The following is a 72089-nucleotide window of genomic DNA, read 5'->3' as shown; positions in this document are numbered from 1 at the left end:
TTCAGTGAGGCATGAAGGGTTCCCTTTTCCTGCCTTTCTGTGTCTCAGAGAAATTCTCTTTTTGACCCTTGAACTCTTGCTATTTCCTGGAACCCTGCCATGAATTGTGTTTGCTGTATACTCTTAACTCACACTTCTGCTTTCATTAGAGTTTACAAGATCATCATTCAGAAAAGTGAATTTAGTTTAATAGCAAATCATCCAAAAATAACTGATAATAATTTAATAATTATATAATCAATGCTGTAGTATTGTAATATCAGCTCTGCAGTACACAATCCCAAATAGAGAAAGCTAAAACAGAGACACACAGAAGTTCATTCAATGCACAGCCAAAACATGCTATATGTTTTCATGGGCCTCATGAGCTGTATCACTGTCCAGAGACAGATTAGTCTAAGCTTAGAAATAGCCTATTATACTCCTTTACATACTAATTAGGCATCCTGTCTCTTTTAGAATTAAATCATGGACAGAAATCTTGCTTGGAATCATGTGGACATTTGAAGAAGGAAATCATTGATCATGTGATTATTCTCTTTGTTTCTTTATCTCACAGGGCATTTTAGTAGCTTTAATAAGGATTATTTTTCAAATATTTCTAACCCAAGGAAGTGCTGGTACCTTAATACATTAGTCTCTGTTTGAGATCTGCAAGGAAAGATTCAATGTTAAACCTTCTAAACTTGACAGTTCCACTTTAGACATGCCCAATTTACCACACTTCAGCTTTAAACAACCTGGGCCTGGATGAAGGCTGTGTTCTACATCTGTGTGACACTTTCTGAGCATCCATTGTCAGCTCTAACAAGTTGTGCATTGGCATTATTCAATACACCCTATCTACCACGATGAATTCCAGCCATCTAAACAAGGGTGTACATTTAAACTGGCAATGAGAATGACTGCTAGAATGCTTATGGTGTCAAAACCTGAGCACACAATGTCACTCATCTGCTATGTAAGTGTCAGGAAAATGCAAGATGGGGCTTTTAACATCCATGAACTTCACAAGGAAACGATAAAGGCCACAGCAACTTTTAATCTATCAAAAATAATTTTTAAAAGCATTTTCTTGCTTTCCTCTTTAAATATACATAGATGTATGCATAGTCTTTCATGCATATCTATGCATATGTGTGTGTTCTCCCATGGGTCCTATCTTGGCATCTTTTCTTACACTCAGTGGGGGAAAATTCATTTTATAGTCTTTCAGGTCATGTGTTATTCATGGGATTACTCCTACTTAGGGACATATGTTCTGCCTTGTCCCTCTACTAGATACGACTTGGATCTAATACGTACAGTCGGATTGAAAGTGAAAGTTTCTGGTTGTATTGTGTGATGAAGACTCATATGGTGTTTTGTTGAGGCAGAGTCATGTGATGTTTTGTTGAGGCAAGACCTTTTGGAAGACATGTGATTTTTGGAAAGACTATGAGTGGGACTCAACAGAAAGGGACAAGGCTCGCATTGAGCCCTGTCACACTTCATTGGTCTTGCATCTTCACTTTGTTGAGAGAGGCGCGGGCAGAGAGCTTCGCATAGAGTCCTGGCTGGTTCTGCTGGCTCCTGCTGCCTCCTGACAATTTGGCAGAGGACTCGCTGTTTCTTCTGGAGTGTTATTTCTGTTATTATCCTGACACTACTGAACTGGACTGCTGGTATCCTGACAATGGAAATTCGAATCATCTAGAAGAACTACTTCTAAACAGTTCCAAATTTCCTTGCCTTATTTACCATTTGTCTTAGTCAGGGTTTCTATACCTATACAAACACCATGACCAAGAAGCAAGTTGGGGAGGAAAGGGTTTATTCAGCTTACACTCTACACTGCTGTTCATGACCAAAGGAAGTCAGCAATGGAACTCAAGCAAGCCATTAAGAAACATCCCTCCATGGCCTCTGCATCAGATCCTGTTTCCTGACCTGCACTTGTCCCAGTTCCTTTTCTGAGAGCTCAAGCTTTCTCTGCAGCCAACGGAGTTGAATGGCTCAGGAAGGCTACCACCTTGCAACCAAGCACCATAGAGTAACCAAGACTTTCATCCCCTCATCTGCCTATTAAAGTAGGTTTTGAAAAATCTAAGCCTACAAGGATTCAGGATCTATTACTGGGTATTAGATCATCACATGTGCCATTTCTTGCTGTACAGTACACCCTTGTGCATGTCTCCATGGGTATAGTCAATTTTGCTAAAATATTAGAGTAACTGAAGAAAATTGACATACAAAATGAGAAATGTGTGGAATTTAACTTGTTCTACAATGTAAAATATGAAAAACATTCACTTTTTGAGAGAAATGGTGGTTTCTGGTGGAAGGTATTCTCTGGAATGTTTTCTGATCCTAATTCTCCCTTCTTGTTTTCATATAACAAATCCTTCTAACATCTGCTGCTTTCTCCTAATATGCTTCTGCTTCAGGCCATACTTGCTGTTTCCTACCCATAAGGAACATGGGCCAATATTTTGATTATTTGGTTTAAAGTAATATTCACAATAGCAACACTGAGGCCTTGAGCAAAGAGCCCATGACCTCTGCTTCTTCAGTTACACAGAATAAAGTAGCGAAAAAAGATGATGGCTTATATGACTTAAATCATATATGGCTTTGCTGGATGGAATAATGCAATACCCTTTGGGCGTTTTACCAGTTAAAATTGTAGATTCATTTCTGTTACATTGGTTGTCTGATATACAATGAGTCAGGGAGTGATATTAGCTTTTAAGAAGGAATGACTCTTAGGAGAAACAGGGTCTAAATGAAAAGAAGCAATCAGTTACTTCTATGAGAAGGCAACACAATCCTTGACAATGCTAGTAGGGATAATGACAAGTTGAATATCACTTATTTCGTCTGAAGAACTCATTCCTAGATATCAGGGTTTAGGGATTTTCTCAAGTAGAGAGGCAGCACAGTTGTATCACTTAGGTACAATCTTTTATTTTAACTTCATGTAGTATACAAACTGAGTGATACTTTAAACCTGTAAGACAGCATGGACTTATTTGGAAATTCAAGCTGAGAATTGTCTTTTATTCATTGGGATTGCTATGGAGTCTTTTCATCATCATCATCATCATCATCATCATCATCTCTCTCTCTCTCTCTCTCTCTCTCTCTCTCTCTCTCTCTCTCTGTGTGTGTGTGTGTGTGTGTGTGTATGTGTGTGTGTCTTAGGATTTCTATAAAGAGACACCATGACCAAGGCAACTGTTATAAAGGACAACATTTAATTGGGGTTGGCTTAGAGGTTCAGAGGTTCAGTCCATTATCATAATGGTGAGAGCATGGCAGTGTTCAGGCAGGCATGGTGCAGGAGGAGCTGAGAGTTCTATGTCTTGTTCCAAAGGCAAACAGGAGAAGACTGGTACCCACATGGCTAGGAAGAGGGTCTCAAACTCCATCCCCACAGTGACATACTTCCTCCAGCAAGGCCACACCTCTTAATAGTGCCACTCCCTGGGAGAAGCATATTCAAATCACCACAGTGTGTGTGTGTGTGTGTCCATGTGTTATCTACCTGCACAGGTCCACGTGGGAACCAGAGGTTGACATGGAGATGTGTTCCTCACATTTTCTCCCTTATATTTTGTTCCAGTGTTTCTTATTGAATCTGAAGTTTGCTTTATTGGCTAGATTCCCTGACCATCAAACTCCAGGGATCCTCCTCTCACTGCATCTCCATCCTCAGTGTTCATCTGCTTTTACTCCAAGGACCATTATGGTTCTTTCCACTTAACATTTCATTATTAGTTGAAAAAATAATGGGCTCTCAAGAAAACATTTTCATATGCATATTATTGCATTTTATTGTATTTATCCTTTGAATGCTTCCTCTGCTCCCCATTTCCTACTGTTTGTTTACCCCTTTCCCAAGTAGTTCTTCTACTTTCATGCTTTTAAAAAGTACATATGAGAGAAAATGTGCAATAGTTGCCTTTCTGGGGCTAACTTATTTTACTTAACATGATTTCCACTTTTATATAGGTTCTTGAAAATGATATATTCTTTTTCTTCTTTATGACTGAACAAGGAAGTTTTGTTTTTCAAAAATCTCTCTTGTGTATGCTAACACATTTTCTATATCCATTTGTTTGTTGATGGGCTTCTAGACTGATTATATGACTTGGCTGTTTTGAATTGTGTAGCAATAAACATCAGTGTATGGGTATCTTCATAAAAGGATGACTTTCCATTTAAATATGATGATTTCTTTAAATTCATTTATTTCATTATTTGCTTCAATATTCCCTGAGAACATATTAAAAGTCAAGCAATACTTATGATGGCTTCATTCGAATGGCTTTTCAAGGATGAAAATAATGCCATTTACTCCATCAATGTTGACAAATTCTCTAAGTAGGAAATGAATTCAGGTAAACTTACTAATAATTCAAGCTTTGAAGTCTCAATTAATAGACTCAGAATCATTCTATTAAATGTATAATATAGCATCTGTCAGTATTGAGAATAGCATTACACATCTAATTAAATATATTAACATTAAATATGAAGAAACACATTTCTGTGTAAGGAGAATTTATAAAAACAGATTGTAGTAGGTAGAGTACCATGTGGTGGTAAACACTGGTTTTAATAAATTAAGAGGCTATAGAATAAAAACATAATTTTATTCAGTTGTATGAATAATTTATAGTTCTACCTATTCTACCCCAAAATATAAATGGTCATTCTATACCCAAATTTAAACTGTAGATCTAAAAATGTCAAAAGTTTTTTTATATAAATATATATTGACTTATACTGCATCCTGTATGCATATATGCATACTCCACAGCTGGTGGGAGTGCAAACGTGTACAACCACTCTGGAAATCAATCTGGCAGTTACTCAGAAAATTTGAAGTAGTTCTGCCTGAAGACACACAGCTATACCACTCCTGGGCATATACACAAACGATGCTACACCATATCATGAAGACAGTACTCTACTATATTCATAGCAGCTTTATTCTTAATATCCAGAAACTGGATATGAAGACAGAAATGAGGTCCGTTTTCACAATGGAGTACCATTCAGCTATTAAAAACAAGGACATCACGAATTTTGCAGGCAAATAGATGGAACTAGAAAATATCATCCTTAGTGAGGTAATTCAGCCCAAAAAGGACATGCATAGTATGTACTCACTTATAAGTGGATATTAGCCATAAAGTACAGGTTGCCCATTATACACTCCACAGATTAAAAGAAGCTCTCAGGAGTCAATGTGGATGACCTAAGCTGAGACAAATAGTAGTGGGGATGTGGAACCTGAAGGGCCAACCTCCTGTAGTCAGGCAGGACCCCCTGTAAGGGATAAGGACATCAACCCACCCATAAAACTTTTGACCCAAAATTTATACTGTCTAAAAGAAATGCAGGGACAAAGATGAAACAGAGACAGAGGAAATGGCTCACCAATAACCAGCCCAACCTGAGACTCATTCCATAGGCAAGCTCCAAGCCCTGACACTCTTAATGATACTCTGTTATGCTTATAGACAGGGGCCTAGCAAAATGTCTTCTGAGAGGTTCCACCCACAAGCTCACTGATACAGATGCAGATACCCATAGTCAAACATTGGATGGAGCTTGGGGACTCTTATAGAAGAGCTGGAGGACGGATTGAGGGTGATTGGGGAATAGGAACTCCATAGGAAGACCAATGGCACCAACCAAAGAGCCTGCATGAGCTGGACTGAGGTCCCCAGCACATATACAGCAGATGTGCATTACAGGGTCCCTCAACAACTAGAGCAGGGATATACCTAAAGATGTTGCCTGTCTCTGGAACCCTTTCCCTTTAATTGGGCTGTCTTGTTTGGCCTCACTATGAAAGGATGAGCCTAATCTGCAAAGACTTGATAGGCCAGTGTAGTGAGATAGTAAGCAGGTCTCTCATCCTCTCAGAGGAGAAGCAGAAGGACCGTGTGAGTAGGAGACCTGAAAGGGAGACAGCGATCTGGATGTAAAATGAATAAATAAAATTAAATAAAAATATGAAATGTTGTTTATATACATATATACTCACCTATAATATATACATATATGGATATATGAATATATATGCATTATATAAGCATGCTGATATTTGCATATATACATATATTGCATATAAATATATATACACATGCATGTATAAATATATATATTTGTAGTGAGCCATTTTAAAAATAAGTTAAATATTTACGATGGTGAATCTTCTCTTTTAATTCTGTTGCTGTGATAAAAACTTGGGCCAAAAGTAAATTAGTACAGGAAAGAGTTTATTTCTCTTTTTTATTTATTTAAATTAATTTTTATTTTCTGCACTTCCAGGTCACAGTCTATAGTGGTTTGAATGAGACAGGCTCCTCACAGTGTTGTGTATTTGCAAGTTGAATCTCCCGTTGGGGGTACTATTTATGAAGGTTCAGGCAGTGTGGTCTTGCGGTTGAAGGACATCACTGGGGCAGGTTTTAAGACTGAAAGTTTCCTATCATTTCCAGTGTTCTTTCTCTGCTTTCTGCTTGCCAAGATATGTGATCTCCACTTATTGTCCAGGACCACCATACCTGAGATGAGCTATTACACCTCCCTACTAGGATGGATTCATCCTTCTGGAACTATAAACCAATTTCTCCTATAAGATTGTGGTGTTTTACCTGGGCAACAGAAAAGTAACTGACACAGTTCATTGCTGAAGCTAGCCTGGGCAAGAACTTAGGACAGAAACCTGAAGCAGAAACAACAGATTAACATTGCTTGCTCTCTTGTTCTGTGGCTCAACCACAAGCTTACATTTACTTAAGCTTTATTATATAACCGTAGACCACATGCCCAGGAAATGGTGCCAACAGTGGGCTGAGCCCTTCTACATCAATTAAATTTATCAAGACATTATCCAGTAAACTTTGTCAAGGTTATAGCTAATACTAACCAGGACTGTAACCAGCATACATACACATGTAAATGTGTATGTGTATATGATATATAAGGTTATATACATACATATATATATACATATTTAATGTATATATAAAAAGTCTACTAAGTTCTGATTTTCCTTTAATTAGTTGAAAATATTTAATAGAAATTTAACACATGAATTCCCAAACCTAAAAGCTTTGTGCCTGCAAATGGTACTTAAAATGATTTCTATAAAATGAGGTGGGTAGTAAAAATACAAAGAGTAGACAGCTTTTCTATTTGAAGTGTGGTCACAGATACCTTTGGCATCCCTTGGGAATCTGTTGGAAATACAGTTTCATCCACACAACATAAAAAGTGTTCAGATTCTTCATTTTTACAGGATTCCTGGGGGCATTTATTCATATTAAAATTTAATAATCACTAGTTTATGAGACTTAATTTAGAAGTCTGTCAGTTATACTCTGCAATGTCTTGCCACATGGGAAGAATACATTGGTGATATGCTCTTACTAATTGAAAGAATGTATTTTTTTTCCACAAGAGTGAGAGGAAATTAAAGGATTGTATGAAATCAAACATCTAAATTTGGCAAAATATACATTATCATAAAGAGTCAAATGTAATTATAAACAAGAAATATGATGCTAATTGAAAAATTACTAGTAGAATCAAAAGCACAGTATTCATGAAAATGTTTGCCCAGAAACATTTGCATACTAATAATACAAAAATTCAGAATGAGCAGTGAAGGCAGATCTAAGCAAACAATACCTTAACCGATTTAGAGAAAGATTTTTGTCAAGGAAAAAAAAAATCACATTATTTGGAGAAACCAGTCGAAAGGATTAATAAGCCTGAATCTATTAAAGATACATGGCAAGACTGAAAGTAATTGTGCAGTTTTACTTAAGAATTCTGTCAAGAAAAATACCACTAACAAATTGTTAGGAATAGACATGACTAAAATCTAACTAAATTAATTTATGCTAAAACAGTTATTCTAATTATTTTTGCTTAAAAATTAATCTCATTAAATTCTATAATAATCAAAATCACCAACCGAGAAGAAAGTCAACTGAGCAATAACAAAGAAAATTGCATTTCTTTGGGGCTAATGATGATTACAGTGTGGAAAACAGGTTTAAACTTCCTTGAAAATAATATTCACAGGCTTTTCAAAATGGTAGCTATTTTTATGACTTTAAGCAATGGGGGACTTGGAAACTACATCATTTTATTTTATTTTTAAGTTATGAATTTTAAATCTGTACTGGCAAAAGCCATGATTTCCTGTAAGTAGGAAGCTGGATTCTTTAAGGCAAGGATTCCATTGGATAAAGCTGTAGTTATCGATAATGCTTGCCCTCCAAACTATAGGTATACTCAATTCTAAGGTCGGCTCCAGCAGGGGCTGGTTTGGGATGAGGAACATATCTACAGACCAATTGGAAGGCTCAGCTATGCAGATGTACGATTCACCAGGAACTTCCTCTCAACTCTGGTTTCTAGAGTCTGAGTGAGTAAACACATGTTACTCTCTTTTAATGTTTTTACTTGACAGTGTAATATGGTTTCATTCATATTTTAATGACTAATATCATTGTAAAGAAACTAAAGCTAGTTTGAATAGAATTATTTTGTGCATCCAGAAATATAAAACTGACTTAAAAGTCAACGTGTCTTTCCAAAACATCATATAAATTGAAATTATTCTTCTAAATTATGGTGGTTAAAGTGTACAATATTGCAGAGTAGCTGTTTTTCTTGCCCTTTTTTCTTTTCACATTATCCTTTAAAAAGAAAACAAAAACCACCGCCACCAACAACAACAACAAAAAAACCCAGTTATTTCCTGATTTTTAAATGTAGACAGACTTTTGTTGTCTATTTTATTAATGTGAGATAGGTAATCGAACCCCCTGGATCTGTAATTTTTAAGGGCTCAGAAGGTTCTCTGGTAAGGACAATAACCATTCTAGTTTTGAGGGATGGGTAAAAGTGGGGTGATAAAGGACAGGCGGTAGTTTTAATTCCTTCTTTTATTTTGAATAAAATTTCTCTATTCTGTCATCCTGTTCGGCTTCCCTCATTCATGTATAGTACTTCCTCCTGTTCCTCTCTGTGTCTTTCTGTCTCTGTCTCTGTGTCTCTTAGTGAAGGGTGAGGAAGGGTGGCTGGGGCGGGGGAGGGAGTGAGGGAAAGAGAGAGAAAGGAAGAGAAAGTAAGACACAATGGTACAGTAGATACCCAGTAAGGAAAACTTAGTTCCTTCTGGTCGAGAGGATGGAATCTTTTTGGTCTGGCTGACCTAATGTTCCCAGTTACCCAAAACTTAAATAAATCAGTCGAGTTGGTCTTGTTAATCACCTAGCCAAGGGACCAATCCTCAGAAAGGGCTCATCATCCCTTTGGAAGATGGGATCAGCCTAAGCCATGCTAGGGAAACTCAGGAGAACAATCACCCTTTATTGAGATAATATAATAATATACTTCCTTTTCCAGAATTCATCTACCGAGCGAAATCTCTAAGAGCTGTCTGCCATGAGGTTTGGTGGATCTATCCACCATTCTGAGTTAGAACTATTTTTATTTCTTGTCTCTTTCTTCCTGATGTTGGCCAGATTCTCGGTACTCTTTTCTAGTTCTTTGACTTTCTTTACTCCTGCTCCAAATAATGCCTTTCCCACCATGTGGCTGCTTGTCTTCAACCTTGCTGAACTTCTTGCTGTCTTAACTCAAATTACATAGCCTTTCCCTTCCCTTTTCTGTTCACCTCCTCTGGGCACCTGCTGAAATTTATAGCTTGCACATCCTGGAGTTTTTCTTTTGAATACTAATAAAACTGTTCTCTTTGAATGCCCTTTGGTTCTGCTTGATTTTCAAACTTTTGCTGACTTTTAGTTCTTCCAACCATTCTTGCATCCCTAGACCATATCTTGTATGTGGCTCAAACACATGAGATTTTGGGAGTGTGTACCCATGTATGTACATGCATAGGCCAGAAGAGGATGTGCCAAGCCTTGGGAAAGAGTCTTTCACTGAACTGAAAGCCAGTTTGGTTTGGCTGTCTGACTAGCAAGCAGGAACTGCATGCCTCTTACTACCTGTCAGTGTTAGGGTTCCAGGCATTTGCAGTCCAGCCCATCATTTTACCAGGGTGCTGGGATTTTAATTCAGGTCCTCGTATATATACACAGCAAGTGCTCTTATTGAGCCTGCATTGACTTCCCAGTTCTGACCTATGTTATTTTTGGACCTCTTCATTGTTACTATTGTTGTCTAAGCTGTAGTCTTCCTCCTTGCTGAATGAAGCATCCTTTAAATAATGCGTGCCCACTTTGTATAAGAGTTAAATGCTAGCACAGCAATGGGGTAACTTCTACCTCAAGTCCTGTTTATACTATTTCCCAGTGGCTTTTAATACTACCATGAATCCAAAAACTCAGCACCACCCTTTAAGTTGATTTTCTTCTCGATTGTACAGATTGTATAATAACACTTTGACTAGTCACTTACATGATTTTGGTTTCATTACAGTCTTTGACTAACAGAAATGACAACATGATGTTGCTATTACGGTACCACCACTGTCCATATTACACCTCATGCTTTGCTGTTTTCTATCTATGGTACCAGGAGACCCATGCCATTTGGTATTCAGTAACACTGGCTTGTCTTTGGAGAGACACTCTATTTGGTGACTCAGCGCACCACTGGAGTTATAGAAAGTACATTTTCTTCCTAATTCTGTTGCACACAATTATTAGTCCATAATTTATCCCTTTAGTAGATTACTTCTTAACCAGTGTTTGTTTCCAGATAGACTTTCATCTGTCTAATGTGGGACTTGCCTTTCTGGCTTTCAGTCATTGAGCATTAGAGAAATATAGACTTGTTTAAATATGATTATGAGCAAATTGCATTACATTGCAATTTTCCTGAGTCACAGGCACCATCCAATTTCCACTCAAAGCTCACAATGTTGTTTTTTTCAACCTTTCCAATTATCTCTATTGTGAATCATCCATGTGTACATTAGAGAATTGATTTTGCTACAAAAATAGTCTTCCAAGGGCGGTACAGACAGTAGCCATCTCTCATATTCTCATCTTTAGGAGAAACTATTTTCCATGCCTTGCATTGAGATAATAAATAGATAATATAGATAATAATAAATAGAAAATATACTCTGCATTTTCTGATGTAAGAATATTTTACTCATTCAGAATTCACTCTGTGTAAGTGCTTCAGGCTGAGCCCACTTATTAGCATGAACTATTTTAAGGGTACCATCAGTTATCAAGTGGCTGATATTCAGGTTAAATGGGCAACATGTGGGCTTCAAATTCTTGTGTCTCTTATGTGGGGAATTGCAAGCAAAACATAAAAATTTACTAAGAAAAGGAGCGGTGAAAATAAAGTTCAATGGCTTAGATTGCTCAGTATATGAAGAGTTCTGTCTCATTTTCAAAACATGGACTTTTTGGTGCATTTGCTGTATATTATGCATGGTTCTACATATAAGATCATTTGTGGTATATATTATTAGCATCTTGAATCTCTAGCCAGGAATGTATGTTTTAATATTATAATGAGTCACTTTCAGGAACTCTGGAGAGCCTTTGTTCCTGTCCTATTGGTTCCTGACTGGTGGGGTAGGGAGGGTGGGGTTGAAGGTATGTGTATATTCCCAGCTGTCTTAGGGTGTGTATTCCTGAAGCAAGTTGGGGAGGGCTTATTCAGCTTACACTTCCAAATCGTTGTTCATCACCAGAGGAAGTCATGATTGGAACTCAAACAGGTCAGGAAGTAGGAACTGATGCAGAGGGCATGGAGGGTTGTTACTTACTGGCTTGCTTCCCCTGGCTTGCTTTCTTATAGAACCCAGTACTACCAGCCCAGGCATGGCACCACCCACAATTCCCATTCCCATCACTAACGAGAAAATACCTTACATCTGGATCTCATGGAGGCATTTCCTCAAGGGAAGTTCCTTTCTCTATGATAACTTCAGCTTGTGTCAAGTTGACACACAAAACCAGCCAGTACACCAACTGTATTTTCATAAGCTAATTTGAAGGCTTTATGCAATGCCTTCCACATTTCCTTCTCTGTCCTGTTCTGCCTCAGTGTGACACTACTGTGCTATTAGCTTTCAATTGAGAAGATTTCATTGTATATCAGGTTAAATTGCTGGAAGAGGAGCACATGGGTGATTGTAGACTTCTGACTGGGAGCTCTGGGCAGGGAATGACCTGCACCGTAGTTCATGGGAACTGTAGACTTGAAAGTCCTTCCTTCTGTCCTCAAGGACAGTACTTTGGTCTTTTTTATACATCCTTTGTAACCCGAGGAAGGACTTGGATGCATGGCAAATTTCTGATAATTACTTAGTGAGAATGAAGATTCCAATTTAGAAATACCAGTATACCATAGTATAGAAATGAATGTATGATTTTCAACATTTTTTTTTCTGGCTGTTGGACTTAGGTGGAATATAAAAATAGAGGAAAAGCAGAAAGAATGGGGAAGGGGGCAGTGGATGGGTGTATTTACTCTATGAATCAAATTTCAAGTGGATTTGTGTTGTAAATATTGAGATAGTACATAATTACATAATTTCATTTGAAGATTTTGATAGCTCTCTGATTGCTTTCAGAGATATACATATCCTTACATATAATAGCATTCTTTGAAATATGAATGTTGGTTAAAAAAAAAGTGCCTTGATTTCAGACATCTATTTGGCTGCTTTGTGTGTGCCTCTTTGGAGAAGCAGTTAATCTTGTTGGTAGGTAGGGCAGACCATCTCTTTGAATTTTGCTGCAATCTTAAAACACTCCACTCTACCAATGCAGGGCAAATCCTTGTTTGTCAATTATGTGGAAAGAGATGTCATGACAATCAAGTCAGTGTCTCAGAACAGAAACCAACTACTTCTACCTCCAAATGCTTCCATTTTTGTGACAATAAGATCAGGTTTCAGAGTAGCTTTATCGGCTGTTTATCATCCTTCTCTTCATAATTGAAACACACTGATAACTTTGCCAGAATATCAATGACTTCCTAGTGGACACAGCACCTGTTCAACTCAGCTTGTCTCTAATAAGGCTCGTGGCAGCCATGAGAATTTTGCTTTTCGTAATTGAAAAACAGCCTTGGTTCCTGCACTCTAAAACCTAGTGGGCAAATTTGTTCCAAAGAAAACTCTGCCTTTTGAAAAATATTTTTACTTTACTTATTTGCTTATTTCTTTGTGTGTGTATGTGTGTGTGTGTGTGTGTGTGTGTGTGTGTGTGTGAACATGCACATACACGTGTGTGTCATGGCATTTGTTCAGAGGCCAGAGCATAATTTGCTGGGGGTCAATTCTCTTTCCCCACCACATAGTTTTCACAGATTAAATTACAAACATTTGGCTGGACAACAGATACTTTTGCCTACAACACCATCTTACTCCCTACGAGGCAATACTTCATATTCACAAATAACTGAGTTAGGCAAGGATACTAAGTCAGTCCTCTTCCTAAGAGATATGGGATGTCCCTATTGTCACATACTTTCAGCTTAGACTTTCTGAAGATCCTATACAAACTCACTAGAGGGTGATTTTATGTTGGAGGCTTCTGCTAAGACTCTCCTTTTTCTGTGGAGTCAGACTTATATCGTGTGTTGGAGGGCTTTCTAGGGCTTCCCTGTATATATGTGGTGATACCTGTGCAGATCTATTTCCATTCTGGTATCTGCTTGTTGAGCACCTAATGCAAGAACAAATAGTGACCTTTCCTTAGTAGTATGTTCCAAAAATATTATTATTGAAAAGGTGGTATGATGCCAATATGTCAAATAGACCACTTTGTTGGTAAATCTCACATCGAGTGAGACAGAACTTATCTGAGTACAATCTCATTTCTTAATCTCCTCCTTCCTGGCCCAACCCAAGTGTTTTAGGGTTTCCATTGCTGTGAAGAGACACCATGACCACGGCATAAAGGCAAGGGGTAGGAGCTTTGTGGAGGGGAAACTGGGAAGAAGGATAACATTTGAAATGTAAATAAATAAAATAACCAATAAAAACTTTAAAAAACCCATGAAGGCAGGACTTATAGTTATTTTAACTCTTATAAAGGACAACATTTAATTGGGACTGGCTTACAGTTTCAGAGGTTCAGTCCATTATCATCATGGCAGGAAGCATGGCAGCATCCAGGCAGACATGGTGCTGGAGGAGCTGAGAGTTCTACATCTTGATCTGAAGGCAACCATGAGGAGACTGTCTCCCTCAGGCAGCCCTGAGGAGGCTTTGATTCCACACAGGATAAAGCCTGATCATAGGTGCCCTCAAAGCCCTCCTTCACAGTGACACACTGTCTTCAACAAGGCCACCCCTCCTCCAATAAAGTCACACCTCCTAATAGTGCCACTCTCTATGGCTAAGCACTCAAGACACGTGAGTCTATGGGGGCCAAGTCTATTTAAACCACCACACCCTTTCGTGAATACACTCTAGACAACCTTATCTGTCACGTCTGTGTGTTGAGATCTCTAGTCATTGGCACCTGTACCATGCTGTAGACTCACCTTCCTGTGGTGTGATCTTCTTAACTCTTAAGTATCATAAGCTCTTAACTTGTCTATGGCCTCAAGTTCAAATGAAGCCTGAGGTTAGTCCCAGGGACCCTGGCATTGCTACTCAGTGATAAGAGCTGTCAATGGGGGATTTAGGTTGATCTTTTAAAATGGGAAGCTTCGCTCACCGCCTCACTGACTTCTAAAGGGATTACTACGCTCTAAGCATCATGCTGATTGTTAAGCATGCTTTATCTCTATCAATTCTTATAGTGGCCCTACCAGGTAAATATGGTCCCTGCCTTATTTTACAGATAAGCAATAAGCTATTACTCATCAGAAGCCTCCTACTGAATGGTCGGACCAACTAAGGTAATAACAGAAGTTCTGCTCTTGCTTTAAATTTTGTACCATTTTTTTTTCACAATTCAAAGTCTCAGACACCTGACTAATTCATTTCATTGTGAAGACCTGATATTTCACGTTTATAACAGTGTATGTCCTTTATTTTCTATGGTTTTGCCATGTTATATAATACATGGTATTATTTACTTTGCATTACAATTCAAGATAGGAAAGTTTTCTTGTATTATTTACTACAGTATAACAAAATGCAACAAAATGTAAGTCGTATCATACAGTAACTTCATCATTTTTCATAATTCTCAATTGGAAGTTGAGTGATTCTCTTATTGGTTTAATCTATGACCATTTGTAGCCTTTGGCATCTCATGTCTACATCAGGGTTACAGTTTTCTAAACTGATCTCTATCATATTTTTGGAGGTTGTCATAGACTGAGACCCTTTAGATCTCATACCTATGACCTCTGAACAGTTACTAGAATAAATTGACTATATCCTAGCTTGATGTACTCAGGATGTTATAATAGGGAAAATTGACAAATGCACCTGAGAGCTTGACACTTCCTAGGTCCTCAGCAGCCAGCCCCGAGGAGGGGAGCAGCCGTGCCTCACTGGGACATGTCACTGGACCCCCCCCCCCCACACACACACTGTACACATTGCACTGAGAAATGAAGCAAAGTAGACAAAGAGAATGTGAATCAAGCTTTGTGATTGTCTTCTTTCTCCTTCTGTTCTATTGTGTTCTGGATCATGGTGATTAATCTTAATTGTCTACTTAATTGGCTTGAGAGACTTGATTGGCAAAGCATATCATTGTGTGTGTTGGGGAAGCGAGATTGGGAGAGAGAGCGAGAGAGAAATCGAGAGACAGAGAGATGTGAGAACACCTCCAGGGGATGAATAGACAAAATACTCTGATCCAATGAGGGATTTGACCCATCTATTCAAAATTTGAACTGATCAGTGGTAAAATGTGGTGGAAACCAGGAATCAGAAGGAAGTGACCCACTTTCTCTATGTAGAGAATATTCACCCAGGCTCTTTCCTATCTTAGGCATGCTTACTTGTTGCCATAAAGTAAACAGTTATGTTCCTCCACCATTTTCCTGCCATACATGAGAGACTACATCTCTCATATCTTGACTTGAAATAAGTCCTGATTTCCCAAGTTCTTTTTTTATTGGTTATTTTATTTATTTACATTTCAAATGATATCTCCTTTTCCGGGTTCCCCTCTACAAACCTCCATCCCATTACCCCTTCCCTCTGCTTCTATGAGGGTACCCACCCCCCCACTCCTGCCTCATTGCCCTAGCTTTGCCCTATGCTGGGGCATCAAGCCTTCTAGAACCAAGGGCCTCCCCTCCCATTGATGCCAGATAAGGCCATCCTCTGTTACATATATAGCTGGAGCCTTGGGTCCCTCCATGTGTACTCTTTAGTTGGTGGTTTAGTCCCTGGGAGCTCTGCGGGGGGGGGGGGGGAGGTCTAGTTGGTTGATATTGTTGTTCTTCCTATGGGGTTGCAAACCCCTTCAGCTCCTTCAGTCCTTCCCCTAACTACTTCATTGGGGTCCCTATGTTCAGTCTGATGGTTGGCTGTAAGCATCCACATCTGTATTGTTCTTTATTGCAGTGACAGGAAAGAGAAGGAATACAGCAGTGGATTTTTCTGCCCCATAGTGTGATTGGTGCTGGTTGAGACAGATGATGGGAAGGCCCTCTCCATGTTTGATCACATCATTCACCCAGCACATTTCTCTCAGTTGATGCAGTGAGTGAGTTTTGACAAGGTCAAAGCATGCATTACAGTTGAGACTCAAACTTGAACACATATACTCTGACCTCTAGCTTATTGGTCTTACCTGTGTCATGAATTGACAGGTCTGTAATTCTTGTGATTGCCCTGTTCCATATCTCTTGCAAGTAGCACTAACCGATCACATTTGAAGTGCAAAAATGAAACTGATATGAAGTTCCTGTTATGACCCAGATTGTGTTTTATGGAAATAAACAGTGAAAGTCATTGATCATTTCCTTTTGGTGGAACAGAATTATCTCTGCATAATTCAAGTCTTTAAAGTACATGATGCAGGTTATTTTTTAGTCAAAGCAATTCTATTTCTCCCTCAAATGAGAGATTTCCTAGTCTTTTTACCTAGGCTAGGTACAATTCAGGGCTCCAACACATTGTTCAACAAATCATTTCTTGATTGAACTTTCCTTCTGCCCCTTCTCTTTAATTTTGTTCGTGTTCGTTCTCTCTCATTTTTCTTTCCTATTTCTCTGTCACTCGCAAAGGCATAATTAGCACATCTTGCATTTGGAAATGAAATCCTGCAGAGTGCACCATTATACTGCAAATAATGAATGCACCCAAACTGCAGTCAAGTCATGTGGAGTCAGAACTTTAATGCCCTGCACATCTGAAATGGGTAAATCAGAAGGAACTACTGGGGCTCGGTCCATGATTTCTGCAGCCAGTGTGAGTTTTGATCAAAGCAGTTGTTTAATGCTTCCCAGTGTTGCCTTGCTGCAGTAATAGATGTAGTCATTAGAAGGGTGCCCCCTGTTTTCCAGAATGAAAAGGGATATATTTCCACAAATTTCCAGAGATCTGTTTGCTTGTGATACCTGCTGAGTTTTAAAAAAAAAAAGGCAGGGATGCTAAGATTATCAAGGTGTGTAAAAGCAAATTAGAAATGTACATTCTTCAGAAAATTTACCAAGATGAAATGGGCCACATGTGCAACTGTGGAAAAACTGCACCAGTGAAGTTCATCATGCAGTCTCAATTGTTTTACAAAACTCTTCTGACTACATAATTTTCAGAGTCAACATAAAATTTTACCTTTCTCATGATTTCTTTTTAAAGCTGTAAGAGTCAAAGGAATTTCCAGACTCATTTTATCTTGCTTTGATGGAGGAAGGTAAAGAATAAAACAAGAAGAAATAACAAAAATTCCCCCAAGCCTCTATCAGTAATATTTTAGAGCCTATTAGTTATGGTTGCAGCTCTTTAAGATGACTAGAGTACAAACACCATCAGCAGCACTGTATACAGCAGATGGGAGTGTCTGTGTCTGCACAGAACCCGATGAGCTCTTCACGTGGTTCAAGATGTTCCAAGATAGATGTTCTATTTTATATTTCTATGTAACTATACCCATAGAGAGATGAAAGAGAGAAAGAAACCTTTCGTTCTCAGCTCACATAAAATCTATTGTTTCCCTTCTTTATGTAAACAAATGGAAGTATTCTATAACTAATGAAAAACAATAAAACTGCCTCTGCTTCACAAATGGTTGGAATGCAGTCTCTGTGGCACATACACATGCAATTAGTCATTTACTAGTTGTAGGTCATGTAGCTCCATGTGCGGCAGTAGAACTCACCATGTTCACTGAAATAGCTTCTGAAAGTCCCCCTATAATTAATTTTATTTTTGACCCAGGTGAGTCTATTATATAGCAATTAGTTAGGAGATACTTATATAGTCATTGATCCTGTTTTATTTCTCCAGCGAGATCCTAATGAATCATTTCTTTTGAAAAAATAACCCTAATGCTAAATGCACATTATTTTGTCAAGTCTATAGTAACACACATATACACGCACATAGCCACAAATATATTGTGATGATTTAGCAACGTTATTTCATACATGCATGTGGCAAAGTGGAAAAAAATAAGTAAAACAAACAGGTGATGTCGTAATTGTTTGGAGAATAAATAATAAGGAATTGCAGCAGTACAGTTGTCAGAAAGAATAGAAAGCACTGATGTGTTTGTTCTATGAAAAGTTGAAAGTATATGAAGAGATACTGCAAAAAATGCATCTCTATGGAATTTTCAGCCTGGATAATTTACAGTGACAGACATAGACAGTGTCATAAAACCTCATATATACACTACATTGAACGTAGGGCATAGCAACGTTCATCAAATTTATCTTCTTTTTATGGCGATGGTACAACTCACATCAGGACCCTAGAGTATATTCTTGAAGGTCCTTGATGTCATGGGTGCTTCATTCTTCCACCCATCCATTGCATGTGGCTTTCACTCTTCAGTGTGTGTGTCTATGGGATGGGTAGTTCTGTCAACTGTGGGATGGGCAGTTCTAACTGTCAACATTTTTTATCAAAATAACTTATTTTTATACTTATTAAGTCTTTGGCTACCTGTATGTGTGTGTACCACATGTGTACTTGGTCCCTGTGGAAGCCAAAGAGGCCATCAGATTCCCTGACACCAGAATTATGAAGGTTGTGAGCTAAAATATGGGTGCTGAGATAGTCTAGGTCTTCAGCCTGAGCAACAAGAACTCTTAACCACTAAGCCATCTCTTCAGTTGCTCTTTTTGTCAACTCTATACAACCTAGATTCACCCAGGAGGTGAAGCACAATGAGCAATTGTCTACATTGGGTTGGCACATAGGTGGGTCTGTGGAATAGTATCTTAATTAAGTTATTTGATGTGGAAAGACCTAGCTCACTGTGGGTGGTACCACTATGAGAGTGTATACATTCAGTTGAGTATCTGTAAGCAATTACATATGCATTCCTTTCTCTCTGTTCTTGGATGTGATATCACTAGGGCTTCTGTCTTGACTTTCCTATAGTGATGGACTATAACCTGGAATTGTAAGCCCAATAAACCATTTATCTATCTCCTAAGCTGTTTTGGTTCATGCCATTTCATCATCATGCCATTTCATCACAGTAACAGATACCAACTAATACAAGCACTGTTCTTTCATCTTTTTGTTTTGAGTCTGGATATCTATGGAACTCACCATGAATACTAGATTTGCCTCAAAATCTGAAGTCTGACTGCCTTTGCCTCCTGAGGCTGGAATTAAAGGCACGAGCCACCGTGAATGGCACCAGCTTCCAGTCTTAAACATGGATCATACTGCAAGCGCCCAGTGCTTTCCGTACTATTCACCAGGGGCCACACCCATTGACACACCTGATCAAATAGACTACTTACTGCCCCTGTCCTTACCACAAGGAATACCTCCCTTGACACACATGATCAATATACTAATACCCCTTCCTTTCTACCCAAAGTCACAAACTTCCCCACCTCTGAGAAATAGCATAGAAATAAATTCAAGTAAATATCACGTTGTCCTGTGTTCTGACTTTGCTTATGGCCTTGTTCAGATAACAAGGCTGCATAGTTTTTGAGGGTTAGGGTTAAGCTTTTGGTTTTATTTTATTTATTATTATTATTATTATTATTATTATTTGTCTTGCTCTTCTTCTGCAGCATCTGTTGGCTTAGACTTGGCATACTTTGTAATGCATCTGTGTAGAGCATGGACAATTTAATAAGAAAGAAAGAAAGGTGAATGTAACAAGGGAAGAAGACGGAAAAAAATCATTCAAAACATTTTCTAATTATGAACATCAGCCTTTCAGACTTTAATTTGAAGTAAGAGCCCTACTGATGCCCATGGGCACGCATCTGCTAGCATTGTCTCTGGTGTCCTTGAACTTCTACTTAGGCAAACAGGAGATGAGATTTTAGTTTCTGTGTTACAGGGAAGGCTATGGCTGATGTGCAGACATGGCCCTAATCTGCATAAGCTCCGATGCCCCACTGCTTTCTCCTTCTCTGAGGATGACCCTTTCTTCTGGAAGCCACTGAATCCTTACAGTGTAGTCTTCCTCACTCCATTCTCTGCTGTCTCAATAGCTTTGGGGATCTCCTCACATTGCTGTCGCTTCTAAGGCTTTGTGGGAATCAAAGGGACTTCACAAAGTGCTGTTGGAAAATAGAAAATATAAGCCAAGTAGGACCCTTTCCTGGATCATTTCATGGCATATAATTTGGTTGCTTGCTTTGAACGCTGCACACTGGGAGTCCTTTAATGACTTGGCAGCAAATCCAAACCACAGAATAGGAAGTATGGGCAGGTGGTGTAAAAAATGAAAATACAGTAGTCTGGCTCTTCGGATTTTACAGTCTTTGCTCTTTTGTCTATGCCTTTTAGTATGAAGGGTGCTTTAGATCTTCACTGGGGATTGACTTGAATCTGTGTGAAAATATTCAACAAGGTGTGGGCAGGAGGGTATTGCAGTAAATGAAGATTGGTATCTACAGATAGATGGTAGTGAACATGTACCTGATTAAGAGTTGGGGAAGCACAGGTTTAAGCTTAGCTTTTCTCCATTTCCTTGGACTAACTGTCTTCATTTTCCAGTGCCTAACACAGTGCAGCCACTATCTGATGGCTGTTTATTCACCCACCTCACCACAAACATCCTGTCTCTCTGGCTCCCTTTTCCTAGTTCAGTCCTCTCTGGCAGCTGCCCTCCTCAGTCTCCTGTTTTGCACCAGGGTGTATTTAGCACAAGAGCAACTTGCATGCTGCTAAGTTTTGAAAGGATAATTTCAGATTTTCTTTTAGCAAGTGAAGAACTTTAGCAAACCTCCATTTCCTAAGCTTTGAAGGGCGGGTATAACAATATGAATCTGGAGTGATTTAACATTTAACATGTATAGCCAGGATCTTTCATGTGCGAGCGTGGATCTTGACAGACTGGAAAGCACATGAAAAAGGGGATCAGTTTTTTTTCTTCTCTGAACTATGGATACAATGTCTAATTAAAAGGATGTCATACATTAATAATATGCAGTTTCACTTTTTAATCATATGTATGTAATTGGTGCACCTTGACTTTAATGAAATATGGTGGTTCCTTTTGGTCCCTACTGGGAATGGTTAGATCTTTGATAGCCTTAAATTTTAACCTTTATAGATAGAAGTGTGATACCCGTGAAAAAAAATACATTCCATAAAATAAAGTAAAAGTAATAATAGAAATGTAAACATTCTATTAGAATATGGCATCTTTGCCTTCACAGAGGTTCTGTGATCTCACTTTATATTTTATATATTCAGAGATGCTTATATTACAAAATAGTTTATTAATTTGGGCAATTACATAGTAAGTTATAAAAATCAAATCCCCACTGCCCAAGAGAGCAGTATGTAAATAAGAAACCACAAGAAACCACTCAAAATAAATGGATTTAACTGCACACACATTTAAAACTTATTTTTATTGACAATTATGAATAAAATTGAAATATCACTGTAATGGACTGAGGAAAATGCAGCCCCTGGCTGTAAATTTTGTAAAGAATAAGTGCATTTTAGCATTTGGTTTGTGTCAAGAAGGAGAAAGTAAATTGTATCCCTTGTGTAGATTTCAAAGATAAAAGAATCAACTTCACATGGCTAGCTGGCATCAACTGCATATTAAAGGAGACATGTGTTGTTTAGTTTGGAAATTACATGGGGCGGCCATAAAATACAGAAAACTGGCATTTTAGAATTAGAAGAAACCAAGGCTATTAAAAGAAGCCAAGGATTAAATGCAGGCCATAAAATATTATGTCCTTTCAAATGAGCATGAATGACCCCAACAATACATCAGAGCAATGACTTTTAATGTGGTAATTTGTACACAGCTTTTATATAGGCCAATAGCATCGCCTAAAAAACACAACTCCACAGATGCACTTTCATACAAATCAAAGAAATATGAAAATTCAGCTAGCTACAAAGTAAATCTATAAAGACAGTAGCTATTATGAGCCATCCAACCATTTGCATACTATTACAGATGTGGAAACTGTTTAATTTAAAAGTAGGATAAAGAAGATTAAGAAGGAGGTATAATCATAACCATAAATAAAAAACATCTACATGTTAAAAACTGGAAAGCATTTTCAAGAGACATCTAGAAAAGACAGAACTATGGAAAGTCGACATAATAATAGAAAGACTATTTGGATAAGCTGAAAGCGTAGGCACCAGTCAACACTTCTGTATGACTACTATTTTTTGACAAGCTTTCAAGTTTGGCCTCAAACTTGCAATTTCCCTGTTTTGACTTTCTAAGTATTGGGATTGCAGGCATGTGCCCTGACACCCGACTCTAAAATTATTTGAAATGGTTTGATTAAAAATTAAAATAAAAAGATACATGTGAAAACCATTTTTTAGGAAAGGATTTTATCAGCTGAAATGTATAACCTGATAAAATAAATTAATAAGAATCACAAAAGATTAAACCACAGCACATAAAAATTTACCAATAAAGTGGCGATATAGACCAATTGGAAAAATTATGCCAAAAGTGTAATTGTAACAGTTGGTAAAAATGGACCTTGCCTAACAAGTAGCCTTTTTGCTCCCTCATTGTGTGAAAATTCCTATGGGGACATTCTGGGAAGAAGCTGAAAACGCCCATTACTCTGAAGTTCTCAGTAACAAGATAGCTGTGGATGGTTACGGTGGGAAAAGCTCAGTGCTGGGGGGATTTCGATAGGTTGTTGCAAAGGGGAAAGCAATACGGATCAAAAAATAAAAACTCAACAGTATGTCTAAAAGGTAAAGGCGTTTTTATTTTAATATGAAAGAAAAAACTGGAGAAAAGTTTAAGCGGAAAAATAAAATACTGTTATTCAAAGTTTGCATATGAGGTAAAGAAGAGGCAGGAGCACCGCAAAGCATGACTTACTTTTGTAAGATTTTTGAAATTTTTATTTTATGTGTATGTGTGTTTCTCCTGCATGTGTGGGTGTGTAACACACGTGCGCAGTGTCCCTCAAGGGCAGACGAGGGTGTCCGGTGCCTCGACACCCTCTTTCAGGCAGAATTGCTGAGGTTATAACTGCTGAGCCATATCTCTAGGCTTAGAACTTTGTTATTTCAGTGTTTAGCAATACTATAGAACGATGGCCTGTTATGATTGTTTCCCTTAACTCTGCTGAGGTTATAACAGGAGCTGCAAAAGTGCAACCCCCAATTTCTGTCTTTGCAGACAAACTTCTTCTAGACACCTATCTATTGGATTTATTCATGAAGTATTTCAGGCATATTTTTGTCCTTTGACTGAAAAGAGGGTGTATAATGGACCTTGTGCAGTGGATAAAACTTAATACATGTATTGTCTGGTTGTCGAGATAATTTATAGATAAATTTTGATGATTCCTTGTTTTAAACAGTGGTGTGAGCCAAAAGGAGGACCTGAACAGAATTTTAATAAGGATGTACTAGGTGTATTTAATACGGATGTGCTAGGTGTATTTAATAAGGATGTGCTAGGTGTATTTAATACGGATGTGCTAAGTGTATTTAATAAGGATGTACTAGGTGTATTTAATAAGGATGTACTAGGTTTATTTAGGGAGGAACAAGAGCATAAGTCTGGTCCCTCATTCTGTTTAAAAGATTCACACTGTGGTAAAAGGTTCAGAAGCACTAGACACAGACAAACAACACATGATACAATTTTTGTTTGTTTGTTTGTTTGTTTCCCGAGACAGGGTTTCTCTGTGTAGCCCTGGCTGTCCTGGAACTCACTCTGTACACTGGGCTGGCCTCGAACTAAGAAATCCACCTGCCTCTGCCTCCCAAATGCTGGGATTAAAGGCATGTGCCACCAGTGTCTGGCCATAATATGTTTTTAGGAAACAAATTTATTTTTATACCTTATATTTAGGGAGCTAGCCTTCTGTAGCATAGACAAGGAATATTTGACAATATCAACTCATCTAGAAACAATCCAATCAGGGTTGGAGTTTCAAATAAAGATCATCTTTAGGTTATGTGAAAAGAATGACGTGGCCCACTAGCAAATTGCCTCTCAAAATGAGGTTTAACAGGCTTAAGTCAACTGGCTTCACTAAGAAAACTAGGTCCCTAAATATCCAATAAAATGGAGGTGGGTCTTTCTTAAGAAATTAATCTTTCCATGATTGTGGAAGACACAGATGGGAAAAGATACTTATAGGACCCCTCTTTTCTTTTACTTTTCCTGTTTTCATGTGTGTGTGACTTTGATATGCATTTGTCTATTTGTGCCTGTTTGCACATGTGTGGGCCCAAATGTGAGCAGGGAAATATGTGGACATGTATATGCATGTGTTCATATGTGTGTGCATGCACCCTGAAGGCCAGAGCTTGGTGTCAGGAACTATTCTTAATTGTTCGTCCACTTCATTTATTGAAGCTGGCTATCTCAATCAAACCTAGTGCTAATCTACATGGCCAAGGGTCAGTTTGCTCTGTGGATTCCATCTCTGCCTTTCATTGCTGAAATTACAGGTGGGCTGACACACTCGTCTTGCATTTATGTGGGTCCTGGGAGTCTGAACTCAGATCTCTACACGTGCTTTAACCACTAAGCAACCATGATATGCCTGGTCTTTCTCTTCTTATAAGGACAGCAATCATTGAGTATGGGCTCCACTTACATCTTCCTTTTATCCTTATTCTCCTGAGAGTCCTGACTTCAGATACCCTCACATTGGCTATGACAACCATATAACCTTTGAGACACACATTTTAGTCCACAACTCCTACTATGTAGAAATAAATGTAGACACTATGGAAAACATGGATAAGTGATCTGAATCTTCTTGCCAGACATATACATTCCAATGGAGACAATATGTTCCAGCATGTGTTATGACAACCCCTTCTCTGTAGCACATGACTACCTTCCTGCACACTAATTCCTCAGACACTTGATTAGACTGAGGAATTCCCATTCATAGGTTGTCCATACTATTTTTCTCATTGAGAATGTGGATCATTACTAGAGGATTTGCAGCTGATTCAAAATGGAAACAAAACCAAACACACACACACACACACACACACACACTCACACACACACACACACACACACACACACACATACATACACGCAGAGAGAGAGAGAGAGAGAGAGAGAGAGAGAGAAGAAAGAAAGAAAGAAAGAAGAAAGAAGAAAGAAAGAGGAAAAAAGAAAGAAAGAAGAAAGAAGAAAGAAGAAAGAAGGTCCAAGAACTTGGCAAGTTGAAGCAGTCGAAGCTTTCTACAGCTTGGCTATTTCATCTCATTTCTCCTTAGACTCAAAGTTAAGTCGCTGTATACTTATTGAGCAAAGGACACAATAAGATAGTCATTTTACAGTGACAAATGTGAAAAGCACGAGAATATAGGTATAAGTAAGGTTTAGAAAGAAACTGTTTTAGTGCAATTGGGAAGATGGCTCAGTAGGTAAAGTGCTTAGAGTTCAAATATGACCTAAGTTTGGATCCCCAGCATAGACATAAAGACTAATGCTGCAGTGTGTGTCCACAACCACAGCACTGGGAAGTGGGTAGAGACAGGCGGATCAAAGAGGCTCACTGGACAGCCAGGCTAGCAAGAATGGCTAGGTACAGGTTCAGTGAAAAACACAGCTAACAAACAAATTGGAGAGAGATTGAGGAAGATGCCCAAAATTGATTCCTGGTTTCTACAAGTGCCTGTGCAAGCAAGTACAACTGCACACACATATGTACAGACATTAATGCCCTCAGAGAATGCAACAACTGGAAACAGACTGTAAATGATTCAGCTACCTGATGTGTGAACTAAAAAAGGTTTCAGTTAGGGTCTGAGCAGGAAGATCGCTTCTATTGAAACTGGAAAATCATGTAACTTTTAAAGTTAAAAGTGGGATATGAAACAAAGAGCAGCTGCATGTAAATCTTTGATTGATAGTAGAATCTATTATTACATTACCTATTATATAACAGATGGTAGAATCTATTACTATATAATCTATTATTATTATTATTATTATTATTATTATTAATTACTTTGAAATAGGATCTCTAGCCCTAATTTCAGACTGGCCTTGAACTTGTTATACTGCTGAGGATGACCTTGAACTTTGATAGCCTGCTGTCACTGCTTAAGAAATGGGATTGTAGGCATTTACAAACAGGCCTGGGATGCACTCTACAAATTAAGCTGCATTAATAGAATCTGAATTCAGACCCAATTAATCAGGCTCAAACTTCCTATTCTCAACTCTCTCTTTGGGCATTGCTAGTTCAATGAGACTATCAGCTAAGGATATTTAGGAGACTAAAGAAGAAAGACTATCAGAGAGGAAAGAAACTAATATGACATAGAAGATATAAAGAAGTTTTTAGGTAACACATACATCTCACGCTAGGTCTCAAGCTATTTGCTATTTTGTTAAAGGGAAAATATTAGTGAAAACAATATAAACTTAGAGCCAAGGTCATCTAATTTAAGAATTGAATTCCTGGTGGTCAAAGACTTTTTAAAAATGTATTTTAATATAAATGTTTTTAAATTAAAAAGTTTGAAAACTCATATTTATTCTAAATTGCTTTCGTTGTTTAAATAATTTTTGGTTGTTCTTTTTTTTCTTTCATAGTATTATTGCTAACATTTATCATGCCAGGTTTAAAGGGCCTTTATTGTGTACCAGGTCACAAAGGCATAAAATGCAAAGGGATTCTTAAAAAGGCATCGGTGTGCACAGCAAACAGTTGCTAAGTAGCCTGCGTTAGGTGCTAAAAAGATGTCTCCAGAAGTTCATATGGAAAATGTTCAGAGGAGAAAGAAATTTCTTGGGATGAACTATTTGGGAAGTTACAGACAGTTATTGCATCCTTTGGGAAGAAATCACTGTTTGCTAGACAGCAAAATTCTACTACAGACCCACGTTTACCTTTTCAATGTCAGGGAGTTTATAAGTCCAAAATTAGATTATTTATTTGTTTTCCTTCCTTCCTTCCTTCCTTCCTTCCTTCCTTCCTTCCTTCCTTCCTTCCTTCCTTCCTTCCTTCCTTCCTTCCTTCCTTCCTTCCTTTCTTCCTTCCTTCCTTCCTTCCTTTTTCCTTCCTTTCTTCTTTCCTTCTTTCCTTCCTTCCTTCTGCCTTCCTTTCTTTCTTCTTTCCCCTGTTCCCCATCTCTCCCTTCCCTTCCATTCTAATCCATCCACCCATTTCTCCTATCTTCCCCCCTCTCTCTCCTACCATTCTCTCTCAGAGTCTTTCAATGTAGACAAAGCTGTCCTATAACTTGGAATTCTTTTACCTAAGCCTCACAAATTGTGAGATTATGAGGATGCCTCAATGTGACTAGCTTATAATGTACTTTCTTGACTGATAGCATTTCAATTTCATTTAACTTCCTCTAGTTGGATATAAAAACAAGTAAAGACTGAGCCTTACAAGAGTTCTGGGCTGTCTATGGACTTCCTTTCACATGTAGGGAAATAGTATCTCTCATTTAAGTCACTGTAATTAATTTTTTATGTGGAATATGTATAAAGATCAATACAGAAAAAGAAGACTAACTTCTTTTCACCTTGGTGTCTGGACAGCCCTACCAAATAAACTTAGCTCTAGTCTAGTAGAAGATATTTGGTAGGATGGAATGGTCTCAAAAAGATTCATTCTCTTTGTTTCCCTATGCCACAAAGGGCTGTAAAGAGAAGCTATAAGCTGCATTCTCAGATTCTTTTGCTGTTTATCTGACTTCTGGTTAAGGTGTTGCCAGTGTAAGACCCTGAAGGAAAATGAAGAGTGAGAGAAAAGCCAGTTGCTACTGCTTTGACTAAAGTGGTAGCAGAAGTCCTAGATCCTTCCCACATGGAAGATTTCAGAGGATGTGGTGGTCGCAGGCAATCTGAGACAGCCATGGGACAGCACACTGTCTCCTTGCTCTGGCCTCGGTGGGAACAGCAGACAGCAACCCAAGCATCAGTATCCTCCCAAGAACACCTTTGTTGGCCTGGAGGTCCCACCATGCCAGTGATGATGGTGCTAGTTGTCTTTCAACTCAAAGCAACTTCAGCAAAAGTGTAGCACAATGCTAGCTTTCTGCCAGGGATAAGGAAGATTTAAAAATCATAGCAATAGATGTTTCCACGACCACAGAGGCATCAATTAGGGGCTTTGGTAATATAATTTTCTAAAAATTATAGATTTGTATTATTAGGATGTCATACTGAACTGAATTCCCCATCCCACACTCTTTTCATTTTTCCTTAAACCCTGGAAATGATGCTTTAAATTCTCATTGCTAAAATACCTGAAGCCATTTCCCAGTCGTTTTCCATTAATGGACACTGACACTTGGCTTGGACAACTGTATAAACCTGTGCTTTGGGTCTGGAGGTCCTGAGGAAGTAGGTTTCAGGTTTGATCCTTCACATTTTCCTTATACACTGTCTCTGAGATGTATTTAAGGATCTGAAATTTGATTTATTCTGCCAAATGTTTTTCCTGGTATCGTTTCTGCTCCTGATGTCAGCAACAGTGTGATATGTCAGAAAAGCTAACATGTGGGAGGGGCAGAATCTGGTGGGCATTTCTAGATGACTGTCCCTTACCTTCAGGGATGACTCTTGACAACCTTGATTGAGAGCTTTCAAATTTGCAATGTGAATAGCATGAGTTCACGCAAGACACAACTGCATTTAACCTTTCCACTAATTCATGTGGAGCTACTTCCTTTCTAGAAATAAGAGGTTTACAGATTAAAAGAGCAGCTGATATGAAGCCCCAACACACATATACAGCAGAGGACTGCCAAGTCTGTGTTCAATCAGAGATAACGTACCTAACCCTCAAGAAACTGGAGGCCCCAGGGAGTTTAGAAGTTAGATGGGGTGGGGGACAAGGACATCCTTGTGGAGACAGGGGTTTGGGGAGGAGGTATGTGATGTGGAACAACAGCAGGGTAGACAGGCTCAGATAAAATCTGGAGTGTAAAGATATAAAAACAATAAAATAAAAACATTAAACAATGAAAATAAAGAGAGCATAGGGTAAGTTAGAGTTCTGGACCAACTTCATTCAATTCTTGAGGCAGTTATTAAAAGGCAAGTTATTATACATATATATATATATATATATATATATATATATATATATATATATAATTGATTACCAAGAACAGAGTATGCATGCTTGCACATACACACACACGCACACGCACACGTACACACAGAGTCCAGAAACTCGCCTTGTAAATATGAATCAAGAAATCTGTTTTTGGCACATGGAAATCTACATGTGTCTTAGTTAGGGTTTTACTGCTGTGAACAGACACCACGACCAATGCAAGTTTTATAAAAGACAACATTTAATTGGGGCTGGCTTACAGGCTCAGAAGTTCCGTCCATTGTCATCAAGGCAGAACATGGCAGCCTCCAGGTAGATATGGTACAGGGGGAGCTGAGAGTTCTACATCTTCATCTGAAGACTGCTAGTAGAAGACTGACTTCCAGGCAACTAGGGTGAGGTTCTTAAACCCATACCCACAGTGACACACCTACTCCAACAAGGCTATACCTCCTAATAGGGTCACTCCCTTGGCCAATCATATATGAACCATGACAACATCTAACAGTTGTCTCTGGTGAAATTTATTCATCTCCAGTTTGGAAACCATCATTAGTGAGAATGAGTACTTTTCTCAGGGCCAAAGTAATAGAGGTAGCATTTGAACTTGAAAATATTACTTGAAATACTGTGTTTTTTTCCCACTCACCCCACGAATGTATCTCTTTCTTTAAGGGAATGAGTGTCTGAGAAGATATTGGTGGTCAAATGTTATAAACTATTATATTAAAATTCTATATTTTATAGATATTAAATCATAAAGGTATTTTTACCCAATGTTCTTTTCTAGTTAACAAACCATAGTATGCTTGATATACTTTTGTGTTAAAATTGATGCTATGGTGTGCTTACACATGGGAGGGAGCATGGTATGGCATGCCCTACCAACAGCTGGCTGAGACAGATGCAGATGATTAAAGCTAACCATTTGAACTCAAGTTGAGGACCCATATGGTTGAATTAGGGGAAGGATTGAAGAAGCTGAAGTTGAGAGTAACCCCATAGGGAGATCAACAATCTCAACTTACCCAAACCTCAGCAAGCTCCCAGAGACTGAACCACCAACCAGGAGCATACATAGGCCAGTCTGAGGACCCTGGTCCAAATATAGCAGAGCAGGCATCTTTAGTGGGAGAAGATGCTCCTAATTCTTAAGAGACTTGAGGCTCCAGGGAAGGGGGAGTCCTGATTGGAGGAACACCCTCTCAGAATCAAGGGGGAGGAGGAATGGGATGAGGAACTGTGTGAGAGGGGACTGAGAGGCAGGGGGATTGACAGGAATGTAAATAATAAAAATTGAAAAAAAATGTTCTTATTGCTTCTGCACTTTTTTATTTTCTTGGTAAATGACAGATTAATTGACAGGAGCCACAATTAAACCCATGTTGATATCCCATCACTGTCTCCTGCGTCTATATCCACGCTTGCTGTACCTGAGCTGGAGGACAACCTTTGGTTAACTCCATTTGTCTGACAATAAGCTTATGAGTTGCTGTTTTGAGGTTTCTGTTACTATATTCAGCAACTGGTTTGCTTCAACAAAGCCAATGTTTCGTGAGTATGTACATTTTTCATACTGTCTCAGGTCCCTGAGATGTAAATTCTTCACATGAACTGTCATGCTGCTTTGAGGATGAAGCCAATGAAAACTACCCTCTCATCTTTAAAACTGTCCATATTGTCCATCAATGGCTCACGTTTTATCTATTAGGAAGTCTTCACAGTGCTAGGCAAAGATGCTCAAGTCCCCCAGATAAATGATGATTGCAACTCTAAGTGCCATGAATTTCTTCTGAGGACAAATGCATTCTTTAGGAGTCGACCATGGAGGAATTCTTTGTCTTTCATACTTTTAAGGTATAAGTATAGTCTTTGCATAATGAGACACTGCATAACATTCACGAGTCTCATTTTTGCCATGGAGATTGGCACAGCGCCTTATCCCCAGAGCCCTTTAGGTGATCAGAGGAAGCCCTGTAAGATGTTCAAGACAATTTCTGTCTCTGAAGAAGACCTCCAGAAGTGTGAGCTGCTTTAAAATGAAGAGCTGGGCTGCCAGACAGCATTTTAAAATGCAGGAACAAACTTATAAACCATTTAGTAAACATTTCAACACATTTATGTGCATGTGGGGGAGAATAAAAATTAAAATAGGACTGAGTTTTACTTTGCTTTCATGCTGTTCACTATATGCTGCTGTTTATATAAATATGCATACTAGTAACTATCGCATAGGCTTTTCAGATGATCATGAATAGGGATTCGGGCTCTGGGGTGATGGTGATGATGGTGGACATGAATATAATGAATCCGTATCTTTTATAATTATTTATGGTTTAAAACATTCTTACAGGCTTTTGTTCATTTGAGCCCCATGATAACTTGCCAAGACAAAAAGACTTAGCAATATTAAGAACCCATGATTTGTCCATGATTCCAAGGTCATAGCTGGTAGACCTTGGAGAAACAGAGATTTAATCCTGTTTTTTTTATATTTCATCTATATTCTAAGATCAAAACTGAATAAATGCTATTAGAAAGTTCCTTGACTATTAAGAGGCTATTCTAAAAAATAACAGAGCCTGCTTGTCCAGTTGTCAGAGTCAGACCTTTGAATCTACTAGTTGAAGCATTCACAGAAGATAGTATGCTTCTCTTGACTTCTTAATTCAGTCAGTAGAACATCCTACACTGCTGTAAATAAACCAGCATTAAAAACCCCTAGCTTGTATTCAAGCGTGATTGATGATTATGTGTTATTATTATGAAAATAATAAGTTGATTTCATTAATTAGTCAATAATATCTCGACTCAGTCCTACTAATTGGAAAATGAGCTTGGAAATGGTGGTCAAAAATAAATTACACCAGTACACACAAACCGTTTTGGACCTAGTTAAAAGAAATAAACATTTAAATCATTATGCTTTCTAATAAAGTACCATCCCATGATACCCTTAGAGAAAACACCACAAGGAGAGAAATATTGTTTGGCTTTAAACCAGTGGTGCAGTACTGTTTTAGAGGGAGATAGAAGGGAGATAGAAGTGGTTTGATGAACCAGGGGAAGGAGAGACGATGTTTAGAATTTTAAGATCATAATCTACTATGACTAAATAATAAGGTTGTTTAACAACTAAATTTCTGTAGAAAAATATGAAGATCAATAAGAGTGCTGTGGATTTTCATGAAAATATTAATGAAAATGCAGAGCCGGTTTTCTTCTCTCCTATGTCAGGTGACCTGAAACAAAAAAGCATAAACATCAGTATTCTTTCAGAGTAGAATGAAGAAATCGTGAGGGCTTCTCCTTACTATGAAGGATCTTTCTCCTTTATTTTTTTAATACTTACGTATTTACATGAGTACACTGTAGCTGGTGTACACACCAGATGAGGGCATCAGATCCCATTACAGATGGTTGTGAGCCACCATGTGGTTGCTAGGAATTGAACTCAGGACCTGTGGTAGAACAGCCAGGGTTCTTACCCACTGAGCCATCTCTCCATCCCCAGGATGTTTCTCAATAATACATATAGCAAGTACATTTCAAAAAGCAATGCTCAAAACCATGTGGTAGTATGTTCTGATCACTACTCTGAAGGCACATTGCTGGTCATTCAAAAAATACTGGAAACATTCTTCCTTTTTAAAACATTGCATCTCAACTTCTAAAAGGCCACCACGTTTTACTCTGCTTACCTTAGTACACTCCATTATTCTGAGCTGCTTGAGGGGCTCTTGGTATTTATGGGATCTTTGAGTGTTAACTATGCCTAAAGATCAGCACTATGCCTTTCACTGTTTACTATGTCTCTAGATAATTCTATTCTATCCTGTCTCTTGGCTTGAAAGGCAATATATTGCTAATGATGTTATATCCCTTGATGTACAATACCCATAGTCAACTGCCTACTTGATACTGTAGTTTGCATATCTGTAGAAGTTATCAAACTTAACATGACAATGAAGAATTACTCATTTCTGCCTTCCAAATTTTAGTATTCCTCAAAACACAATCTAAAAGCCAGCTTTTATTTTTGTTATTGATCCCACAATTTATTCATATTTACCTTATTGGTTCAGACTCCAAAATACATATTTAATCTATTTACTTTTTAAATGTTATAGATTCTATCATACCCTGTTCTAAGATCATCTCCTGCCTGAATTTTATAGTAACATCCTCTCTGCTTCCATATACCTTTGTTTTTCCTACAATCCACTTCTCAGACCATGTTCTGCCTTTATTTGACCAAACATTTTCTGGGAAGATGCAATACATGTCTACATACCCCAGAAAAAAAGTCTACCACAGATCAAAGTACAGATATCCACCAAAGTCCAACTTTGTGAAAAATGAGTTTTATTTGGGGATGCTTACAGAAATATGGGTGATGAGTTAATTTTAGGAGCAGAAATTACTCAGAGACAGCTTTATTACTGAAGCCTACTCCATCACAGTTGACAACTCAAAGCTGAGAATACACAACACAATGCACAACTTACAAGCTGCTTAACAGGCTGGAGAATGTCTTTCCTCGGTACCTCAGTTGACCTAAACCTCTTCCAGACAGCCGGAGGGATTTCAGCTTCTTGTAGGCAGCTGGTCTAGTCTCAAAGTGTTCTTTGCAGCTTCTAATACTTACTCTGTCAAGGAGGGGCCTAGTGAGTATGGTTAGTTTCAGGAGCTTCCTGAAGTTGTTTTGTGTTGTTTACCTTCATGCTTAAAGAACTTCCTTACAAAATGGAATGCTCCAAAATCAGAGATAATTGTATTAACAAAACACTACCATGGACTAGATGAATTATAGAGAATAAAGGTTTATAGTGACAAGTGATACTGGCGTACCATCAATGGTCTGGATCTGGTCATGGACTTTCACTAGCAGAGTCCTGAGATGTCATAGGGCATTGGCCTAACCCAGAGACAATAAGTTGGAAAAGGTTTTACCATTGGCAATGTAAATGAAGAAGATATTCAATAAATTATAAAAAAGAAAAAAGTAGATACATGTGTTCTTGTCTTACCATCCTTTAAGGATCTAAACCCACCAACATATAATCACGGAGTTCTTACCATGAATATGTAATATAATCCTAAATATCTTTTTAAGTCTTCACTTTGTCTCTTAATATTTCACAGCAGGATTAAATTCCCACTAAATGTGTAGGACAAAGCATCATCCTAACTACTGAACCACAGTGATTTTTGAAAACATGCATGAAAGCATAGGACTCTCCTGCTAAAACTACTCATGACTCTAAACTTACTGAAAATAAAATACAAACTACTTTCTGTGTCCTGCTAGTCTATACCATCCAAGTCCTGTCTTTATTTTCCCTCTCACTTTAAATACCCTGATTTCCCTCAATGATTTTCTTGTGACCTGAAGTGTAATCCAAATAAAACCTTTCTTCCTCCAGTTATATTTGGCCAGAATGTTTCATCACAACAACAGAATGAAACTAGAATAGTTGGTGAGCCTACAATTGTTGTTTCCTAAACAGACTTGGTCAAACCACTTCCTAAATACTTATTTTTACATCCATTGGTTAATGATGCTTGCAGAGATTGTTGCAATGGCCTTTGTTAATAGAGAGAGTGATGAACTGATAAAGGTGGTAAGAATAAACGACCATGTGTACTCACCCTGAGTGAGACAGCTATGTCAGCCTCCACAAGGTTGAGAGCATGATGGAAGATGGGCCCAACAGAACATAATAGCTGGAGCATGGAACAGACTGCTGTGAATGACATCTTCTAGATGTGATGTAGCCTGTTGCCCTTGTCAACTGTATTACAGAAACTATGGTTGCTTTCATAAGATGTGCACATGATAGGGTTTGTCAACATTCCATGATGGATGGTGGATGGGCTCACAAAACCTCCGGCCCTTTCTGAGGAGTTACAGGCAGTTTATGGTTGTTGAAGGAGGTGGGGTAGTTTTATTCAGTCATAAAACCACTGGTATGCTGCCAGTGTTCCAGTAAATAATGTCCCACTCATGCTCACAGAAGAAACTCCGGCAAAACTCAGTAGGTTTTCACCCACACAAAGGAGCTGAAAGTGAGATGGGTCCTTGGGGAAAGGACAGGTTCAGTGGGAGAAAGGGCAATAAGAAGGTGATGGTGATGGGTTGAAAATAACCAAAATAATCAATGCATATATATATATATACCAAATTATGAATAAGTAAAAATGTTGCATCATAGAAAACATAACTTGGAATTTCTAAGACAGAGCTTTGAAGTTAGCAAGCTCTTAAGGGCACTCCTGGATTTCTAATGGTGGCAGAATTTTCAAGTTATTGGTAACTACACTTTGGGGTAGAGTGGGGAACACATTGAGCTATAATCCTTTAGGTCCAGATCATCAAGCCTACACTTGGAGATTCAGCACCTGACTTGGGATGCTGATAGCAGCAATCAAAGAAGACATTCGATATGCACTTTATGAGGGGCAGGAAAAGGATGGTCTACAAACTAGATGTAGAAAATGAAGAATATGCTTAATCCAAAGGCTTTAGAAAAGATAGATTGTTGATTCTAAGATCCACAGAGGCATCTAAGGCACAGATATGGAGGCTGGAGGAAGAAAAGATGTGAATTGATAAGACTAATGGGATTGTGTAAAAAACATGTACAACCCTCCACTAATTGATGACTGATCGGCACTTGAGACATCGGGAAAATTGTCTTCACTGTGAACAAAAGTGAAAACATCACTATCCCAGATATAAAAGAACGATAGGAGAAAAGTCTCAGGAGCCATTATGGTATAAGCTAATATACTAGCAGGTGATCATCCTGAAATGGCCTGCTTCAGATTATTATATAATCTGTGACAGGTGAGCTCTCATTAAGCAAGGCTGTGAGGAACTTATTTTAGGAAAGATTCCTGCTATTAATATGCATTTCCTGTTATTGTTAAGCATATATAATAATCAATAAGTAGTAGCACACCCCTTTGGAGCAGATCTCTGCATATCCACGAAGATGTACTGTCTTGTGCTATGTAGAAAAATAGATGACTTAAGTTTTAGTGATGATCCTCTAAGAATTCCTGAAATTATATCTGTGATTATTAAGCTCTTTCATAATGCGACTGATATTAGGTCCTTTTCTGATAGTCAAAACTGCAATGAGAACTCTGTCAGTCTCCCAAGGGTCACCAGTTAATTGCTCTTAGAAAATAACCAGACTTTCCCTTACTCTGAGCACATTCTAAGAGGTTGTAAAACAATTAACCAAAGGTCATAAAAAGGGAACTAGGATTTATTAGAGGTGTTAGGACAGAAGATAAAATGTGCCTGGGTTTATCTATACAAAACTTCACTAACTTAGTTATGGTTTTAAACCTTCAGTGAACTTGTAGAGCTGAGAAGGTGATGGATGTTTAGCCAGATAATTATTCCTTTTTTTTTCCCGTTTTTTGAGACATGGTTTCTCTCTGTAGCCCTGGCTGTCCTGTACTCACTGTGTAGACCAGGCTGGCCTTGAACTCAGAAATCTGCCTGCCTCTGCCTACCAAGTGCTGGGATTACAGGTGTGTGCCACCACCGCCTGGCCCAAATAATTATTCCTAATGGGTATGCATGTAAACATTCTCTGTTGTAAAGTTCTATTTCAATTTATGATTTGATTTTTTTGTGTGAACTTGTGATCATGTATTCTGAACAATGTTTAGGGCTGAGGACAAAGAGAAGAAGAGTCAGAACTGAGGAACTGAGGTGAGAGCAATGGAGGTAAGGATAGCTGAGCTGAGAAGGGAACTGAACTGAGAAGATTTTAGTCAGAACACCTTTTAGACAGAACTGAACTCAAGTCGAACTTAGAAGTATAGGCATAGCTTTCAGAGAAAAGGCACTAAGTGTAAGGGCATCATTGTGACTTCAGAGCAGGAGGAGAGAACAAGATTAGAAGGAGAATGCAGAGGGGAATAACTTAGAAGCTATAAGTAACATTAAAAAAAATCCCTATGAGAGCAATGTGCAGAATGCAGAGGAAAAGAGGAAAGAAGACACTACAGAGAGCAGAGGAGCAGGCAGGCTTCTCAATCACCATGGGACGGAACGGGTCCCATGGTAAGGACAAGGCAGGCTTAGGCTTATTAAAAGGCGCAAAGCTTTTCTTACAAACATGGTTTTAATTCATTTAGCATTAAGAGGATGGAAGCCTTTTCTTTCTCTATGCAATAAAGACTGGAGCTCATTTTTCATACAGAACGAGTGAGTTCTTTTTGTACCAGTGCTTGGGTTTTTTTTTTTGTTGTTGTTGTTGTTGTTGTTCCATATGTACATGTAAGTGTGGATGTGTGTGTAAGTATGTAATTGTGAGAATGTATGCATGTGTGTGTAAATATGTAATTGTGAGAATGCATACAAGCTGGGACCAGCTCAATTTGTGTGGAAATGTATAAATGAGAACTCTCCATGCATGAAGCTGTGTATGAACTAACATGAGATTTTGCATATTTGCTTATGTTTAAGTTTTTCTTTCTGAGAGTGTTAATCTCTTCTTCTGGTTTAATAGAAGTTTACTGCTCCAAACTTTCCTTAGACAGACAAGCAAAAGGCATCTAGACAATAGGAAAAAGGCTCTAGCAACTAATTTTTACTTAATCTCCTGCTGTTTTAGGATTAAGTGCTAAGTGCCTGAGACTGCAGTCTCTGGCCTCAGAGGAACACATAGGCAGGTCAGCTACAATAGCATAACTTAGACTTAGATAAGTAAACTTTTTTATTATCTGACAACCCTAAATATCTCATAAGACAAAGTCTTACCCCACCCCCACCCCCAAATCTCTTAAGACAAAGTCTTGACCAGAATTTTGTAAGAACAAGTCTTAGCTCCCACCTGCACTCTTCCCCCTCCCCTGCCTCAAGAAGAACCTACAGGAAAGAAGAACACCTCCAGCTGGGTCTGGCCCCTGTCAGAAAACCGAGTTAAAAATAATCTAGCTTCTTAAAGGACAAAAGTCAACCAACAGATTGGGAAAGGATCTTCACCAACCCTAAATCCGACAGAGGGTTAATATCTAATATATACAAAGAACTCAAGAAGGTAGAACCCAGAGAACCAAATAACCCCATTAAAAAGTGGGGTACGGAGCTAAACAAAGAATTTTCACATGAATAACTTTGGAGAGCTGAGAAACATCTTAAGAAATGTTCAACATCATTAATCATTAGGGAAATGCAAATCAAAACAACCCTGAGATTTCATCTCACACCAGTCAGAATGGCTAAGATCAAAAACTCAGGAGACAGCAGGTCTTGGCAAGGATGTGGAGAAAGAGGAACACTCCTCCACTGCTGGTGGGATTGCAAGATGGTGCAACCACTTTGGAAATCAGTCTGGCAGTTCCTCAGAAAACTGGGCATGACACTTCCTGAGGACCCTGTTATACCACTCCTGGGCATATATCCAGATGATTCTTTAGCATTCAATAAGGACACATGCTCCACTATGTTCATAGCAGCCCTATTTGTAGTAGCCAGAAGCTGGAAAGAACCCAGGTGTCCTTCAACGGAGGAATGGATACAAAAAATGTGGTATATTTACACAATGGAGTACTATTCATCCATGAGAAACAATGAATTCATGAAATTCTTAGACAAATGGACGGAGCTGGAAAACATCATACTAAGTGAGGTAACCCAGTCTCAAAAGATCAATCATGGTATGCACTCACTGATAAGTGGATATTAGCCTAGAAACTTGGAATACCCAAGACATAATCCACAAATTAAATGATGTCCAAAAAGAATGAAGGAGTTGGTCCCTGGTTCTGGAAAGACTCAGTGCAAGAGTATAGGGGAATTCCAGAACAGGGAAGTGGGAAGGGGTAGATGGAAGAATAGGGGGAGGGAAGAGGGCTTATGGGACTTGTGGGTAGTGGGGACCCAGAAAAGGGGAAATCATTTGAAATGTAAATAAAAAATATATCAATCAATAAAAAAAGTGTATGGTTTAAATGTTTGTGTTCCCTTGACACTGATGTGTCCTGCTCCTCAGGGGTATGTTATTAGGAATTTGGAACCTTTAGAAAATAACTAGGTCTTGAGAGTCATGAGATTATGAAGTCACTAATACCCTGATAAGAACTTCATAAAAGTTCTTAACAAGATCTTCAGACAAAGCTATGTCAGGGAAGTGCTTGCCAAACAATCATAAGGACCCAAGTTTGAGTCCCAGAGCAATATAGAAAGTCAGGTATGGTAGCATGAGTCTGTAATCCCGACACTGGGAAGAAAGAGTCAAGTGGATTATTGAGACTCACTGGGCAAGTCTGTCTAGCCTGTTTACTAAGCTTCATGCCAACAAAGTGACCAGGTGTCTGGATGGTGAGAAATGACACCTATAGTTGTCCTCAGCCTTTCACACACAAGCACATGCACCCATGCACACACATGTGAACAAGCACCCATGCATACACTAACACACACTCTCTTACATACACAAGTACACACAAGTCTCTAAAGAGATCTCTTCCTTTTTACCTTGTAAAGTTACAGCTAAAAGATCAACACCCAAGAAGCAGACTCTTACTGTAACTTAAATCAATACATATGCTAATTTTTAATCTCATCACCAGACATGTAAAAAAATAGAATGATGTTCATCAGCCACCCAGTATGTGGCTTTTTGTTACATCAACTTGAGTAGAGTAAGAAATAAATCCTGTAGAGAAGAGAGAGGTAATAGTGCCCCAAAGAGCAAAGGAAGTTGAAATCATAAGAAGGGAACTGTAGAGAATCTCTACCCGCAAAAAATATAATTTAGAGAAAGGTGTTCTTAGGTTCAAAATGAAAAGAAATTAAGCTTCCAAGCAAATAAGTCAAAATAATGAAATAAGATTTGTATAATGATGGTCGGTGTTTATATCAAGCAGCCGGAGATTGACAAACGAGCAAAGGATGAGGAAAGCACCTCTCTGAACATGTCTGCGAGCTGTTTGCAGAGATGACTCACCAAGAGAACAAGACCCACCTAGATACAGGCAAAGCCATCCATGGGCTGGGGTGCAGATGCAGGGAAAGGTAAAGGGAGGACGCCTTGGAGCTTGCAGCATTCTCTCCGTGTGTCCTGGCCATGGCTCTGCTCAACCTTGCACGTCCCACCAGGATGGAATGATGATCTGACCCATGAGCACAAAGAGATCTTTCTCCCAGAGTTAGTTTATACTGCTGTTTGATTGCAGTGATGGGAAATATCTGAGATGTATAATTGGTTGAGTTATGAGTTGTGAAATCTGTCTACAGAAGGCTGTAAAGTGCATTTTCAGCAATCAAATCCAAGTTAAGAGAAATGATGCTCCATTTTAACTGTCCAATTATAATCAATGAGTGTGTACTGGGTCTGAAACACAGTGCTCACCGCTGCGAAAGTACTGAGCTGTAGAAGCATCATTTACATTCCCATAGCAAGTATATGGTTTAAAACACAATGTTTTGGTTGTTCTGGCTTATGTTGGTGGCTTTGAAGGTCACTGGTCACTTTCAATAAATGTCAGAAGTTGTAGAATGTCCCAAAAGTCCAAATGTAAAAAAAGTGATGTCATCTATTGCCTTTTAAAACTGCCTTCAAATATGTAATATTTCTTTTCTTTGTTGCAACAAGTTTTGAGCGTATTTTAAATGTATTTCATTTAAAAATATTTCAATATAAAATATTTAAAAATAAATACTTCATAAATTGCTTTCTGTGTAATTCTCTAACAAATATACAATCTTGGGCAAAATCTAAAGGCTAGGAAGACTGGAAGATTTGGCTATGATAAAATAGCATTAGACAAAAGAAACATACCCAAATCATTCTTGTTCATTTACTCTGTCTTCTGAGATTTAGTTCAGACTAGACTGAAAAATTACTGTGTAATTCAAGTTTAACTCAAGCTAACATCCATCCTCCTGCTGCAGTCTACAGAACACAGGGGTAATAGGCATGGTTACCTACCATCCCTTACATTCTTAAACCTTCTAACTGGCCTCAACTTTGTAATCATTTTTGATTTTGATAATATTTTGATAATCTATAAAGAAATGTATTATACTCAGAGACCTTAAAAACTATAATAGCTCCAACCCATTACAAGCTTATCTGTCTTACCTCAGTAAACAGACTCAAGTAAGTATGCTTGTCTAGTGGGACCTTCTTCTCACATACTCATTAGGAACTCAAGCTCTTTTAACATTGTAATGCCATATTCTACAAGTCTCAAGCTCACGCGTCTTCTCTATGAGTGGGCAGAGAAGAGGAAAAGAGTAGTGATGCCACAGAGACTGTAAGCCTTACTTCCCAAGGATACTAAGCACCACTCACCATATTCCTTCCTAAGTGCAAGGTAGGCTTTGTGGAAAACTGAATTTGGTAAACCATGCCTCTACTGTACTTTACATGTGAGATTTTTAAATCCGGTAATTAATTCAGCATTTTAATAGTTCTGCTGAGTTGAGATATCGTGAAGCTGACTGCTACGGGAGATCACTGCATGATAACTAAGTCTCTTTGATTGCTTAGTCTTATTTTGAAATATACTGCAAACAACATTTTCAGTAGAACTTCTAACCTATTGTTATGCAGTTTCTTACTGTCTGTGTGAACACGATGTACAAACACAGTTCCATAAATTCTCCAAGTGTCACATCACGGCTGCAATTATCTGAAATGTTCTCACCTTTTTCTTGGCTCATCAATGTTTATCATGCAAGAGATGTTGTTGAAGAACTTCTATTTAAGCAGTTCTGGTAACAACAGCAAAATATACCTCTCCCCAGGTTTGTTTTGGAGAGAGGAAAAACAGCAAGAATTTTATTTTTTCTATTTCCGTTGTCTGAAGGACAAGATTCAGAGTTCAGAACATAGTTCAGGCTGTTGAGAACGTGACTGTATTTGTGCCATTATTAGCCCAGTGGATTTTGCTCTTCAGTCTTGTGCTGTGACATGGTAGATGCCAATTTTAATAAGGAGCAACAGAAGAGAAGCCACGCTGATATGCAAACGTCTGAAGCATTCTAGTGGAGCCAAGCTGATTAAATTGCTTATTATGCTGAAACTCAAAGAGAAGTAAAAAAGAAGTAAAAAAGTGTTCCCCAAAGCAGTTCTGATACCCTGCAGGTGGACTACACACCCTGGGTGTGTTCTCTAAGAGTAGAAACTGCTTGGCTTTCTTTGCTGGTAGGTCAGCAGTTTATAGAGTTTGAGTGGAGGGGCCCAAGGCTGCTCCCCAGGGGTCAAAAATTCATGATTATTCCCTTTTTTAAATGCAGCTATGTGTATGTATTTAATTTCTCAGGATGAAATGAAGTGAAAGAAAAATAGAATTTGCAATAAAAATCATTTGGTCTATCTGGGGAGCCTTTATTTTCAGAGAATTTTAGTCTCTTAAGAGCCTTAAATTTCATTGCTTTTCTCTCTGCCAGAGTGCTTCAGACCATGTAGGCCAGGAAAAGAAATGGTGTGTGCTCACCCTTTGACCCTCCAGGCACTTGTTCGTAAAGTTAATATATTAGTATTGTGAAGACTTATCACGGATAATAAGAGGGAACTAGAATGAGCGATATTGAATTTCTAGTTTAAGGCAGAACTCATGGTTTGTTGTCTTTTGATTTTATGAAGATTCCTTTGTTATTTCCCAGTCTTTGGCATTTCATTGAGATTCAGAGTAAAATTCAATACACTTCTGCTTATCTCCAAATCCACCTTTCCTTAACATTGTTAGTAGTCCTTTAGGTTGTTCCCATGTTTTAAAAATTTTTATTTGCCAGCTAGAAAAAAAAGTTATCTATGATTTAACACATTTTCTAAGGTCCAAGAACTTGGAAAGAAGCTTAGCTGGTGTTTTCTAGCGTGTAGTGTCTTATGGGACCTGCAGTTAGGATCAAGTTGGCCCAGCGTCACAGTTACCTGAAGAGTTAACTGTTGCTGAAACATAGGATTTCAAAATGGTGTATTTGCATGACTGACAAGTGAGTCTGGCTGTTGACACAATGCTACAGCAACTCCTAAACTAGACATTTCCATAGGCCAGATTGAGTGACTGTCATCTCCAAGTGAGTCGTACCAGGATATAGCCTTGAATTCACATGTTGCCACTTTTGGTGATATTTAGAACAAATCTGAAAAAAAAAAGTAGTCCATACACGACTTAAAGTGATGAGGCGTGCCAAGATGTGAGAATCAGTAGAGACCACTTCAAAGCTGGTTATCTTATGTGCTCAAAGTCAATTGCACCAAAATTATAAGGAATAGAGAACTACGATATTTCAGAATAGAAAGACCATTATTTTAAAATATCAATTGCATCCCTCCTATATACACAGACACATAGATAGACACGCACACACACAGAGAAGTACAAATACACAAACACAGACCTCCCACTACTCCAATTAAGTGAAAATTAGTTGTGTCTCAAGGATTTGGACCAATTTGGGTTACATCACTTTTTTTGTTTTTATTTTTTAGATTATAATAAATTCAATACACACAATAGATACCTGGAGTCATTTCTAATTTTGAATAAGAAAAATAATTAAATGGACATTTGTCTTCTTAGCTAAGCAGGCAAAATGCTGTGTTAATATTTGTTGAATCATCAGGTAAAAATAAGACGTGATAAGAGTCTGGTTTCTCATTTGCTGTCTGGTTATCTCTCATTATTTAAACATAACACTTTTGTTATGGTATAACATATCCACACCAAAATTCATATTTGAAAACCTATCACTCAATACCTCAGACTATCATATTTGAAGATAGGTTCTTTATAAGAATTTAAACAAAGTTTGTTAATGAACCTGATCCAGTATGACTTGATTCATATGAAAAGGGAGAACTGGACTGTATTTACAATTCTTGGAATATGCTAACCTTGCCAGCATTAATGGGGAGCCCACACATTCTTGTTGCATAAGCTTCCTGCCTTGTTATAGCAGTCTCAGTTCCAGTAGCTGCATGTGCTTAAACCATCTTTTCTTCTCTGTTTTGTTAGGAGATCCTTAGACCTCTTTTGGAGCCTATTACATAGAAAAGCTCCTGTGAATAATAAATCATGAGTGTGTGTGTGTGTGTGTGTGTGTGTGTGTGTGTAAGTGGGCAAGGAGAGAGAAATAGTGTTAACTTTTGAATCAATAGTTGGGTGGGAAGGTCTATCCCACGTCTGAAAGAACCATAAAAGTATATTTAAATATCTACTTGTTTAGAGAAGCAATATGACACAGTGGTTAGTAACTTGTCTTAGGGAAACATGGCTGACTTAAAATCCTTCACTTCCATTTGTTAAGTTCAGGATTTCGGTCAATTTACTAATCTTCAGAATTTTCTAGACTTGAGAATGGGAACAATAATGATAGTTATGGATTTTAAAATACTAAGAAAGTACCAAACATACAGCTAGTACTGTAGTTTTTAATGAGTGACAAATGAAACATTTTAATTAAGAGATTGAAAAAGAGGATTATTCTATAAATCTTTATATTTTCAAACCAACTTGAAGAAATGCTTATGTTATACCTTATGTGCTTTAATATATAGTAGCAAGTTCTTAGAGGCTGGGATATTTTTAAAAGAACCAAAAGAAAACAGATAAATATTTTCATTCATACACTTCCAGTATACCAGAGAACTGCACTGTCTTATAACAGGAACTAAGAGACACTTTCAAGGTGGGCAGACAGTGGTATTCTGGGAAGAAGGAATGCTCTGCTGAAACAGCAATATGCTGCTGTTTGGAATCAATTGTTGTAGGGGCAGCAGTGTAGAATAAGAATCAATTGCACAAACACTGATGCAGAGTTAAACATAGCCTGATAGTTAGTGTTGACCTTGGCTAGTACAGGGTGTAAACATGTTGTAATTAAAATAACTATTTAAGATATGAAGGGTATTTATATTCCTCATTGTCAAGATGGTGGAAATGCAGCAATATATTTCAGAAACCTCTGGTTTCTGTGAAAAATTGTGAATATATGGACTCAAAAGCCACCTATACTCTTAACAGCAAGAACCTCATAATGAGAAACTATCAAAGAATGGCAGGACTTTTCTACATATTTTTTAAAAGCCTAATTGACAAGTTCATCATAACAAAGCAAAAATGAATAAACAGACTAAAAATAAAAAGATTTCTATATTATGAAACCAAGGTTGCTATCCTCAGAAAATAAACATGTTTGCTCATCACTCAAAATAATGGTTACATAGTTGAAAAAATTGATAAAAATTATGACAAAAACACAAACAAGTGTTTGATTCATACTCACACATACAAGAATTATTTGCCTAGAAATATTTGATGGAATTTTTGCTGATAACAATGAAAAATAATGCTGAAATAAAAATGAAATGTAACTTTTTTACAACTAAAATATTTGAAATTAAATATATTCAAATGAATAATTAAGATGTGGATACGTATCTTGAGAAGTAAGTTTTGGTGTATGTGCATTTGAGAATGTATGCAACTCTCCAATGTATTTAGAGACTAGTTTTTAACTCTATTGATTTTACTTTATATTTATATTTATATTTATGTTTATATTTATGCTTATGTTTATATGTATATTCTCATCCTATGGAGCCATGTGACTACATGACTAGTTTCCAATAGTGAAAACTGACAATACCCTGGGACAGTTATTATTAACTGTCAACTAGACAGAAACAAGGAGATGGGACTCTTGGTATCTCCATGTAGGGGAATATCTTGATAGTGTTAACTGAATTAGAAAGACTCACCCAGTGTGGATGACACAATTCTTGGTCTGGGATGGAGGATTGTAACCGTGGCAGAGGAAGCCGAAATGCTGCACTATGCATTCATCTGTTTCGTGTTTACAGATGCAAACTGATCAGCTTCTTCAGGCTTCCCCTGGTCTGACTCCATGCCAAGGTGGCCTACACTCTGGATCTATGGGTCAGAATGGATATTTTCTCCGGTATGTGGCTTTTGACAGAGTATTTGATCACAGCAGCAGGAAAAGATACTAAGACACATGTCTTATTAGACTAATGTCTAGATTAGGCTTTCCTATGAGTTATAGTGGATTCCTACAATTAAGTATAATTGAGATATTAAAATCATTGGGGTGGATATATTTCCAAAATATATTATGTGTATGTCAGCGAGAGGATGAAAGGAGACTATATGCCATTATATAAGAATTTTTATTACCTTACTCACCTTTATCTAGGACAGTGCTCCGCAACCTTCCTAATGCTGTGACCTTTCAATACAGTTCCTTATGTTATGCTAACCTCCAACTATAAATGTATTCCATTGCTATTTCATAACTGTAATTTTTCTACTGTTATGAATCATAATGCAGATAACTGATATGTAAACCCTCTTCCTCCTAAGGGGTTGTTGAGAAGCGCTGGACTAGGCTTCTATTTATACCTTAGGAAATAAATCTTTTTCAGGGTTTATTCCTTGTATCTATTTTTCTAGGGTGACTTTACTCATGTTTGCTTCTTTAACATCTGGTAGGGTCTCGATTGTATTTGGGAATATATCTTTCTGTACTATGCTGCTGTTATTACAGACTGGCCTCCACAGAGGTATTATAGGAGAGCAACACAGAGAACTTCACACCAAGAACAACGCTACTAAGCCTCCTGAAGTGATGAATGACTTCAAATCAAAACAGAGAAAAGAATTTTGTCACGTGTTCATCCCTTTATATCCTGGGTAGAATGAGGAATGAGGGCAGTGCTTGGTGGTGAGCTGGCCTGAGGAAAAATGAAATGATCTAAGGAGCTCCTGTTAGTGAAGAATCCAGTCCCTCTCTAGAGCTCTCCCTAGCTGCCCAGGTTTGTGTGGTTCCAGAATCTCCTCCTCTTTCCTAAAACACACTTAGACTTTTGTCAAGCATGTCATTAGTAGAGGAGACAAACTTGGTCTGACTGATATTTGAGTTAATAGTGCCATTAAAATAGCTGTCAAAGTAAACCTGCCAGGATTCATGGTGCTCATGAAATAAAGAGAGTAATTTATTCAAAATCTTATTATCCTGGGAGCATGAATATTAGGGAAGAGGATAAGGTGCTGCTTAATGTTCCTTGTAACTAAGTCTATTTTCCTGATTCTAATCATGGCCCTAAGAAAGGAGCTGGCTTTCAAAGGAAATAGATGATGTGTATATGTGCACACATGCATGTGTGTGTGTGTGTGTGTGTGTGTACATATATGTGAATGCATGTGTGTGTCCATGTGCATGTAGGTATATGTGGAGGCCAGAGACAAAATTTTTATTTTATTCCTTAAAGATTCCAACCACTTTGGTCTTTTCATATTTTACTTCATTATTTTGTCAACTAAGCTAGCATGGCTAGGCAGCAGGTTCTAGGGATGTATTTGTCTCTTTTTTCCCAGCCCTGGAGCAACAAATGCACACCACCTTGCCTGCCTTTTGCACATGGGTTCCAAGGGTTCAAACCCAGGTACTCATACTTGCATCTTTGTAGTTGAACATTTTCTCAGTTCTCAGTCTTTCTTCATGGGGTACATGAAGTATGCATAGATGTATGTATACATATATATGTACAAACACACACACACACACACACACACATACACACACACACAGACCTTATCTCATAACACAACTATCTTATGACTCTCTAATTTTCCTATAAGGTTGTGCCAACTTCCAGCTTTGGCTTTGAAATTCGATTGGATATGACTCAGAAGTTGGGGATATATGGCCTCTCTAGGGGGCACTGATGGAAAAGAAAGCACAGGATAGACAATGCTGCTGGGTTGTGGTTTTCAATTCCAGAAGCTGTTTCATGATAAATATTGTATTCAGCAATATGTATTATGCATGCTTTTTGCAAAATGTCTGCAAACTAATCTCTGGCAAGCCCAGATGACAAGAAATACTTAATTCAGGGCATTGGCAGCTTGTCGACATGCTGAAAGTCAGCGCAGGCAGCATCTCTCTTCCAGACAGCAGATGAAAAGCTCCACAAATGGGATGATAATAGTCCTCTGTGATGAGTGGGTTTTCATTTATCTAAGGACCTCAAAATGCTTCCCAAAGGCTGTCCTATTCTTCTATGTTTAAATTAGTAAAATGGAGCAGATAGAGGTTAAGTTATTTTCTACAGTCTTCTAGTAAGCCTGATGTATGTAAGGAGTCAGGCATTATACGTATAAAGCTGCCCAGGAGGAACCTAACCATATTTTGCCCTCCTCTCAATAATTAAAGAAGTTATGATGGTACGTATGCTAGTCATAAATGTCAAGATGCCTGTAGGTATAGATTAAGTGGGCAAGGTGACACAGGATACTGTAAGGGAAGAGTCAAAGTGAAATGGAGATAGAAATGTTTACTTGGGCACTAAAAGAAATGGTGTGTATGTGTGTGCATGTGCGTGTGCGTGTGCGTGTGTGTGTGTGTGTGTGTGTGTGTGTTTGCTTAAAAGCCTATCAGATTTGAGATAAATAAAGAAGAGCCTGAAACTAAACAAAAGAACTGAAGAGGAAAATTTATAAATATAGTCTTCATCTGACGTTGCTGAGAACTATATATGAAACAAGACTAATGAGGTTGCTTAGAAGGTAAAAGGTCCTAAAACCAAGCACTGGCAACCCAAGTTTCATCTCTAGGATGCATGTGGTGGAAGGATAGAATTAACCTCTATATATTATCCTCTGATACACACACACACACACACACACACACACACACACAAACACACAGGAAAATGGTAAAAAATACAATGTAATTAAAAAAAAAAAACCAGTGATCCAGAAATACAGAGAGAGCTCAGGAATTGAAATTGATCTTACCCCACATTAATTTTACACTTGAGAAAATAAAAGACTGAATGTTTAAGTAAACAATAGCTTTGATTCCTCCTGGGGGAGGCAGGGATGTCTTAAAATAGGCCCTAATACAGATACACATATTCACAGCCAACCATCATACTGAACCTGGGGACCCCAATGGAAGAGTTAGGGGAAGGAATGAGGGAGCTGAAGGGGATTACAAACCCATATAAAGAGCAATATCAGCTAACTGGACCCTTCCGAGCTCCCAGGGACTAAACCACCAACCAAAGAGTACACATGGAGGGATCCACAGCTAGAGCTGCTTGTGTAGCAGAGAACTGCCTTATCTGGCACCAGTGGGAGGGGAGGCACTTGGTCCTGTGGAGGCTTGATGCCCCAGCATAGGGGGGATGCTAGAGTGGCAAGAAGGGAGTAGGTGAGTGGGAGGAGAAGCACCCTCATAAAGGCAAAGGGGAGGATGAATGGGGTGGCATTTGTGGAGGAGAAACCAGAAAGGGGGATATCGTTTGAAATGTAAATGAATAAAATAATTAATAAAAATAAACAAATACAAAGAAGTGTCTGGGAAGTAGAAAGAAAGAACAGGATGGGTTTCCCTCCATTGCACTATCACATGGTATTTTATTTCCACTCTTGTGGTTCCATTAATTTACATTTGATCATTTAAATAGCCCATCCTTAATTAATACATGTTCCTTTTAGTTTCTTAACTAGCTGTCAAAAAGAGCATTGTAAGGTGGTTGTTCTCATACCAATGATTGATTGATTGAGACAGAGTCCACCCATGTTGGTGAAATTGATCTTGAATGCCCTGGCCTTAGGGAGTCCTCTTGCTTCAGCTGCTGAGACACTGGGGCTGCAGGTATGAACAGCCACAACCAGCTCAAAATTCTCGCAATCCTAAGAGCTCTTCGTGGTCATGTTGCCTGCCACCTGTGGGTCATCTCTTCTCAACGATGTCCCCAATTTCACAGTTTGGGATTATCAGGGTATTATTATTGTACCCTAGACTTTCTTTTTTTTTTTTTAGATATTCTCTTTATTTATATTTCAAATAATAAATATCCTGTCTTGGTTTTCCCTCCAAAACCACCCTATCCCATTCCCCATCCCCCTGCTCACCAACGCCATATTATGTTCGGTTACTTTGGGTCCTGTCTATCTTGGTCTTGCTGGCAGCACTCCATTAAGCTTTCACATGTAAAGACAAGCCGACCCACCTCCGTGGGCTGTGCTTTCAATGAAGACAAAATAGGCAGCCACTGAAATTTTGTTGCGGGCCTCCTTGTTTGGCTGGTGCTGTTGGTTTCTCAGCTGCTGAGGAGCTGACAGGATTTCAGAGTCACTTCATTATTTTACTGGATAATGAGATACAAGCTGATGAGGGGACTTCTTGGGATCTGTAGTGCCAGGGCCCTCTTGCTGCTGCCTCTGCGTTATCCTATTCTCCAGGTGAGGGAGAAACACCATGCTGACCCGAAAGAAAGATGGCTACACCCTTGTTTCTCTGTAGCAGAATTTCCATCCATTCCCTTTGGTAATGGTCCTTCCTTGAGCATGGAGTTTCTTCTTTTTGTTAGTTTTTAAAAATAGACTTAGGTTGTTGTATTAGTCAGTGTTCTCTAGAGTCACAGAACATATAGGTAGTCTCTATATAGTTAGGGAATTTGTTGATGACTTACAGTCTGTAGTCCAACTCCCCAATAATGATCAACATCAGCTGTGGATGGATGTCCAGGGATATAGCAGTTGCTCAGTCCCATGAGGCAAGCAGGCAAGGAAGAGTGAGTATTCCTTCTTCCAATGTCCTTATGTAGGTCTCTAGCAGAGGGTGTGGCCCAGATTAAAGGAGTGAGCCACTGCGTCTTTAATCCCAGATGACTTTGAACTCAGAGATCTTTTCTTAATCTTCTAGAATTCATACCCACTATGCCTCAAGATCTCCATGCTAAGATCCAGGTCAGAAACTTGTATTTCTGTGCCTCCAGATTAGGATCATAGGTGAACCTTCCATTTCTGAATTGTAGTTCATTTCAGATATAGTCAGGTTGACAAGCAGGAATAGCCACTCTGATCCACCCCTTGTCAACTTGACACAAACAATATCTCACATTCACAAGAAATAATAACAAGGTTATGAATATGCCTAACATGATATAACTATTCCTAGTACAATCTCAAATGCATTTATAAATTTGCAATGGGGCAATGTCCCTTGGGAACCTTCTTTCAGTGTCTCAACTTAAATACCAATTGATGTTAAAGAAATTGGAAGAAAGTCAAATGTATTTTAAGAAAATAAGACAGAAGCATTCATATTACTTTATAATCCTCATTTCTGCAATTGGTTACATGTCCTTAGCTGGTATTTATAACTACCTTCCTCTGCTACCCATTCTGTACTTCCTTCACCCTCCACAAGCACCTCAGAAGGTCTTGGGTCTTTTCCTGGAGGATTGACCCATACCTTCATTCCTGATGGGTCTTTGTCCTTTGTCATCCTATTTGGATTAGGCTGTTGTAGTTTCCCATTGACTTTAATCACAGGACATGGTAGTACTAAGAGATGCCCTAAAGGATATCCTGCACTCCAGACATAATCCTGCTTACCTCCATTGTGGAGAGGCAATCCAATTTCCCCATGGTAATCTGGATCTATCACCCCTCCTAACACTGTTATTCCTTTCTTAGCCTGTTGGTTTAAGGGCATTAGAAGTCCAAAATAACCAGGGAGAAGTCTGAGTTTCCAGTGCAATGGAATGTTTGTTGTGGCTCCTGGTAGGAGCACTCCCTCCTCTGGAACTAAAACTTACAGGCCAGCAGAACCTAAAGTTGTGGGGACAGGAAGGGAACATTTTCCTAGAGGGTCACTAGGAGAGATAGTGAGTGGAACTATTCCCTTCTCCACGCCTTGATTCCTGGACCAATGGATTCTGGCTATGGGAGAAACTGTACCATATATTGGATGCTGATTCAAAGCATATACTGCCTTCTGAAGAACTCTGCCCCAGTCCTCCATGCTGTTGCCACCTAATTGCACTGTAACTACGTCTTCAAAAGGCCATTCCATCTTTCAATCAGATCAGCTGCTTCAGGATGATGAGGAACGTGGTAAGAAAAGTGAATTCCATGATCATGGGCCTACTGTCATGCTTCTCTGGCTGTGAAATGAGACTCATTTCACAGAAGCTATATGTGAAATAGCTACATTGCTATTGTCAGAAGCAATACTGTGTGGAATACCATGACAATAGATAAGGCATTCTGTGAGTCCACGGATGGTGGTTTTGGCAGAAGCATTATGTGCAGGAAATGCAAATCCATAATCAGAATAAGTATCTACTCCATAAATATTGTCCTCTCCATGGGGGAAGTGGTCCAATGTAGTCAACCTGTCACCAGGTTGCTGGCTGGTCATCTTGAGGAATGGTGCCATATCTGGGGCTCAGTGTTGGTTTCTGCTGTTGGAAGATCTGGCATTCTTCTTACACTTTTACATCCTCTAATGCACAATCCCTGATCCTTATGTGTGGAAGTCTTTGTAGGTATATTCATTGGAACTGGACTCCACAGCTCTGCATATTGATTGGTTATGGTCTCTGTTTGTTGCAAAGAGATGAAGACAATACATATGTATGTGTATAAAGACAAATGTTTACAGATTGTTGTTAGGGATTATGCTGGTTTAGTGATTAGTGGTTGCATGCTTATTCTCTTCTAATAACTATGAATTCACTAGCACTGATGAGTTAGCTAAGCTTCTAACACCTGGCATGGCATTGCTCTTGTTGAGCAGATAGTAACTACAATTGGAGAGGAGTTGGTTACTGGCAGCCATGGTATGTGACTCACATGCTGTGCTTTGTGTTAGAAAGGGCATATGGTGACCCAGGAGCAGCTTGGCAGTAACTAGGTAATTGATATGCACTAATACTCAGAAGGTATTTGTTCTTCTCTCTCTCTCTCTCTCTCTCTCTCTCTCTCTCTCTCTCTCTCTCTCTCTCTCTCTAAGTTTTTTAATTAGATATTTTCTTTATTTATATCTCAAATGTTCTCCCCTCTTTTGTCTTCCTTCTTCTTGAGCTTCATGTATCTTGAGTATTCTAAGCTTTTGGGCTAATATCCACTTATCAGTGAGTATATATCGTGTGTGTTTTAGACTGATCATAGGGTCCCCAATGGAGCAGCTCAAGGAAGGACCCAAGGAGCTGAAGAGGTTTGCAGCCCCACAGGAAGAATAATAATATGTACTAACCAGTACTCCCAGAGATCCCAGGTACTAAACCATCGACCAAAGAGTACACGTGGAGGGGTCATGAGGAAAGATGATATCATTTTAAATGTAAATAAAGCAAATATCTAATAAAAATAAAATAAAATTTGATTTTATTTATATTCACTTAAAAAAACAAATGAACAAATGTCATCCTCATTTCCACTCTAAAAACTCCCTATCCCATCCCCCTCCCCCTGCTCAATAACCCTCACTCCCACTTCCCTGACTTGGCATTCCCCTACATTGGGGCAATAAGCCATCACAGGGCCTCTTCTCTCACTGATGTCCAACAAGGCCACCCTCTGGTACATATGCGGCTGGAGCCATGGGTCACTCCATGTGAACTCTTTGGTTGGTCGTTAGTCCCTGGGAGCTCTGGGGATATTGGTTGGTTCATATTGTTGTTCCTCCTACGGGGCTGCAAACCCCTTGGGTCCTTTCTCTACTTCCTCTGTTGGGGACCCTGTGCTCAGTACAGTGGTTGGCAGAGAGCATCTTCCTATATATTTGTCAGGCACTGGCAGAGCCTCTCAGGAGACAGCTATATCAGTCTCCTGTCAGAAAGCAGTAGTTGCCATCCCTAATAGTGTCTGGATCTGGTAACTGTATATGGTATGGATTCCCAGGTGGGGCAGTCTCTGGATGGCCTTTCCTTCAGTCTCTGCTCCATACTTTGTCTTTGTATCTCCTCCCATGGGTATTTTGTTCCCCCTTCTAAAAAGGACCGAAGTATCCACACTTCAGTTTACCTTCTTTCTTGAGCTTCATATGGTCTGTGAATTATATTTTGGGTATTCTGAGATTCTGCGTTAATATCCACTTATCAGTAAGTGCATACCATGTGTGTTCTTTTGTGATTCGGTTACCTCACTCAGGATGATATTTTCTAGTTCCATCATTTGCCTAAGAATTTCATGAATTCGTTGTTTTTAATAGTTTAGTAGTACTCCATTGTGCAAATGTACCACATTTTCTGTATCTATTCCTCTATTGAAGGACATCTGGGTTTTTTTCCAGCATCTGTCTATTATAAATAAGGCTGCTATGAACATTGTTGAGCATGTGTCCTTATTACATGTTGGAGCATCTTCTGGGTATATGCCCAGGAGTGGTATAACTGGGTCCTCAGGTAGTACTACGTTCAATTTTCTGAGGAACTGCCAAACTGATTTCCAGAGTAGTTGTACTAACTTGCAGTCCCACCAGCAGTGGAGGAGTGTTCCTCTTTCTCCACATCCTCACCAGCACCTGCTGTCACCTGAGTTTTTTATCTTAGGGATTTTGACTGTTGTGTGGTGAAATCTCAGGGTGTATTTTTGATTTGTATTTCCTGGATGACTAAGGATGTTGAACATTTCTTTAGGTGATTCTCAGCCATTCAGTATTCCTCAGTTGAGAATTCTTTGTTTAGATCCATATCCCATTTTTAATAGGGTTATTTGGTTCTCTGGAGTCTAACTTCTTGATTTCTTTGTATATATTTGATATTAGTTCTCTATTGGATATAGGGTTGGTAAAGATCTTTTCCCAGTCTGTTGGTTGCCAGTTTGTCCTATTGACAGTGTCCTTTGCCTTTCAGAAGTTTTGCAATTTGATGAGGTCCCATTTGTCAGTTCTTGATCTTATAGCATAAGCTATTGATATTCTGTTCAGGAAATTTTCCCCTGTGCCCATGTGCTGGAGGCTCTTCCCCACTTTCTTTTCTATTAGTTTCAGTGTATCTGGTTTTATGTGGAGGTCCTTGATCCACTTTGACTTGAACTTTGCAAATGATATGATAGTATACTAACGTGAACCCCAAAATTCCACCAGAGAACTCCTAAACCTAATAATGAACTTCAGTAAAGTGTCCAGATATTAAATTAACTCAAACAAATCACTGGCCTCCTATACTCAAAGGATAAACAGGCTGAGAAAACATATTAGGGAAGACACCCTTCACAATAGTCACAAATAATATAAAATATCTTGATGTGACTCTAACTAAGCCAGTAAAAGATCTGTATCACAAGAACTCCAAGTCTCTGAAGAAAGAAATGGAAGAAGATCTCAGAAGATGGAAAGATCTCCCATGCTCATGGATTGACAGGATTGATATAGTAAAAATGACCATCTTGCTGAATGCAATCTACAGATTCAATGCAATCCCCATCAAAAATGTAAGTCAATTCTTCATGGAATTAGAGAGAGCAATTTCCAAATTCATCTGTAATATCAAAAAACCCAGGATAGCAAAAAGCTATTCTCAACAATAAAAGAACTTCTGGTAGAATCACCATCCCTGACCTCAAGCTGTACTACAGAGCAATTGTGATTAAAAACTGCATGGTGTTGGTACAGTGAACAGGCAGGTAGATCAATGGAATAAAACTGAAGACCCAGAAATGAACCCATACACCTATGGTCACTTGATCTTTGACAGAGGAGCTAAAACCGTCCAGAGGAAAAAAGACAACATTGTCAACAAATGGTGCTGGGTCAACTGGAGGTCAGCATGCAGAAGAATGCAAATTGATCCATTCTTATCTCCTTGTACAAAAATTCAAGTCTTTCTTTCTTTCTTTCTTTCTTTCTTTCTTTCTTTCTTTCTTTCTTTCTTTCTTTCTTTCTTTCTTTCTTTCTTTCTTTCTTTCATTCTTTCTTCTCCTTCCCTCCCTTCTCCTCCTCTCTCCCTCCTTCCCCCTCCCTCTCTCCCTCTCTCCCTCTCTCCCCCTTCCCTCCTTTCTTTCTTTCTTTCTTTCTTTCTTTCTTTCTTTCTTTCTTTCTTTCTTTCTTTCTTTCTTTCTTTCTCTCTTTCTTTCTTTCTTCTTCCCTTCCTTCCCACTCCCTATCCCCACCTCCTTCCTCTCATTCTCTTCTTTCTTTCTTTCTTTCTTTCTTTCTTTCTTTCTTTCTTTCTTTCTTTCTTTCTTTCTTTCTTTCTTTCTCTCTCTCTCTCTCTTTCTCTCTCTCTTTCCTTCCTTCCTTCCCCTTTCCTCCTCCTCCTTCTCTTCTTCTTCCTTCTGGCCTTAGTTGTCTCTGATAAATTCCAGGCTAGAGTAAACTATACACAATCAGTGTTAGAGTGTCTGCCTCTTAATACAAAGTAGAGTTGGAGCTGAATCATATCTTGGTTGTTTAAAGTCTCTACTTCTGAAGTAACTAAATATGGGTATGTCACAAAGTGAGAACTATGCACCATTTTTATAATGGTCAGTTACCCACCACATATCTAGTCTTTGTCATGTTTTGGCTTCCCATGGAGATCCTGCACAGAGCATTGACATTTCCTGAAGGAAGTCCTTAAAGGGACCTAAATGCAAAAATTATGGTCTGAACAATTCTATACTGTTAGCATGGAAACAGATCCAAATATTATACAGTGCCTCAGAATTAAAATTTCATTAATTTTAATGAATGAATTAATGTTTTTAAACTCGCCAAAAGACCTAGAATGAGCATATATAAAAGTGTTGATTACTTTAAGTTGTATAATTGCATAATAATGTCAACTCTGTAATGTCCCAGGCATATCAGTTCTCTATAAACTTTGCATTTATACCCAAGAGACTCTTTAACATCAATAAAGGTTTCTCTTCCTTGGCTCTTTTTAAGAACATGTCACTCATAGTAGAGATAAAGTGAAAGATTCACTGCGCCACATCTGGCACTGAGAAGACCACTTCCTGATGCTCTCTAGAGAACTGACAGGAGCAGGGTATTAGTTCGCCTATCTCCTTCTGCCCCTTCTACCCCTCCCTCCTCCCCTGTTGCCGCCCCTTGCCATGGGGGAGGGGGGACCTGTGCCACATCTGGCACTGAGAGGACACCACTTCCTGATGCTCTCTAGAGAACCAACAGGAGCAGGGTATTAGGTAAGCATCACTGCCCAACACAGAAAGTCACGGAGCCCCTCTGTTCAGGGACTCACTACCCAGCAACCTCCATTTTGCCTATCCCCTTCAACCCCTTCTACCCCTCCCTCCTCCCCTGTCACCACCACTTTCCATTGGATGTGGGAGACTTGTGCCACATCTGGCACAGAGAGGACACCACTTCCTGATGCTCTCTAGAGAACCTACAGGAGCAGGGTATTAGAGAACCTACAGGAGCAGGGCATTCGAGAATTGGCAGGAGCAGGGCATTCGACCCTTGCCAAGTCTGCCACAGGGGAGATCCCATCGCCTGATACTTCCTGGAGAATCAGCTATTTATAGGGCATTGGACAGAAAGAGAATCAATCCCAGGAATACAGAAACACAGGGCAGCAGGATAGAGAAGATAGTGTCAGCAAGACCAGCTAACACCAGAAATAATGAGATGGCCAAAGGCAAACACAAGATCATTACCACTAGAAACCAAGGCAACATGGCACCATCAGAAACCAGCACTCCCACAACAGCAAATCCTGCATACTCCATCACATCAGAAAAGCAAGAACCAGATTTGAAATCACATCTCATATCGCTGATGGAGGACTTCAAGAAGGACATAAATAACTCCCTTAAAGAAATACAAGAGAACATGTGTCAACAGGTAGAAGCACAAAAATCCCTTAAAGAAAGACAAGAGAATATGGATCAAAAGATAGAAGCCCTTAAAGAGGAAACACAAAAATCTCTTAAAGAAATACAGGAGAATATGGGTCAACAGGTTGAAGCCCTTAAAGAGGCAATATAAAAATCCCATAGGAAATTATGGGAGAACATGGGTCAACATGCAGAAACCCATAAAGAGGAATCATAAAAATCCCTAAAAGAAACACAGGAGAACATGAATCAACAGGCAGAAGCCCTTAAAGAGGTAACACAAAAATTCCTTAAAGAATTTCAGGAAAAAACAAACAAACAAGTGAAGGAACTGACAAAAACTATCCAGGATCTAAACCTGGAAATAGAATCAACAAAGAAATCACAAAGTGAGACATCTCTGAAAATAAAAAAACCTTGGAAAGAATTCAGAAGCCATAGATGCAAGCATCAACAACAGAATACAAGAGCTAGAAGAAAGAATCTCAGATGCTGAAGATTCTATAGAAATCATTTACTCAACAGTCAAAGGAAATGCAAAATTCAAAAAGCTTGTAACCCAAAACATCCAAGAACTCCAGGACACAATGAGAAGACCAAACCTAAGGATTATAGGAATAGAAGAAAGTGAGGATTTACATCTTAAAGGCCCAATAAATATCTTCAACAAAATTATAGAAGGAAACTTCCCTAACCTAAAGGAAGAGATGCCCATGAGCATACAGGAAGCCTACAGAACTCCAAACAGATTGGACCAGAGCAGAAACTCCTCCCATCACATAATAATCAAAACACCAAATGCACTAAACAAAGAAATAATATTCAAAGCAGTGAGAGGAAAAGGTCAACTAACATATAAAGGCAGACCTATCAGAATTACACCAGACTTCTCACCAGAGACTCTGAAAGCCAGAAGAGCCTAGGCAGATATCATACAGACCCTAAGAGAACATAAATGTCAGCCCAGACTACTATACCCAGCAAAACTTTCAATTACCATAGACGGTGAAAACAAGACATTCCATGACAAAAGCAAATTTACTCAGTATCTTTCCACAAATCCAGATCTACAAAGGATAATGGGTGGAAAATACCAACACAAGACAGTGAACCACACTGTAGAAAAATCAATGAGGTAATCTTTCATCAAACTCAATAGAAGATAACTACACAACCAGAATGTCAACTTTAACTAAGAAGATAGCAGTAAGCAACAATCACTTTTCCTTAATATCTCTTAATATCAATGGTCTCAATTCCCCTATAAAAAGACATAGACTAATGGACTGGATACATAAACAGGACCCAACGTTTTGCTGCATACAAGAAACCCACCTCAGTGAGAAAGACAGGCACTATTTAAGAGTCAAAGGATGGAAAACAATTTTCCAAGCAAATGGTCCCAAGAAACAAGCTGGAGTAGCCATTCTTATATCAGATAAAATTGACTTTCAACCAAAGGTTGTCAAAAAAAGATAAGGAGGGGCACTTCATACTGATCAAAGGAAAAGTCTACCAAGATGAACTCTCAGTTCTGAACATCTATGCTCCAAATGCAAGGGCACCCACATTCATAAAAGAAACTTTACTAAAGCTCAAAGCACGCATTGTAGCCCACACAATAATAGTGGGAAACTTCAACACCCCACTGTCAAAAATGGACAAGTCATGGAACCAGAAACTAAACAGAGACACAGTGAAGTTATGGACCAACTGGATCTAACAGATATTTATAGAACCCGAAAGCAAGAGAATATACCTTCTTCTCTGCACCTCATGCTACCTTCTCCAAAATTGACCATATAATTGGTCATAAAACAAGCCTCAACAGATATAGAAATATTGAAATTATTCCATGTATCTTATCAGATCACCACGGCCTAAGGCTGGTCTTAAGCTCAAACAAAAGAAATGGAAAACACACATACACATGGACTTTGAACAATGCTCTTCTCAATGATAGCTTGGTCAAGGAAGAAATAAAGAAAGAAATTAAAGACTTTTTAGAATTCAATGAAAATGAAGATACATCATACCAAAATTTATGGGACACAATGAAAACAGTGCTAAGAGGAAAACTCATAGCTCTGTGTGCCTCCAAAAAGAGAATGGAGAGAGCTTACACTAACAGCTTGACAGTTCCCTTGAAGGCTTTAGAACAAAAGGAAGCAAATACCCCCAAGAGGAGTAAACAGCAAGAAATAATGAAACTTAGAGCCGAAATCAACCAAGCAGAAACAAAAAGAACTATACAAAGAATCAACAAAACAAGGAGCTGGTTCTTTGAAAAAAATTAACAAGATAGATAAGCCCTTCACCAGACTAACCAGGGGCACAGACAGTATCCAAATTAATAAAATCAGAAATGGAAAGGGAGACATAACAACGGAAACTGCGGAAATTCAAAAATTCATCAGATCCTACTACAAGAGTTTATATTCAACAAAGTTTGAAAACCTGGATGAAATGGATAACTTTCTAGATACATACCAGGTGCCAATGTTAAAACAGGATCAGATAAACCATCTAAATAGTCCCATAAGCCATGAGGAAATAGAAGCAGTCATTAATAGTCTCCCTTCAAACAAAAAAAGCCCAGAACCAGATGGGTTTAGCTGGGACTTCTATCAGATCTTCAAAGAAGAATTAATACCGATACTCTTCAAACTTTTCCATGAAATAGAAACTCAAGGAATACTACACAGTTCATGCTATAAAGCCACAATCACGCTTATACCTAAACCAAACAAAGTCCAAACAAGGAAGGAGAACTTCAGACCAATCTCCCTCATGAACATTGATGCAAAAATACTGAACAAAATCCTGGCAAACTGAATCCAAGAATGCATTAGAACTATAATTCACCATGATCAGGTAGGCTTCATCCCAAGGATGTAGGGATGGTTCAACATACGGAAATCCGTCAATGTAATTCACTACATAAACAAATTAAAGGAAAAAAAAACACATGGTCATTTCATTAGATGCTGAAAAGACTTGACAAAATTCAGCATCCCTTCATGATAAAAGTATTGGAGAGATCTGGAATCCAAGGCCCATACCTAAACATAATGAAAGCAATATACTACAAACCGGTAGCCAACATCAAACTAAATGGAGAGAAACTTGAGGCAATCCCACAAAAATCAGGGACCAGACAAGGCTGCCCACTTTCTCACTATCTATTCAATATAATACTTGAAGTCCTAGTCAGAGCAATCAGGCAGCAAAAAGAGGTCAAAGGAATACAAATTGGAAAGGAAGATGTCAAACTATCACTATTTGTAGATGATATGATAGTATACTTAAGCAACCCCAAGACTTCCACCAAAGAACTCCTAAAGCTGATAAACAACTTCAGCAAAGTGGCTGGATATAAAATTAACTCAAACAAATCAGTAGCCTTCCTCTACTCAAAGGATAAACAAGATGAGAAAGAAATTAGGGAAATGACACCCTTCACAATAGTCCCAAATAATATTTCATACCTAGGTGTGACCCTGACAAAGCAAGTGAAGGGTCTATATGATAAGAACTTAAAGCCTCTGAAGAAAGAAATCAAAGAAAGTTTCAGAAGATGGAAAGATCTCCCATGTTCATGGATTGTCAGGATCAATATAGTAAAAATGGCCATCTTGCCGAAAGCAATCTACATATTCAATGCAATTCCCATCAAAACTGCAAAGCATTTCTTCATAGATCTTGAAAAAGCAATTCTCAAATTCATCTGGAATAACAAAAAACCCAGGATAGCAAAAACTATTCTCCACAACAAAAGATATTCTGGGGGAATCACTATCCCTGACCTCAAGCTCTACTACAGAGCAATAGTGATAAAACCTGTTTGGTATTGGTATGCAGACAGGCAGGAAGATCAATGGAATAGAATTGAAGACCCAGAAAAAAAACCACACATGTAAAATCACTTGATATTTGACAAAGGAGCTAAAAAAATCCAGTGGAAAAAGACAGCATGTTTAACAAATGGTGCTGCAGAAAAATGCAAATCAACCCATTCTTATCTTCTTATACAAAGCTCAAGTCCAATTGGATCAAAGATCTAAACATAAAATCCGATACACTGAAGCTTATAGAGGAGAAAGTGGGGACAAACCCACATGGCACATGGACACATGGGCAGATGGGCACAGGGGGAAAGTTTCTGAACAGAACACCAATGGCTTATGCTCTAAGAACAAGAATCAACAAATGGGACCTCATAAAACTGCAAAGCTTCTTTAAGGCAAAGGACATAGTTAATAGGACAAAACGGTAATCAACAAATTGGGAAAAGATCTTTACTGAGCCTACATCCGATAGAGGGCTAATATCCAACTCAAAGAACTCAAGAAGTTAGTCTCCAGAGAATTAAATAACCCTTTTAAAAATGGGGTACAGAGCTAAACAGGGGATTCTCAACTGAGGAAAGTCAAATGTCTCTAAAGCACCTAAAGAAATGTTCAGCATCCTTAGATGCAAATCAAAAAAACACTGAGATTCCACCTTACACCAGTCAGAATGGCTAAGATGAAAAACTCAGGGAACAGCAGATGCTGGAGAGAATGTTGGGAAAGAGGAACACTTCTCCATTGTTGATGGGATTTCAAGCTTGTAAAACCACTCTGGGAATCAGTTTGGCGATTCCTCAGAAAATTAGACATATTACTACCTGTGAACCCAGCTATACCACTCCTAGGCATATACCCAGAAAGTGCTCCTACATGTAATAAGGACACATATTCCACTATGTTCATAGCTGCCTTATTTATAATAGCCAGAAGCTGGAAAGAGCCCAGATGTTCCTCAACAGAGGAATGGATATAGAAACTGTGGTATATATACAAAATGGAGTACTATTCAGCTATTAAAAACAATTAATTCATGAAATTCTTAGGCAAATGGATGGAACTAGAAAGTGTCATTCTGGAGAGAAACTTGAAGCAATCCCACTGAAATCAGGGACCAGACAAGGCTGCCCCCTTTCTCCTTATCTTTTCAATATTGTACTTGAGGTACTAGCTCGGGCAATTCGACAACATAAGGAGGTCAAAGGGATACAAATTGGAAAGGAAGAAGTCAAACTATCATTATTTGCAGACGACATGATAGTCTACCTAAGTGACCCAAAAAACTCCACTAGAGAGCTCCTACAGCTGATAAACAACTTCAGCAAAGTGGCAGGTTATAAAATCAACTCAAGCAAATCAGTGGCCTTCCTATACTCAAAGGATAAGCAGGCTGAGAAAGAAATTAGGGAAATGACCCCCTTCACAATAGCCACAAACAGTATAAAGTATCTTGGGGTGACTCTTACCAAACATGTGAAAGATCTATAAGACAAGAACTTCAAGACTCAAAGAAGGAAATGGAAGAAGACCTCAAAAAATGGGAAAACCTCCCATGCTCATGGATCGGTAGAATCAATATAGTTAAAATGGCCATTTTGCCAAAAGCAATATACAGATTCAATGCAATACCCATCAAAATCTCAACTCAATTCTTCACAGAGTTAGAAAGAGCAATTACCAAATTCATCTGGAACAACAAAAAACCCAGGATAGCTAAAACTATTCTCAGCAACAAAAGAAAATCTGGGGGAATCAGTATCCCTGACCTCAAGCAATACTACAGAGCAATAGTGTTAAAAACTGCATTGTATTGGTACAGTGACAGGCAGGAGGATCAATGGAAAAGGATTGAAGATCCAGAAATGAACCCACACACCTATGGCCACTTGATCCTCGACAAAGAGGCTGAAAACATCCAATGGAAAAAAGATAGCCTTTTCAACAAATGGTGCTGGTTCAACTGGAGGTCAGCATGCAGAAGAATGACAGGCAGGAGGATCAATGGAACAGGATTGAAGATCCAGAAATGAACCCACACACCTATGGCCACTTGATCCTCGACAAAGAGGCTGAAAACATCCAATGGAAAAAAAGATAGCCTTTTCAACAAATGGTGCTGGTTCAACTGGAGGTCAGCATGCAGAAGAATGCGAATTGATCCATCCTTGTCTCCTTGTACTAAGCTCAAATCCAAATGGATCAAGGACCTCCACATAAAGCCAGACACTCTGAAGCTAATAGAAAAGAAATTGGGGAAGACCCTTGAGGACATCGGTACAGGGAGAAAGTTTCTGAACAGAACACCAATAGCGTATGCTCTAAGAGCAAGAATTGACAAATGGGACCTCATAAAATTACAAAGTTTCTGTAAGACAAAGGACACCATCAAGAGGACAAATCGGCAACCAACAAATTGGGAAAAGATCTTCACCAATCCTACATCAGATAGAGGGCTAATATCCAATATATATAAAGAACTCAAGAAGTTAGACTCCAGAAAACCGAACAACCCTATTAAAAAATGGGGTACAGAGTTAAACAAAGAATTCTCACCTGAAGAACTTCGGATGGCGGAGAAGCATCTTAAAAAATGTTCAACTTCATTAGTCATTAGGGAAATGCAAATCAAAACAACCCTGAGATTTCATCTTACACCAGTCAGAATGGCTAAGATTAAAAATTCAGGAGACAGCAGGTGTTGGAGAGGGTGTGGAGAAAGAGGAACACTCCTCCACTGCTGGTGGGGTTGCAAATTGGTACAACCACTCTTGAAATCAGTCTGGCGGTTCCTCTGAAAACTGGGCACCTCACTTCCAGAAGATCCTGCTATACCACTCCTGGGCATATACCCAGAGGATTCCCCACCATGTAATAAGGATACATGCTCTACTATGTTCATAGCAGCCCTATTTATAATTGCCAGATGCTGGAAAGAACCCAGGTATCCCTCAACAGAAGAGTGGATGCAAAAAATGTGGTATATCTACACAATGGAGTACTATTCAGCCATTAGAAACAATGAATTCATGAAATTCTTAGGCAAATGGATGGAGCTAGAGAACATCATACTAAGTGAGGTAACCCAGACTCAAAAGGTGAATCATGGTATGCACTCACTAATAAGTGGTTATTAACCTAGAAAACTGGAATACCCAAAACATAATCCACTCATCAAATGAGGTACAAGAAGAAAGGAGGAGTGGCCCCTGGTTCTGGAAAGACTCAGTGAAGCAGTATTCAGCAAAACCAGAACGGGGAAGTGGGAAGGGGTGGGTGGGAGGACAGGGGAAGAGAAGGGGGCTTACGGGACTTTCAGGGAGTGGGGGGCTTGAAAAGGGGAAATCATTTGAAATGTAAATAAATTATATAGAATAAAAAAATTAAAAAAAAAGAAAAAGAAAGTGTCATTCTGAGCGAGGTATCCAGTCACAAAAGAGCACACATGATATGTAGTCACTAATAAGTAGATGCTAGTTCAAAAGATCAAAATAAACAAGTTACAATTCACCTAGCACAGGAAGCTCAAGAATGAGGACTTAAGTGAGGGTGCTATGGTTCCTCTGAGAAAGGGAACAAAATGCTCACAGGAGCAACAAGGGAGGCAATGTTCAGAGCAGAGTCTGAAGTAAAGGCCACCCAGTGAGGGCCCTACCTGGGGATTCATCCTATAAATAGTCAGCAAACCCCGACACTAAGACAAGAAACGTGTACCAAAAGGAACATGCCATGGCTGTCTCCGGAGGGGCCCTGCCAGAACCTTACAAATTCAGAGGCAGAAACTAGCAACCAACCATTGGACTGGGCTTGGGGTCCCCGACGGAGGATCTGGAGGGTGGTCCGGAGGAGCTGAAGGAGTATATAGCTCCATGGGAAGAACAATAACACCAGACACCTGAAGAGTCTAAGGAACTGAACCATCAACCAAGGGGTATGCATGGTTCCAGCCAAAAATGTGGCAGAGGAATGCCTTTTTGGGCATCAGTGGGAGGAGTGGTCTTTGGTCAGGTAAAGGCTCAATAGAGGTCACAACAAAGGGAAACAGATGGGGGGAAAGTTGGGGGAAAGGTGGGACTGTGTCGGGTAGAGGGGCATATACATGGAGGCAAGGGGTGGGAGAGGGGTAGGTAATCGTTGGGGAGGGGGGCTTTTGGGGGGATTGGGAAAGGTTTTACCATTGGCAATGGAAATGAAGAAGATACTCAATAAAAAAAAAACTGAAAAAATTATTTATTTATTTTATACATATGAGTACACCACCATTGTTCTTTTCAGACACACCAGAAGAGGGCATCAGACCCCATTACAGATGGTTGTGAGCCACCATGTGGTTGCTGGGGGAAAAAAAAGAAAAAAAGAAAAAATAATAAAGTGAAAGATTCTGGAGCAGTGATTTCAGACATCAACTGGGAAGCAGTAAGAAACCTTGTGGATTAGTTTCCCTTAGTTAAATCATGCCCAGTCTTTCCTAACATGCTGTGTTACTTTAATATTTCACATTTAGGTTTGCTCATATGTGATTAAATTCAACCAAATTTATTAAGGTTTCTGAAATGTAATAAATTAAGTGAGATGGGTATCTTTTCATATATACTATTTTGAATTTCAACACATATTTGTATCGTATATGCTGTTTAAGTAGTGGGATGGAACAAATGATGAGATAGGGTAAAGATACAAGAAAGCGTAGCTCCTGACCTCTCTTAAGTTCCTACTTAACTTTCAGAAACTAGCAACAGAGATAGAGTACTGCAAAAGCAATATTCAGGTGATGCTGCAGAAACTTTCATGTGGTAGGAAATACATGGAGTAAGGGAGCATGTCCAGTTCCAATATTGTAGTGGCATTCGAAGTGGGGGAATGGGGATGTACTGGCTAGTTTTGTGTGTCAACTTGACACAGGCTGGAGTTATCACAGAGAAAGGAGCTTCAGTTGGGGAAGTGCCTCCATGAGATCCAACTGTGGGGCATTTTCTCAATTAGTGATCAAGTGGGGCGGGCCCCTTGTGGGTGGTGCCATCCCTGGGCTGGTAGTCTTGGGTTCTATAAGAGAGCAGTCTGAGCATGCCAGGGGAAGCAAGCCAGTAAGAAACATCCCTCCATGGCCTCTGCATCAGCTCCTGCTTCCTGACTTGCTTGAGTTCCAGTCCTGACATCCTTTTGTGATGAACAGCAATGTAGAACTGTAAGCTGAATAAACCCTTTCCTCCCCAACTTGCTTCTTGGTCGTGATGTTTGTGCAGGAATAGAAACCCTGACTAAGACAGGGGATTTGATAAAGTAAGAGGTCAATGAGTAAAAGATAATCTGTGGCATACACAGCCATTAGAGATGAAGATTAGGGTCTGTGTGCCGAAAACCAAGAGGGTTTTCTTCTTGTTTGATTGAGAGACAAAGTACTTACAAAGAACAAAGCCAGAGTTATAGTTGGAGACCACATTATGGACATTTTTAATAGGCAATTTTAAAGTGCAAGCAAAAAGAGTGAATGAGATGTTTAAACTTAAAACATTTGAAATGAAAAGTATGCTGATTCTAGCTGGGATGTGGAGAGATAAATTTGAGAGGCTCAGAAACAGAATGAAAACAACTAGGGTGAGCCAAGGTATCAAGAACATTCAGTCATTAAAGCATTTATTAAATACACACTCTTCTCAGAAATATTTATTTTTTATGTGTACCTAGCACAGACAAACAGGATGTTCATTTCGCTTCATTTCAATGTTTATGTAACGTTAGAGGAAGAAACAGGAAATGTATATTCGAAATGCACTTTTTTGAAAACATACCTATGAGATACAGAGAAGAGTTCGTGTTTGAATAACAATCTAAAGCTTCAAGTAAGGAATGGAGAGATGACTCAGCAATTAATAATATGTACTGCTCTTGAAGACGATCATAATTTTTTCCAGCATCTAGATGTTGTATCTTAAGATCTAGAGGGTCTGATGCCTCCATCTGACATCCACAGACCCCCCTATCATCTACCTACCATCTACTTACCTACCTATTTATCAAATCATTCACTCACTCTCACACACACAAGAATAAATCATTAAAACTGGAGATATAGTTCATCTATATCAGAAAGGGCTGCTTCAGACAAGGATTCTTATAACTGGCATCTCCAATATCTTGAATACATAAGAAGAACTCCTTTATTTGGCTTATGTACATGCCTCAGGCTGTGGGGAATGCAGAACCATCTCTGATTTTCCATCTAACTAGGTCTAGTTATGAATCTAAATCAGATTTCTCAAAGTGAAGTCCACAGGTTGATGAATCAGCATCTCTGGTAGGAACAGATTTCTGCTTCCAATTGCAAAACAGCTGCTACTATGGTAACAAGGAGGAGAACAAATAGAGAAACCATGCTTTAAAAAAACAAACAAACAAACAAGGAAATTTTGATTAACTGAGTTTGAGAGGCAGAAAGCAGGATTGGAGTCCTTCATAAAAGCTGGGAGACTCATCCCTGAGGGAAAGGGACTTGTTTGCCTATCTGAGTCCAGAGAAAAAACCTGACCTGACACATGAAGAGATTTTTTTTTTCAGAGAAAACACTGTCCTGTTTTTATCATCATTAGGGGAGTACTTGAGCCTTTTAGCTTTGAATTCAAAGTTAAACTCCCAAAGTCTTCTCCCATTTAAAACAATTCAAGAGGTGATCTTTGAAAGATATTGGAGAATGGGCTACTAAAATGAAGTCAGCATAATTAAAATGATAGGATAAGGCTAGCAAGACGTCTAGGTAGGTAAAGGTACTTGCTTTCCACGTCTGAAAACCCAAGTTCCACTCGCAATCCCATATAAAGGTAGAAGAAAACTGACTTCATAAAGTTTTTCTTCTGACCGCTACTAAACACCACAACTCAAGCAAGTCTCGCATCACATACCCCCCCCCCACACACACACATACCACAAAATCACAAAATAATAAAATTTTAAAAGAAGCCATAGCCCAGTCTGAGTTAAATTCCCAAGAGTAAATAAATATTCAGCCTTCCACCCTAACACAGAGGAAGAGTTCCATTTTCTGGAAAAAAAATATTATCACACATTAGTCCTCATTTTTATGTCCATTGTCCAGAACATAATATAAAAACATTGCAAGATAAAGGAGAAGCCATGGAATAGTGTCTGAATAGCACCAAGACTAGTGTATTAGTCAGGGTTCTCTGCAGTCACCAAAATTATGGAATATTTCTATATATTAAAGGAATTTATTGGAATGACTTACAATCTAACTAACTCAACAATGGGCAGCTGTGAATGGGCAGTCCAAGACTCTAGTAGTTTTCAGTTTCACCAGGCTAGGTGTTTCGCCTGGGTTTCTGTATAAGCTGGAACCCTGAAGAAGTAGGTTCTAACAGATGTGGCAGCAAGTAAGTGCAAGTAGGCGGAGAAAAAGGAAGCCTTCCTTCGTCCAATGTCCTTATGTAGACCTCCAGCAAAAGGTATGGTCCAGATTCACGGTATGTAGCACCACAACTGCACCTAAGCTTTTCTTTACTTAGAACTTGATCTGTCCAAGGCTGGTCTTGAACTCAGACATCTGCTTGCCTTTGTCTCCTGGGATGAAAAATGTACCACCTTGCCCAAACTTTTCATGACCCCTATGCGTCAAGATCCAGATCAAAAGCATGTGTCATCCTATGCCATGATTCAAATAACAGACATGTGTCTTCTAGCCGCACAATCTGGATAACAGGTGTGACCTTCTTTTCTGAATTGTAGTTCATTCCAGATATAGTCAAACTGACAACCAGAAATAGCTATCACAATTAGCCAAATCTGACTGTGTGCAAGTATTGCTTAGAAGAAATTCCTGAGACTGAGGATTAGCCTGTGACAGAAAGGAAGGAAGATATCAAGAGAGGAGAGAGCCAAGGTTATCCTCAATGTGAAAACTGGGTGTGGTAGTTTAAATATGCTTGGTACAGGGAGTGGCACTATTAGGAGGTGTGGCCTTGTTGGAGTAGGTGTGGCCTTGTTGGAGGAAGTGTGTCATTGTGGCCATAGGTTTTAAGACCCTCCTCCTAGCTGCCTGAGGATGCCAGTCTTCTGGTTACCTTCAGAAGGAAATGTAGAACTCTCTGAGTAGATTTTGGTCATGGTATTCTATCATAGCAATAGAAATCCTAACAAAGACAGAAAGAATACTATGATAGTTTGAGAAGGCTTCCCTAATAATACCTTTTTTCTGTGTTGAGTATGCGACTCAGTAATGGGGCAAGTTCTTAGCATTGCACAAGGCCCTGAGTTTAATTACAAGCACAAAATACAGCCTTTCTTCTCAAAAAGCTTTAAGCCTCCTCAAATAACAGTGATAACTTCTCCTATGCAAGATTAGCAAATTTCAAAAAAAGACATCATTCCTTGTGGTTAATTGTGTATTGAACTTTTAATTTTAGCCAGAAAACTTAAAGAGGTAAGCCACATGGAATAGAAAATTAGACACAAGCTTGTTGATAACCTGAAGGGAAAAGTTCACTTTTAAAAAGCCGTGACTATATCTTATATTTTTGCTTGTGAGCCTAGCCTTTAATGGCTGAGCCATCTCTCCAGCCCTGACTATTTCTTTATCTCTTTGTTAAACAGCTGTTCTGCCTAATCTGCATTCATTTTCCTTACTACCCTATACCTGACCTCTCCTTTGAAGGCATTCTGGGAGGAGAATGTCAGTGTTTACCTACCTGCTGTGCCACCATCTGCCTAAGTAGTGCATGGATACACACAAATTATATTTCCTTTGTGTGACTTTGAATGACAGAAGCATAACCAAGACTTCATAGACAGAGAATGAGCTGATATTATCTCCTTAGTCCCAGAATGAACTATAACATCATCTTACATCTGGACAGCTTGTGCTGGCAACATGTGCTTTCAAACATTTCAAAGCAGAAACAGATTTTTGGAATCTCCTGAGGTTTCTCAAAACATTGCTTTTTTTTCCTTTTGGTTTTATGTGCTTAGTTCTTTTAGTATTAGTTTTCTCTACTAAATGACAGGATATGCGGTAGAGGAACGATAGTTTTCTTTGTTCTGTGTGTGATGTAGGCTGACTTTTTTAATCATCAGGTCAAATAAGAGGATGTTTGCAATCTTTGTGGTCTGTGTAATTTGGTGTTAAAAACCTAGTTTGGAAACATCTTGAGCTCTCATGGATTTATATTATTGTTCTAATGTCTTGTTTACTTTCTTGGTGGAACTGAGATGGAAGATATATAAAATATCCCCGATAGGATGTTTTCCAATATTCCTCTAGTACGTTGTATTGCTTGACAATCAAAGGTTTTAGGTCTTAGCTTCTTAGTTAGAATAGAGAAGAATTTACAGCTTAGATGATTTAAAACAGAACTCTTACAAAGCTGCCATCCTCTGGCCAAAGAAATGTCCAAACTATGGGCCTAGGAGTTAATACAGTTGGTAGAGTGTTGTTGGGCAAGCAAAAGGAGCTAAATTTGATGCCCAGAATCCATGTGAAACAGATGGGTAAATTGGCACATGCTTGTATTCTCAATAGTGAGGAGGCAGAAAGAAACAGAGACCCAGAGCTTGCTGACCAGCTAGTCCATCGTAGTTGGTGGATCCCAGACCAGTAAGAATCCATGTCTCAAAAAATAAGGTAGACAGTGTCTGAGGAACAACGTTGACACTGGCCTCCACATGTGCTGACACACATAAGTATGTGAACCTCCTTTCCATGTACCTGTACATACACATATATGTGCATATCCACAAGAAATATATTAGCATGTTTCATGGCAGTATCTCTAAGATTGTCTGATATAATAATTTGTGGCACAAATAAATTTTTGGTCTAGAATATAGAGTATTTTTTATATAGTATGTCAGGAAACATACATTTCTCTTCTTGATGAAGATAAAAAATCCTTGGAGATGTTTTCATTGATATTATTATTTGCATATGTTGGACATTGTGTTTCTGAGGACTGACCCATCTGATAAAAGTAGCTCGTTGACATAAATCCTCAAGGTCCCTCCAGTCTAAACATTTATTTGTATAATGTCCAACACAAACACATCAGTGTTTAATTTCTATTACTGCTC

This window comes from Apodemus sylvaticus, chromosome 10, assembly GCF_947179515.1.
Source record: "Apodemus sylvaticus chromosome 10, mApoSyl1.1, whole genome shotgun sequence".
In the NCBI taxonomy this organism is placed as follows: Eukaryota; Metazoa; Chordata; class Mammalia; order Rodentia; family Muridae; genus Apodemus; species Apodemus sylvaticus.
The sequence above is the reverse complement of the archived record's forward strand: the minus strand, read 5'-3'. Positions refer to the sequence as shown.